Source organism: Humulus lupulus, chromosome 3 (assembly GCF_963169125.1).
Source record: "Humulus lupulus chromosome 3, drHumLupu1.1, whole genome shotgun sequence".
NCBI classification, from domain to species: domain Eukaryota; kingdom Viridiplantae; phylum Streptophyta; class Magnoliopsida; order Rosales; family Cannabaceae; genus Humulus; species Humulus lupulus.
Window position 1 is genome coordinate 7686032 of NC_084795.1, and position 72089 is coordinate 7758120.

Consider the following 72089-nt stretch of genomic DNA (forward strand, 5'->3'; position numbering starts at 1 on the left):
TTACCTAAGTTATCATTTTGCACAAAACCCAAAGTGAATATTATGGTTTACCTAAGGCTAAAGATGTTAAATAGGGTAAGGGTAAATATGGAATTTCGCTATACTAATTTGTTGTATTGGGCAATTTCTTGATTTTTTTTTTAAAAACTGAGACATTTATCTAAATAATGGTTGTTTTGTCGGCTATTTTGCTCGTTGCCCCATAATTTTTTGATGGTAACAATCTTTCACGTTAATGTTAATTAGTTATATGTGTTATCACATTTATATTACAGACTAACTTGATTGTCAATGCAAATATTTTTTTTAAAGGTAAATGAAATATCTGTTAATAGGTAAAATCAATAAAAATAGGTATACCAAGCCATTTACAATAATCAATAAAAAGAAAATCCTAACAAAATCTTCAACTAAAGGTCTAATTAGCCACAAGCAATCAAGCTTCCAACTAGTGCGAAGTAAACTAGGTTTTTTTTTTCCAAATGGGCATATGATAGATCAATCCCACCAATGGCAATCAACCGATAATCTTCCAATAGAAGGCATGAGATAACAACTCCATTATTCAAACTATGAATAAGGGAAATAAAACAACAACAAAAAACATGTTCATAAGCCCCGACACTAGATATCAGAATGCCATGTAACACAGAGCCAATAGAGATCGAGGAATCCCCCAGATCTGACAGCCAATGAGAGAAAAATCGAGATCCCTAAAGAAGCGATTTGCGTAAATTGAAGAAGCACCCACCCAATAAGAATCAAAACCATCATCCCCGCCATTATAACTACTAACCCCAGTAATCTAGCAGGGTGAAGGTTGAAACCCACCATTATTTTGAAATTTAAACAAAACAAAGCCAACAAAACTTGGTAAAAGCACAACAAAACTAAAATAAAAATCAACCACAAAGGTCTACTACCTCTCGTTCACCTTCACGGGAAAATCTCACCCCCAACGAAAAACAAGAAGTAGAAGACCCAAAGTAGTCACCTTCCACGCTCAACCCCACGAACCCAATCTGTAGAGACATCTGCTCGGCCAGACATGAACAGATGTTTGAACGACGCCGACACCTCTGGCCGAGAAGAGAAGAATAAGAGAAAATGAAACTTAGGATGCCCTAACAGAGAAAAAGGAAAACCCTAGGTTGATTTTTTTTAATCACTGTCAATGCCAATATTAGCCACATGCAATTATACTACTATTACTGTAAATTAGAACCTGATTAAAATTAGCTAGTAGGTTATGATACTTAACTACTAATTGATATAACTAATTATAAATAAAAATGACATATTGGAAAAATGACCTATTTTGTAAAGTTATTTTGCACTTTAGCTAGTTTTAATACTTTTTTGCAAAATGACCTCTCATAATTTAGACAGGTGGTCAAAAAATTTAAACAGCTGGTTGAAAATTTTAGACAGCTAGTCGAAAAATTTAGACAACTGATTGAATTTTAGACAAAGGTCATTTTGCAAAAAATTATCAAAAGTGGGCCAAAGTGCAAAATCACTTTTAAAAAAAAAGTTATTTTCACCAATTTCTCTAAATAAAAATTTATTATTATCATAAAATAATTAAATTAATGCATAACTACTATAATAAAAAAAATTAATATTATTACTGTAAATGAGAGATTACATTTTTTTTATAAACACTCTTTGTTGACGCGGTTCTTCGCCAACATGTAATTATACGAGTAAGTGGGATGGATTAGTGCTGCTTAGTGAACCGTAATATATATAAATGACTATGTTTTAGATTGGGGAAAATAATATATGGGAAGATGATCACTCCTTTCTTTTTAGGTGGTTCAAATGTTAAAATCCTTCTAGTCCACCAGACAATATTATTGATATTGTTGACCCAAGATTTGACCAACTGACACGGAGTCAGAATATGCTTGATGTGAATGAAAATATAAGAAGAACGTAATGACAAAAGGGAATAAGACACAGTATTTTATAGTGGTTCGGCCCCAGGATTTGGTAATGACCTACGTCCACTTAGAATGATATTGATATAAAAACCAGAAGAGTGATCAAAGAACTTTGGTTCAATGAGTTTCACCACTTTCTGTTGAACAATACAATATTCCTAGGATAATTCTTATAACCTCTCACGATTCAAAGGCCAAAAAGTCCTCTCCCTTGAGCTATCTCTTGCTATTTATAGGCTCAAGGGGGATTACAAAAGATTGTTACAGATATTCTTTCCTGAATAATCGGATACTCAGGAGATTGTGTGAGATAAATTCGGGATTCATAAAGATCTTCCCATTAATGTCGCCTTGTACACGGACCTATCAACCAGACTGGTCGCAGGTAAGGAAGGCTTGCACTGCTTCAAATGTGTCTTCTGGTTGATACTCTAACAAAAACGTTTCCAGGTGTCAGCCACGTGTCCAGGGATCACTTACCACGTCACAAATGCTAATTTTATGGATAACAGATATCTCTTGAGTATTTCTTACAGAGTGTTTCTGTAAAAAAATAAGCCAACCCTTTGCAATGCCCAGAGTCTTGGTATTTATAGGGAGAAGATACCTTGGTTGGCAAAGGGGGTCATCCCGTGACCGCTTTACCCCTCACGTCATCTCTGTTACATTGATGATTAATTCCTAAAACCTGATTGTGAAGTGTGGTCTAATCAATAGGTAAGGAGGGATAATGGGCCGCATGGCCCAAACCAATCGTGGGATGTCTAAATACGTACGTTTATATTGAGTGCCCGAGAATTCAGGAATGGAAAAGACATGTGATGTCTGGGAAGTGCACGTTTATATTGCGTGGTGGACTTTACAAATAGTCGAGGGTGTCAGGCCTCTGAGGCACTACGAGCTAAAGGTGGTACCAGCTCGTGGCCCTCACCAAGTCGATACAATGGCTCCGAGGAACAACTAGATGGTTTAACCAGCTCGGGCTGGTTAAATTAGGGGACGGTAATAAACAGCTTCGGACGGGCTGCTGACACGTGATAGATCGAGTTAGGCACTTATCCAGCCCGCCAAAGTGTGCGGATATTCAGGGCGTACACTCTTAAATTAAGATATTACTTTACAAAACTTCTCATATAATAATAATCTCTATCTCTATCTCTTCTTAATTTCTCCATGATCTTTTTCACACTAAAAAAAGAAATGGTCTTTTCTTTCAATTATTGGATAATTTCTATCATAATTATCCAAAGGAAACGTTTCTATTATTTTGAATGATTTTTTCTCCTAATTATGCCAATGGAAATAATTAATAGTGATCTAAGCACATGCATTATGCATAGTGATTTCAGTGTGTTTATTAAGTTTCTTTCTCCAAAATGTGTTTTTTTTTCCCTAAAAAAAATCTCATTCATTATGAATGATTGAGACCAAACATATAAGATTTTGAAATTACATCTGAACTAATTAGAAGATCACAATAACATGTATAATGTATGCTATTATGCTTTGATGTTTCCACTAGCTTTTAATTTGTAATATAATAAATAGATATGGACCAATAATAAAGATTACACATTAATTAATTAGGCAAAAGAGAATGAATTAATATAGAAAACGGTAGGACAAAGATTCATTATATTTATTTGTTTAGAATGCCAGAGCCACAAAAAAAATGTTAATTTCTTGGAATTAGAAACTTTGAAGACAAATTATGTTGGAAAAAAGTTTGATTACAAATGTCTCTTTTACTTTACTAACACTCTACAAAAGTTTGATTTAATTTTTTTTTTTTGACCAAAAGCAGCCAAAGAGTCTAAAAACCCTCTCTAAAAAAAAAAGCAAATTACCACAGTGAAAAGAAAGGAAAGAACAAAGAAGCATTATATTAATTTGTAAATCAAATTGGTCAAGTTTTTTATGATTCAAGAAAAAGTTAATAAGGGTTTTGATGTATTAAGTTATTTTTTTATGGTTTGAATAGCTAACTAGGGCCCCAATATCCCCCACAATGGTCTAAAATTATGTGCCACATTAGCCCCATAATATTGATTGAAATTTCATTCAAAATTGGCAACTAATTAGAGCACAAGGTAGCTACAAAAACTTTATTATTTTCCAATGGGGACTGGTGTGGTGGGCATCATCTACATGACTTGCGTGGTTACAAAGAATCATCCCAACATATATTTGACAAAATTATTTATTGTTTAATCTTATACAATAATGGACCCTAGATATGTTCCTTTTTAATGATTGTTCTTAAAAATTAACCTAAGCTCCCAAACAAATTGAATAAGCTCAAAGCTACAAACTAATGTGTCTATTATGTGTTTTTTTTTAAACTCGAAATTATTACATATTACAATCTAAGTATATTACATTACAATACTAAATATGTTATGATAAATTCAAAATAAAAAATTTTAAGCCGAACACTGTCCACTAATGAAGATAACATTAGATGACTACAAATCTCTTGTTCTCCAATATGCTTAATTTTTTTTTTGGTTAGAAGTACTTATTTATAGTTTTCTCAAATCCCATGAAAAGGTTTTCATGTATGTTCTTATTTTCAAGAGATTTTCAGTTTTTTCGTGAGTATTTAGAATGATCATTTCCGAATCTTTCAAATAAATAAATAGTACTACGACTCAATTTTGTTTATAAGTATATAAAATAGTTTTATAAAAAAAAAATTGAGCTAATTTATTGATTAAAAAGCCCCTTATATAGCCGTTCCAATTATAAATTATATAGAAGATAAAAATAAGTTTTAAAAATAATTAAATAAGCTTTAGTGTATTAAGTTCATCTAAATATAAAATATTCAACAAGTAGTCTAACACAAAAATAGATATAATAACTCATACAATCCCACAAGATTATATAACGAATTTCTTATTTATAGTACTGAAATTTCATTTAATCACTTTTTTTTAAAGATGTTCAGGGGTCAATGTATTATAATATATAAATTTATATAAATATAAATACATGTATATGAGATATGACTTATATATAAATATTTATAATTTTTAGAGACAAATTTAATCTTATGGGACACGCAATACTTAAATATTAACTAATAAGCCTAATTCTTCTTCTTCTTCTTTTATTTAATTTTCTTTTTAAAAAAATTACCAAGAAAGGTTTTGCAGTTTTTAAAAACTTGTGGATGCTATATTTTTAGTTGGGATAAGCTTTTGCGTTATAGTTAAATCTATAGACCATTTTACATTTATTATATATAAGTAAATTATCCGACCAAGTCCACATGATGAGTTATTTTATGTTTATAAATAGGATTAATCGGGTACTGGGTGTCCTTGATGTATATATATATATAAATTTATATATCTATATATAATTGAAGTAAGTGAAGGAAAAAATAAAAATGATCAATATTTAATAATACTCATATACATATAAACATGTGTGAGAGTGACAAGGTTGCTACCTAGTTTGGATGATAGTTATCTTATTAACGACCATGGTAGTACTAGCTCTAGATTAGGTTGGGTGATTTGGGTCCATATGTATCATAAATTATGGGCAGAATTTTGGCAATGTTCTTAATAATTTGTCTCTTATTATTTACATATGTTTTATAATAATGGCAGCAAAATAATTGCACCTATCTTTCATTTTATTATTAATTATCATCCATTGAGGTGATTTTATTATCTTCTATGAAGAAAAAAAAAATCATAATTGTAACCCACAGCTTGTGAGAAAGTGTGTATGTATGTATTATGTGTTTGTAAATATATTAATTGCAATTAGGAATTTACACTTAAACAATCCATGTTTGATGTACTTATCCATTAAAAATCAATGTTACATTCAGAATCCCGTGATCCGCAGGGGGAAAGACCGGATAAAAGCTATACAATCCCACATCGCCTGGGATTGGTCAAGTGTAATGATTATAAGACTATGTAGGTATGAGACTACACAGTTGAAAAAATCTTAAATGGATTGATGGGTACTACCTATGCCAACAAGATGCATCTTCTTTTGGTAGCTCATTACTTGAGAACTCCAAAGTCAAGCGTGCTTGACCTGGAGTAGTCTCATGATGGGTGACCTCCTTGGAAGTTTTCCCAGGAAGCGTGCGAGTGAGGACAAATCATGCTGGAAAGACTCGTGTTGGTTTGCAAGGTTAGTTGTCATTCCAGGAAGCAGCCATAGTGACGTGGGGCGTTACAATCAAAATTAGAAGCCACCAATTTTCCATTTAGGAATATGATTGAGGTGCAAAACATAAAATCATTTGGTGTTAAGTAAAGTGACCATTTTCTACATCAAAGTGATTGTATTTCCCAATATTATTTCTATGTGTGACTATTTCTAACATACACTCTCATGTTTGGACATGAAAGTATGGACATCATGAACGACCATAGACACAATAAGACCGAATGTAATCTTTGATAGGGAATCCTATAAGACCAACTCAAAAAATTTGTGTGAATATATTTGAATACACCACAAGACTGATTAGGAAATTTATGGGTATATATGTAGTTTGAAATATGTCAAAGAATCTAATACGACAAATCGACACACATGACATGAAGGTCAAGGGTGGACTGCATTATAAGTTTAATATTGGCTCTTGATACCATATTAAAAATTGAGAAGACAATGTTATTTAGGAATAAGATTGGGGTTCCAACTTAAAACTAATTTGTTTAAGTGAAATAAACTTTCCAACATATGAACATTGTGTTTCTCATGTTTTCTAATATGAGATTTTATTTCTAATACACTTCTCACATTTAGACCTAAAAATGTAAATATAATAAATGACCTTAGACACAACAAAATTGAACTGTGGTTTTAAGTTAAAACCCTAATTATATTTCCAAAAGCAAGGACGGGGGCAATATAACTTTACCTTAAGAGGCCGAAATGAAAAAAAAAACATACAAAATGATCATTTACATAATTTTCAAAGAAATTAGAAATCATTGTAAAATAAATACTACATAATTTTTTTTCCAAAATTTTTTTGAGTGGGGTTGAAGCCTCCCATCCCCTATACGTGGCTACGTCCCTATCTAAAGGACATTTACCTCTCAATTATAATATGATATGTCAAAGTTAAACTTTCGCTGCATTCCACTCTTCTCCATTTTGGACCTTTAAGCCGATGTATGTCTCTTTGTTGTGTTTGATTTTTTGACTTGTTTCGAAAGACATGTATACTTACAAATTTTTCAACAAACTTTCTTACATTGATGGGTACATATCTAAATGGCATTTAATACTCAATTTATTAGTGGGTTGTGGGATCTTATATATTACCACATTCAATTTGGTATATATAGCTAGGTAGCTACTCCTTATCATAATTTGCTAAAATCAAACAATCTTCATGTACTTATATATCTTGAATTAAAGAGTTTCATGAAAGTGATGAGCTGCATTATTCTCTATGGAATATAGAAAAAAAAAACATTACACTTTACATAGTTTAAGTAGGAATAATAAACAGTGCTAACAACAATGAGCACACCCACATTCAAATTCATTCACTTTTCCTTTATAATTTGCTTTAATTACACTACTTTTCCATTGTAAAACTCAAGTTCATGCATATTTTTCTATCTAATGATTATCGACTATACATGTACCGAGAAAATTTAATTAGAATCTCTAGTGTTATTTAATAATATGGTTTCAATGAACTGGACATTAGCACAATAATTGATCAAATAAGGGTGTCCTAATTTTATAATTCATATATATTATTTAATTGAAACAAAACAAAAGCTGAATCTTCAAGATGGACACTCATGCATGATACATATACATTCTTAATGAAAATTATAATAATAATTGAGAGTGAACATGCACTTTCATAATTAATGGGGAAAAGATATACATGTAGATGCATGTATATATACTAAATACAATTAACTTGCAAAGTAAATTTACTTAGTTTTATTTATAGAATTTATTAATTATTTTTATTAAATTTATATTAATGTCATATAAATTTTAAATAAATATTTTATTTTAATTAAATAATTTATTTATTTTTGTTTAAGTGTATATTTGTAAAAGTTTTTGAATTTGGGAGTGACAACAAGAGATTATATATTATATGTTTAATGTAATATTAAATATTATACGTGTATTTTTAATTTAAGTTTTTTTCTATTTTTTTAAAACGTAATTTGTTGCTAATTGATAGCAGATTATATTATATGTTTAACATGATTTTAGTTTATTAAGTGAGTTTAAGTTTAATTAAATTTTATTTAAGTTATAAAACGTATGATTTTATTATTTTTAAATAATTATCATTGTAAAATATCTCAAAAATATCTATTTTAATTTATTTAATTATTTATTATTTTAAAATAATTATCATTTTAAAATATCTGAAAAATATCAAATTTTAATTTGTTTAATTATTTATTATTTTTAAATAATTATTATTGTACAATATCTCAAAAATATCTTATTTTAATTTTTCTAATTATTTATTTTATTTTATTTAAGTTTAAGTATTTACAAACTACCGTTAAGTATAAGAATATTCTGTTAAATATAAGAATATTCTGTTAAAGTTAACATTAAAAAATAAAAAAATCATTAAAACCAAGAATTTCCGTTATCTACACACTTATTATATAGAAGAGATATGAGGTACTTTTAATATTTACTACCTATGGTACTTACTTTAATATTAATTATTGGATTAAGATCAATAATTCATATTTATAATTGTTAATTATTATTTCTAATAATAAATTTTGACTTTTTCAAATTTTTGGAAATGTTATCTAATGACATGGCGGTCACATATTTATTAATTAAAGAATAAAGAAAAATCTTATTTAATATTCATTCTCTATTATTTCTTTATTTTTTATTCATTCTTTTTATCCATTCCATGAGAAAAAAAAATCATTTTGGAATTAATAGGAATAATTAATGTGACAATTATCTTTTCAACTAATATTTATTGCTTAATTAATCTAAAAATTTTGAAATTATTGATTTTATATATTTTATTTATTTATTTTCATTATCATTATAGTAATTGAGAATTCTTCTATATATATAATTTTTTTAACAGGGAAATGTTATTAGGAAAACAAATATTATATTCTTTTAATTCTATTTAATTAAATTGAACCATGTACGTTCATAATTATGACAATTAAGTGACTAGATCATTTTCATCCATATCTCTTAATAATTAAAATGCTTATTACATCTCCTAAATTCAATTTTAATTTTCAAGTTCAAAAAACACATATGTAATAAAAGGAAAGTTTTAGAGACTCATCTAGATCGATCTCAATAATCCCACAAACAAAAAAAAAAGCAGGATTGTTAGGTTAAATTTGTCCCAAGATTCCACACTCTTTTGTGTCTCTTGGTCCTTTTCACAAGGACCATATATATATATATATATATACTTTTAATAGGTAACTATTATATTAAGATTAATAGTTGATATTTATAGTTGTTAATTAATATTTTTAAAAATAAATTTTGATTTTTTCAAAATTTTAGAAAAATTATCTGATAAAAAATGTGTATTTATTATAAAAATATAATATTATAAAAAAATTTCTTTTCAAATACATGTCAATTTCTAAATATAATTAGTGTTTTTTATTGGTTGGAAACAATATTAATTATAGTAAAAACAAATTAAATTCAAAATTAATGTAGAAAAAAAAATATTTACATATTTGTGATTTGCTATACTAAACTACTGTGTTGTCATATCATTATAATTGTTAGTACATATTTATGGGTAGTAACCATTTAAAAAGTTTTTATATGTGTAATTTTTAGTACAATAAAAATTATTTATATATATATCTTTTAGCTGTGCCAGACAACTTAGGATTCCATGATTAACACCATAACCTAGCAAATAAATTAACTGTATATATTTTAGATGATGGGATCTTAGTAAACAAATGAGATCGTAGGGTTTTTTTTTCTTTAAAAAAAAAACAAAAAGATGCATTAATATATAGATATAAATAAATATATTTAGGGTTTGTGAGAGTAATGATTGTGATTTGAGAGGGTTTTTGGAGTGGGTGGGACAGTGAGGACTTGCTTCTTTTGCTTTCTTGCCTCCTATTTGGTATCTTATTTCATTTCATATCTTCTCTTCTCTTCTCTTCTTTTTTGCATTTTTTCTTCATTGCACGCGCGCAGGCTTAAGCTTCACGCGCCTCCTTATCCATTATTATTATTGTATCAAAACAAAATGTGTCGTTTTTGTTTTATGGTCCTAAATTCTCAAGCTCTTTTTCTTCCTTGCATATTAGTTATATATATTTATATAGGTGTAGGTATATATATATATAATGTATGTGTATATGATTTGAATGAATGAATGAATGTGGAAGGTAGGCATCCTAATTTGATTAATGTTCGATTTTTGACTTCTTAACTTTTGAATTTAGACATTTTTATATCCTAAAAATTGCTAATAGTTTGCCAAGTTAGTCAATTTGTCAATGTTTATAAAAAAAATTGAACAAAAAAATATTATGTGACGAGCAAGATAAAAAACGGATTATGAAATGAATTTGAAACATTAAATGACTCGATTTTACTTCTAAATTTGTTTACGTTGTTATTGTTTTTTACCTTTTGATAATATATTGTTTATGTTTTTAATAATTTCATGTTTAGATGTCCGATAATAAAATAGCAGTATTACTTATTTCGAGAACGAACAATGATATTATTTATTTGTTTTATGTTATTGGGTGTTGTATTATTAGTTCAGCTTAGTGATCAGTTAATATTTTTGTGCCAGCTTAATTTGTTCAAACGTGATGGAATGAATTTTAAATAATAAAAAAACTAAATTTATAACATTTTATTTTTTTGGGTGATAAAATATTTTAATTTAAATACTAAGAGCCAAAATGAAATAGTAACCACTATGTCACAGTGAAACTAATGTGAAAACAGATGTAGTTGATATTATATGTGTCTCAATACTAGTGATCAATAAAAATATCACACTTATAATGATGCATGAAGAAATTTAACTAGAAATAAATAAATTAGTTGACTCGACTTGAATAATAGACAGAATGTACTAGTCTTTCTATATTTAGTTGTAATTTCATTATTATATATATATATCTAATTTTTACGTCTAAATAATGCATCGATACATGTGTTGATATAAAATTTCATAATATAATCGATGTAATTTTATGTTATTATAAGTGAAATTAGATGGATGTTATTATGAATTACTAAGATTTGTCCATTTATTTTTAACAAAGAATTACATCAAATTTGAAAAAAAAAAAAATCTAAATAATAATAATCATAATAAGAATTAGGAAGAGTGAGAGAGAGAAGAACAATTACAACAACTTGGGATCTTCACTCTTGGGTATGAACAGAGGAAACATTAGATTAGACTATATTTTCTTCAAGCAAGACAACTTTTAAAAGTTGAAAAAGTTTCATGTACGTCCATGTTCTTCTACCTCTTTCTCTTTCTATTATTTGACCCTTTTTTTGTTTTTTTTTTTCTTAATAAAAGGAAATTGAAAATTCTTTTATACATGTAATGGTAATCCTAATAATGTGCCCCAAACCCTACCCAATAATGGATTCCCTATCCAATTTTGATAATGTATGAACAAATATCTCCAAACAATAATTTTTCAATTACTCTATTTTTTGTCATATTCCGTTACATTTTCATGTTTTACCATAATAATGATAATATTTTAACATGTAACAAATAAATCTATTTTTTCTTTTTTTTCAAAATAAACGTAGGGTTAAAAGCATTAGATACTTTAACTTTTCTAAGCATAGTAAAAGGTTAATATGCTAGAAAGAAAGAGTGAAACAAAGCAAGAAAAAAAGAGAGCAAAGCAAAAACTCACTTTTCTAATCTCTGTTACACACAAAAGACTTTGTCAGCAGTGAGTGTTTTGTACGCATTAGACAATTGAAACAGAGTTTGGGTCAAAAGCTAAAGATTGATCGAGTTCTAACCCTGCTAAAAGGTCCCACTACAATAACAGATTGTTCAAATAAAGACAGAAAAGAATGATTTGCATTTGGTTAGGTTGGTCCTTTTGTCTCATCTTTTGGTGATGAGAAATATAACAACAATGAAATGAGACTATGGACGAAACACAGCCAAACTCCAGTCCAGTATTAAGAGCCCAGTCCATGAGTAAGAATGACCTTTACATACCACATGAAAACGTGTTTTTGTTGTATCTAAGAGAAAGAAATATAGATATGAAATTACATTAAAAAAAAAAAAATTTGAATCGTATGAACTAATTACTACTACTCAGTGCTTTTACACCAAACATATATCGATGTTCTTTGCCCAAAAGCTCTCATGGCCAAAATCAAAACCCCCCACCTTTTCTATACCAACACCACCCCAATCGCACTCAAAACCAATTTCACGAGTAGATTACACTTTTCTCTATTCTTCCAAATGTTTCGAATATAAGTTCATTACAGCAGGCCTGTGGCTCCAAATGGGTTGTTATTTTGTGGGTGCGAAACAGGGTTTGCGGGAAATGCCCCAAATCCTGCATCGCCAAAAGGGTTTGATGGACCCATTAACAAATTTTGTTGATGTGGCGGTTGTGGTTGTGGTTGCTGTTGATGTTGCGGCTGTGCTTGGTATGTAGGTTGGTAATGACCAAAGGGGTTGGGCTGATGATGTTGAGCCATGGTTGCCATCTGAACCGAATGAGGAGCAGCAATGGCGTTTGACATGGCAAATGGATCGTGTGTCTCGAATGGATTTGGTGCTGGGGCTCCATAGACAGGCTGCTGAGAAGCTCTGTATGCTCCTTCATCATACAAACTGTTCAGAGTGAGTGAGTCCAATCCACCACCCTGGAATTGAAGAGAAAGATACAAGTTAGGCCACTGTGAAGAGAGGAAAACAGACTTTATCTTTGATCTTCAATAAATGCCTCCATCTCATTATTTTGTTTTGCTCTAATAAAAAAATGTATAGAATATATATATTTTTTGTTTTGCCTCCATCTCATTATTTTGTTTTGCACTAAAGCTGTGAATATACTCAGTAAAGTCTAAAGATGGATTTGAAAAAAAAATGATTAAAGAATAACGAGATGAGCCCTGTAAGGACCTACCAATTGACGATCAGTAGGTGCTGAAATGTCGGTGCCCGGAGTGGTTACTAAAGCAAGCTCCCAGCCAGTGGGATCAAAATCTTTTGATCCAGCAGTGCCAGAGTTAAATGTGGGAGCAGTATCTGCAAATATGAAATGTCAATTTTAAGTCACCACAATCAACACAATGTAGCAAAACTGTAAAGGCAATGCTATGAAACTTACTGGCTTCGGATGTTACAATGGCTAGGGCCATCGCATTTCTGTCCTCAATTACAGATACATCAGGAGCATCAAAACCCAAACCCTGAGCTCACAGAAGAGAAATTTAAATGAGGGCAGGGAAATAAAAATAAGAATAAAGGGGAAAAAAATATAAACAGAATAAAACCGAAGACGAGTAATATTTAATTCTGAACTGATAACCTACCAGTAAGTCTCCAGTGTCCGTGCTGCTTTGAGGAGGAGGTGGTGGAGGTGGTGGTGGTGTTGCAGTCTCAACATCAGACACAATATCTGAAGGTGGTGCCACAGGTTCATCACTCGGTAATTGGGTTTCTTCCGAAGAACCTTCATCTGGTTTGTATGTTAATTGAAGCTGTTCAGAGTAACCATATTGCAATTACTTAATTTGTCTTTTCTACAAGTGGTAATAACTTGGTGGAATACAAGAAAAACTAAAAAAATACAAAACATGGAAAAAATACTTGTAAAGTTGAGAACTAAATATCAAAGTAAAGATTTCTACAGCATAGAGGATTACTAACCAATGGCTCAGTTGGAACAGAGACCACCCGAGGTGCCTCTCTAATATACTCTTCCATTGTATTGAGAAAGGATTGTGGAGGCTGGATAAGCATAGACATAATGTTAAGTTTCCAGATTTAGATGATTGCAAGAAAGAATAATATAAAACAAATTAAAATATTAGTTACAGCAATACCTCTCTTAAAACGGGGAACTGGAAATTCCTAGCAAGCTCCAGTCCTTTGCAAACTTCATAAAAATCCGAAAGGTTAGAAGCCTGCAGCAAAGGTAATACAACTGGCTATTATTAGTGCTCTTCTTCTAAACAAGAAAAAATTGAAAAAAAAGGAGATATTGTCAAGCAACATATTGAAAAACTGCCCATCCTTCATTTCACTTCTAAACAAAAGATAAGTGTTACTGTGCAAGCCTTTAATGTTAACCCAAACAATTAACTATTTAAGTAAAACTAAACTAAAGATCTTAATGTTTAACAAGCAAAAAACTTGGATATTGAGTCCACTTCACCTGCTGGCCAGCTCGCTTATAGATATCAAGGGCCTTGACAGCTTCATGTCTTGGCATCTCAAAAAACTGCAATTGGAATAGTCGGACAGATTACTTGCAGCAAACAAATAAAAAAGCAAAAAATATAAATTTGTCAAAATTCAATTACCCTTTCAATTAACAATGTGCATTACCTTGTCAACAAGATTAATTATTCCATCATTTACAGCACAATAAATTTTAAAGCTCTCTTTAAGCACCTGAAAAATTAACAACATTAACAAAGTGAGTAATGAATTCAATAAGTTCATTATCTGTTACTTGCTATGATATCTTTAAAACACAACCAAAGGAGGAGAAAAATATATAAGTTCATAAAATCCGATAACATCACTACATGTTAAAAAAAAGTTTAGACTTCTACTTAAAAACTAAAGCAGTAGACCCTTTTACTAAGAAACCAATATCAATATAATAATTAAACCAAAAAGGAGATGTAAGAAATACCAGAGCAAGGGCATATTGTATAACATAATTGCCAACAGCTGCTCCTTCAGGCTGCAGAGTCGGAAAGGAAACATCAACAAATTTTGCACAGGTAATAATAAACCACAAATCATTGAAGATAGATTACAAATTAATTAGGTATAAAATGATTATCCAAGAGTTCCAAATGTTTTACCCGACAACCAATAAGACGATAGAGCAGCTGTTGCAAAGCTGGCAACTGCTCCAACAGTTCTTCACTGTCCAACTCTCTGGTCCTACCATATCCCTGCCAATGAAAGAGAAGAGAAAATTAAATCCCCAGTCCAGTTAATCTGACCTATTTTGAAATATTACACGCACCAACACTAAAAGTCCCAATAAATTTTAAAATGCATTGTTCATAACTCAATCTGACACTTGCCTGATGATGAAAATTAAAAATAGCTTGGTAAATGACAATAAAAAACAAGCTCTACATAGTACAAAATTAGTAGCTATGAATCAAGTTCTCATAAGAGGTCCCCTGGTGTCTACAGAAACTCTTCCATATTCCTAAAGATAATGCTTTAAGATCAAGCTACATGGAACCCCAAAAAAACCCTAAAGATAAACAAAATCATAATACAAAGGGTCAACTTCAACGAAAATAAAAGAAACACACATCAAATTCACCTTTTGAAAGGTCAAATGCAAAATCTGAACCACAATAACCAAATCCAAATTATTATTAAAATTAATCCTTTATTTTTTTCTGATACAATTCTTTCTTTGGCCTGCTTTCCGTTAAATCATAGGCTAATTCTTCCTTTTATAATTGCATCACTTCAACAACCATAAACTTCACACATAAGAACAATTTCAGTCTCAAACTCTTGATAGCATACAATGCACCACACCCTACCACAGTTGATGACACTAAAATTAGCAAATCACTAGTGTTTATTTTCAATACCATTCACTTGAGATGCACATGAAAGTAACTTTAGTGCATGCGCACAAAAACAGGATGTTTAAAACACTTCATATACAAGAACTAATTTATTCACAAAAGCTATCGAGTATAACCACATCATATTGTCTCACAGGCTGCATGTGGGTAGACCAAAACCAAGTATGTCTTATTCGTGTATTATAGTGTCCTTTAACATACGTCTTAAAATGAAATGGCTGAGAAGTACAGCAAGTGATTAAATAATGTACCTTCTCCTGTCCTTGGGCAGGCCTTGGTAAACGTTCAGCTTCAATATCATACTTCAAAACCCTGAAGCATTCAAGCCGTTCCTCCAAAAATAATGCATAAGTACGTACCCATGCAGAGCAATCCCAGGCTGAAAAGGTAGATCAAGTAAATACCAGAATTAGAAACTGTTTATCACCTAAACAGATCAATCTTAGCATCTCACTAGAGTACGTATGCTTCTATATAAATATTTAGTGTAGGCATACAAAATGATCAATTCAAGAGCTTTATTTAACACTTTTAATAAATAGTTACAATGGCCAAAGAAGAATGGTGGAAAAGTTATCAGAAGTCAAGATTAACCTATAGGGCTTGAATCATCCTTGAAATTAGAAAGTTGAAGAATTCGTGCTCTTTGCGAGAAATTTACAAGTTCCTCTCTGAAAGTAGGGTCGCCCTCTCTCAATGTCCTATGGATGACTATTAAAGTTTTCAATGCCACCTGTCAGACAAAACCACTAGAAATATGAATATAGACTGATATGTTATACAACTAATACCCACTTAAGTCCACACATTTATGTGATTTATTAATCTAAATGAAAATGATGAAGATCTGAATAACAGATTAAGCGGAATTGAATAAAACATACAGTAAGCTTCTATTTTTTCTTCAAATGAAAGGATAATGGCACACGTCTAAAAGTGTACAACATTCATAAACACCAAATGAATGAGTATGACCATAAAAAGGGAAACAACCGACAACAACTACGTAATAAAAACCAAGTGAATGATCTGACAATTCAAAACACTTTGGCTTTAAAAATCCAACTATTTCCCTTTCAAGTTGGCTGCTCTACAGTAAAAAAACTTAGAGCATCTACAATCCACCTCTACCACATTCAAGGATAGCACACCTCCACACAAACAAAAGAAGAAAGAGCAACGACAAAACATATAACTACAATTCCATCTTACATGACACTTGCATCACATATCGTTGCAACAATGCATTAAATAACAGAACCAAAAGATGAATTCAATATATAAGTGAGAACTAACAAGTTTTTTCGAAATAAAAGTGCCCACAAATTCACCAACTTCCAAAAAGTAAGTGACCACTCACTTCTAAAAGTGACATATATAGACACATGTATGATAACTGTTAAACCCCAAATTCCTTAGAAAAGTTTAAAACACCATATCCAATCGAAGATCCAAAACAAAGAGAAAAGAAAATTCCAATCATGTTTGGCCGAAATGACTGGCCTTGAAATGCATAATGGTAAAAAGAACAAAAGATCTAAGCATACCGTCCAATTGTGGGTCTTGGTCAATCTTCTGGAAAGTGCACGAATACAATAAGCAACATCGGCCCGTGGACGAATTGCAGAAGTGGCTATCAAAATCTCTGCATCAAAACTCAAAAATTTTACAACTGCTCCCCCAAAACTCAAAAACCCATAAAACGAAATTGAGAGAAGGAGAAAAAAAAATGGATCTAGAATAAAAATGACATACTTCTGAGGTGTCTCTCTTTGGGCGGGCACTCGACGTGGTTTGTAGCTTTAACTATAGCAACATCCAAATCCTATTCTTAGAAAAAACAAATAATAAATAAATCCATAAACAAACCCACAAAATTCAGAGAATCAAAAACCATCACAGACACAAAGATGGACAGAAACAAAATCTGATCCACACAATAACTTTGTACAATTCGAAAGAAATTTGAAAAAATAAAACGAAAACCTAACTGAATTATTAGATTAATAGAAGAAAAAAAAATTACCGCATAATCGCTATTGACATGGGCGAGCCCGACTTTGGTGGTATCCTTAAGAGCACCATAAGCTTTCCGCCAAGTCTGAAGCGTGCCCATTTTCTAAGCCACTCACTACCTTTCAACCTTCCACCACTGAGATCGCTCTCTCTCTCTCTAGAAAATAGGAGAAACGTGGGTCTCAGACCTTGATTCTCTCTGTGCCTCCGATGGTTCAGGGGTAGAGAAAGAGAGAGAATAGGAAGACGAAGATGAAATAGAGAATTTTGATGCGTATTTACAGCCTGCGAAGCAAAGGAAGTTCGGTTCTCTCTCTCTCTCCTCTTCCCTGGCTATGGCCGGTGTTTGATGGTGCCTGTTTGTATTTCGTTTTTTTTTTCTTATTTTCCTAATTTATTTTTCTTTTAAATATTGCCCTTTTGTAAATGAAATATATTAATTTATTTATTTATTTTGACAAAAAAAATTAAATATATTTATTTAGTTTACTTTTGGGGAAAGAGAATAACTCTAAGCTACTTGGGTTTTGGGCCAAGTATGATGAATTCGTCGTCATCATCTTATTTCACTATTTAAAATAAAATAAAAATTTTCTATATTAAAGTCCTATATTTTAACCTCGGACACATTTTGCCTATTATATGAATTTAATAAGTATTATTAAATTATAAGATATTACATGTTAGATAATTTATGATGTCAAATAGCAACATTGTTTCAGGTAAAAATGTTCTTGTTTGATAATTTAATTTGTCCAACACTATAAGGGGTATCATTCTCTAATCGATTAGCGATACTTACCTTATGTTTTGCCTACTTACCTGTTTGGATCTTGTATTTTGATAATTTATTTTTTAGACCCTGTATTTTGTAAAATAGTTTAAATATGCCTCTAAACTTGATTTTAATGAACAAACAATTAAATATAACACTACGGTTCTTAGACAGAATTACTGTATTATTATTTTGATGAATTTTGTAATTTTAATTCAAAAAAACTTTGATCAAAATCGAGCTTAGGTTCTATTTGAACTATTTTAGAAAACACAAGGTCCAAAAAGTAATTTGTCAGAACGCAAGTCCAAATAAGTAATGAAACAAAATACAGCATCTAAAAATGTATAAACTCTCATAATAATTATTAAATTAAATTATGTGAGACTAAATATTGAATTCCACCATTAGCAGTATGCTACGTTTTTACGGTGTTGGGCACCACTAGTAACCCTTAGTATTTCTGTTCAAGTAAAGAATAATCCACAAATATATATATAATATTTGTATTAGAGGCCAAATTAAATTATTTTTCCATGGTAAAGGTGTTGTGTATATATATTTAATGAAAATGAGATAATTAAGTAAATTTGCATGGGCCATTTAATTATCATATAACATCAGGTAAAGTAATCTGACGTGGACGGATTAGCTAAACTAATATAAATTCATTCATTGTAAACCATGTGACAGCATATTATTCATTATTTTAATTTTTGAAGAGTTGCTTGTCAAGCAAACATCAGACATTTATATTATTGGGATTTTAATATTTTTCAAGAATTAATGAATAAAAAAAAAAGAGACAAAAACCTTTATATTATTTAATCATAGTCTCGGCTGTACAGAAGCTAACTCCAACTATGCTAAATGTTATAATTTGTCAGCTATTTATAAACTGTGATTTGATAAAGGAAAATGCTCTTTAGCTCTTCATCAATACCACGGGTCAAATCTCAAACACTTTTATGTATATATGTAATTAGTATAATTTTATGGTCCATAAATTTTGTGAATAATTTTTGGAGCGATTTCTCTTTGTAATTGTATATATTGTAGCTATTTATTAGAGTTTTTTTTTGTAAATTTTTAAGAAATTCTGAATAATTTATAGTGCCGAAAACTAAGTTCAAACATGTTGTTTTTCACGCATATAAAAAAAATTACTGGTGCAACAACATGTTTGAAATTAATTTTCGGTATTATAAATTATTCAAAATTTTCTGAAAATTTGTAAGATGCTCTAAATAACTACAATAAACACAATCATATAAAAAAAAATCAGGTCGAAAATAGATCACGAGTCAGGAAAAAAAAAGTGTTGCACCATAAAAACATCATATATAATTATATTGATTACACATGATTAACTTTTTGATTCAAGCACTTACAAAAAAAATATCACTAGAAAGAAAAATAATAAGTGAAGAAGACTGTAAAAGTTGCAATAAATAAAATAGTTGAAGTGGAACAAGTAATTAATGACATTTATTCATATATGATGGAGGTTTTAGTAATGTTGGTCTAGTTAAAGATAAATGTTGAAGTGAAAAAAATGTATGAAATAGTTTTGATTTACGGGTGATGAATAGAAGAGATAATTTTTTATTTTAGGAGAAGTTCAAAATAATCAGAATAATTAGAATATTAAATAAGAGAATATGATTGTTTAGAAATTTGTGAATTGTGTTGGATTATGTCAATTGAATTACATTACTTAGTTGAACGTATGAATGTGATATATTATTTTGAAAAAATAATTTATAATTAATAATACGTAAAATTTATTATACTATAATAGATGGAAATATTTAGAATCCACGTTTTTTAAATGATTCAAGATTACCCTCTCGTGGAACAATCTCATTTTCACAAAAATAATTTTCCTATCTTAAAAAAAGAAATTCTCATACTAAATATAGGAATATTGAAGATTAACATTTCTATGAAAGGATTACAACGTACCAAGCAACCCCTAAAAGCACTTACAGCAGTTTTTCTACTTTATCATTTAAAATACATCATTAAAATCATACTTTTTTTACTTTACATCAAAATTTTACAATACACCATATATCATATTCTCTATATATTTTTTTACATCATTCAAATATTATATATTTAAACATTTTTATTAATTAAAATAATAAAACAAACTAATATATTTGGAAAAAGAAAATAGAAAAGTGAATAAAAAATAGAAAAAAAAAGTTTAAAGTAGTTTTTAAAAATCTATAAATGTAGAGAAGAAAATAAATAATATAAAAAAAACTTCATTTTAGAAAATTAATTTAAATGAGTTATTAGATAGTAATTTTAACAATTTTCTAACAATTATAGAGAATTCTCAATTTTAGAAAAGTTAAGGGTAATAATCTGACTTTAGTTTTACACATTATAAATAAATGAATAGGAGGAAGTGAGCTGGAAGAAGAACAAGGACAACTAAGTAGCACGTGCGAAAAACATGTTTTTGTTTAAAATCCATTTTGCTATTATATGCTATATATATATATATCCTAATCCTACCAATAGCCAGACTTGCCCTCAAAATCCAGAAATAAATTCTTGAAAATGGGGTCTCCAAGATTCTAGTTCTAGAACTCATCAAACCATATTTAAATACTATACAATTCAAATTTAAAAATAACAAATTGACCAAGAAAAAACTATGTTGTGTTGGTGGTAGTAGACCGCCGCCCACCAAGAATGGATGGTCCTTCGAAGTTGACATCTATCTATGTACGTAAGCCAAGCCTAAGCCATCACACCATCATGCTGTGTCTTCACTTTAAGCTCTACCAGTAGGGCTCTTAGTGTTTCTCGACCCGTGAATATTTTTGGCGCGAATTTTTTTTATGACCGTATATATTGTAGCTATTTAGAGCATCCTGCAAAATTTCAGAAAATTCCAAATAGTTTACAATACCGAAAACTAAGTTCAAACATGTTGATTTCCACGCGCATAAAAAGTTCTCAGTTCTCATGAATAATTTCGGTATAATTTTGTTAGCATTGTGCTTATTATAGTTATTTAGAGCATTTTATAAATTTTCAGAAAATTTTAAATAATTTATTGTGTCAAAAATTAGATTCAAACAGGTTATTGTACGCGTGATTAATTTATTTTATGTGCGTAGAAAATAGTTTATTTAGAACTAGTTTTTGGCATTATAAATTATTTTAAAAATTTACAAAATATTCTAAATAACTACAATATATACCATCATAAAAAAAAAAAAATTAATAAAACTATTCACGAAGCATTAAACACAAATATATATATATATGCACCGCATAATTATCATATATATATATATATTATCATACAATACGAGTCATTTCTGTTACTACTCAAATTCCACGTCGGTGGCTAACCTTCTTAAAACAAATTCAACTTAGAGAGATCCATTCTATTATGTTAGCAAGGGCTTTAATTTGTTTTCCTTATTAATTTATTGAGGAGAACTTGTTTTAAAATTGAATAAAATAGCATATCCAAATTTTCCTAATAATTCTTCAAAATTTAAATAGTCTCCCAACAAGGAAATGACTCATAATATAGTAATTATCTGTGAGATTTTTTCTTTGTGGCCTACTATAAAACCCTTTTTATATCAAAGATAAACAAAGTCCTTGCATTTGTTAATTTTTCAATGGAAGTTTGGTACAATTAAGTTAATATAAAGATGAAAAAGAAAAAAGGGTACTAATTATGCTCTGTCTCGCTTATATGCATTAATTAATAATATCGACTAGTTATTGAAAAATAATATTGACAACAACAATAACTTATAATATTATTTTTAAAATATAAAATCAATTCAACTCTAATTATAATTTATAATATTATTAAAATTGAAAACACGTTAGCATTGAGAGGATGGAAAAGGAGAGTAAAACAAACTTTATATGAAAATTTTGATGAAGTTGAATAGATGGGGTTGTGGACTTTTAACAACACAAATTAAAACTAAAAGAAAAATATGCCTATATGACTCACTAGAAAATTAAATAAAATCTTATAGTTGGATTTGGATACTATGTTTTGGCGTTAGTGAAGAGACTATAGAACCCTAAAAATAACAATATAATTACAGCTCATAATGCTTCATTTTTTGGTATTGATTGATAACCATTAAGCAAATTAATAAAGTTTTCATATTCAAATGCTTTAACTAATTATATGACTAGTGCAACTAAGCAAACTTTAGAGCACTAGTAAAAGTCCAAATTAAAAATAATAACAAAAAGAAAGTTAGGCAATTAATTATGAGCAGACAAATTCCTCTAACCGTTTAATTATGTGTTGAATATATGTCTTTAGATCCTTGAAAGTGGTCCATCGTTGGAAAATGCAATAAACAAAGTCAATGATTCACACAAAAACAGTTCTAAGACTAAAAATATACAAATATCATGCTGTACACACTGAACCAAAAGCAAATCTGATCATATTTGTATGGTGATGTAATGAATCTGCATTTGAATTAGAAGCAAATTCACATAATGAGTTGATCAAGAAGTTGGTTAGTGAATGGGAGCTTGATGATGCCAGAGGCAACCAGAAGTGAAAATGTCCAAATTGGAAGTAGCCATACAAAGGTGAACATTAGAATCTTCTTGCCTGCAAAGTGAGTAAAGGTACCAATTTTGATGTTCCAAAAGGAATAATATAAAATGGTACAGAAAAGACTGAAGTGGTCTATAGGGTAGAGAATATATACTTAGATGAAGCTAGGAAGGGAATGAAAATCAGAGTTTTGATAGTACTAAAGGAATAATAAGTGGGTTCTCTATTAGATGTGAAAAAAAGTCTCACATGCAAAATATATAGGAACAACAATATCATTTATAAAGAAAAGTGTTACTCTACTTAACACCAATTGATTTAAGATGGAATCTCAATCCTAATCCTAGTGGTCTTTTTCTCCTCAAATTCTAATATAGTATCAAGTTCGATTTCCGCTGCACTCCACTCTAGACCTCAGTTTGGAACATTTTCAATGTATGTCGATTCGTGTTAGATTCTATTACTTGTTTCGGACGATGTGTATACCCACAAATTTTTCGACCAGCCTTGTGATGTCCTATATTCCCACAAATTCTAGCATTCTATTAAATATATCCACAAATCGTGACATTCTATTAAATATTCACGTTCGTGATGTCCTATATTCCCACAAATCATGACATTCTATTAAATATTCACGTTCAGTCCTATTGTATCTAAATGTCGTTCATAATGTTCACACTTTCAAGTCCATACTTGAGGGGACGTATTAAATGTGAAAAAAAGTGTTACATGGAAATTATATATGAACAACAATATATTTATAAAGGAAAGGGTTACTCTACTTAATACGAATTGTTTTTAAGATGAAACTTCAATCCTAATTCTATTACCCCAATGCTAATCCTATTGGTCTTTCCCCTCAAATTGTAATAATGTCTCTCCTCTATTAATTCTTTTTTTTTTGGTACTAAATTAAGTACTAGTAGACTTATTAACAAAATAAGACAAATAAAATGAAACCATCAAGATAAAAATACATGAAAAAAAATCAAGTAGGAATGTAGTGAACAGACTGCAGACCAAAATTATGGGTGGATATTGACCATGTAGCTAGATTGTGGACCATGAATTTGAGAGTGGTTAACCTATTTAAATATTATTGATTGGTTTGGTACCAGAAAATCTAATCAAACAAGTCTTTGTTTTATGAAGGACCATTATGAATTTATGATGTTTAAAAAAAATGCATCAAAAGAAAAGAAAAGAAAATTAATACCATTTGAACGAAACGTTCTTTCGGATTGTTCAGTAATCCGCTCGGCACTCTCGCGAATCTTCTTCTGTATTGGCTGTTCGAACTTGCCTGGGAAATCCAGCATCTTCATGTCGAATTTCGTGTTCTTTTCCTCTTCCAATTCCCTATCAAATCAAAGTAATAATAATAATAATAAACATCAAATTCAGAATCCACAACTCAAACTACCAAAAATACTAAATCAGGGAAAATCCCATGCCTGGGATCGGCGTCGCGGAATCTTCCGGCGCCGATTGCGCGCTCGATTTCGATAACGGAGGGCTGCGGCGGCGGACGCCGCCTGGGGGTGAGGTTTTGGGCGGGAATCCGGGGCTTATTCTGTTGAGTCGGTAGGGAAGATGGTGATGATGATGATGATGATGAACCATTGGAGTTGGAGTTGGAGAGATTTTTGGTCATGTAAACACAGCAAGATAAGCAAGCCATGGCTGCTCTCTGCTCTTCTTGTACAGAGTAGTGTAACTAATTGGCAGTAGTAGTAATATCCATAACCATGACCATCAAATGAAACGGATAATAATAATATCAAGAAGAAGCTACCATTGGTTGAACTAGGCAACTTTTCTAAACCATAAAAATATCTTACAAATATTGGCATTATATTATTAATTCATAAAATCATTTTAAAAAAATGCAATCTGGAAGAACTTAACATGTCTTATTAACTTTCAATTTTTTTGTACTTGAGTTTAGTAATTAAGAACGCTCTAATTAATCTAATCACCAATCGAATATTATAAGTCAAACAAACTTCATCGTCGAGCAAAAAAAAAAACCAACTTCAACTACTCAGAAGCTCATTCATCAAAACTTGGTTTTCTTCTCATCATTTTATTCCTAGGAAGATATTTGGCATTTTCGATTTGGTTTATAAAGACATTATAATTATATATAAATGTTATGCTTTTGTAATTTGTAGCAAATAACTCAACTCATTTACAGCTAACCAAGGTGAGCTTGGATTCCTTTTCCCATAAAAAAAAAAGGTGAGCTTGGATTTTCTTGCATATAACTCAAAAGGGTATGATCTTAGATCTATTGTAGTGTGAAAAATGATGGGTTTTTTTTTTTCCTATTTAGGGGAGAAGAAGAAAACAAAGGTTGTTTTTTTTTGGCAGTCTCAGCCAAACATATCATGCTATAACAAGTCTCTTCATGTGGGTAATGTCCTCAGCAAATGTAGTGCCCGAGTCCACTGAGGCCTTTGTGATAGAACCATCCTCCTCAGAACAGGCACAGCTCCGGCAGCCATGATTTCCATATGGTTCTCACTGTCCATGCTCAGATTATATAGTATTGCCAAGCCTGCTTCAACTGCCCTCTCGCTCCCTTCTTCGACCAGCTCCACCAAAGGAATTATCCCTCCCTCCGAAGCAACAGCTCGGGTGGAATCAATGATGCCTTCAGAGATTATTCTGTTGAGTTCTATGACGGCGGCTTCTTTCGTTTGTAGAGAGGATGATGTTTTGAGTTGCTCTATGAGTCTTGGTATCGTCTCGTACAGGGTTACCTCCATGTTGATAGGATCATCGAGGTTCGGTTTGGGACCTGAAAGTGAGCTGAGTTTGACTAAGCAAGCAGCAACCCAATCTTTGCAATGGAGGGGAATACTAGACTTGAGGATATAGCGCAGCAACTTGGTGAAATGGCTCGAGTTTATGTTGCGGCTAAACTGCTCTGAGTCTAGTAGTTTTGTTAGTAAGCCAGCGGCTGCAGAAATTGCAAGCCCTGCTTCTTCAATTTCAAGAGCATATCTTTCTGGCTCCTTTCCCTCTAAATCTGAATCTGTGTCTGCAAATATATATACAGAAAGAACTTGAAAATATGAGCGCAAGCATTCGATAAATCTCACTTCTTTGTACCGAAGAGAAAAATTCCAGCTTTACAGATGCGATGACAAAGGAGCAAGAAATTAAAAATTCAAAGACACATATACTGTAAACTAAAAAAAATTGTACTACTAGCTAGGGAGAGGAAAAAATATGAGAGCAAGAAGTAGAAAACAGAATTCTGAAAGAAAAGATGTTTATTTTAAAACGTTACACATCAATTTAATATGGACTGTAGGCATCTATGACCGTCATTGACTAATCTGAAAAACCATTACAACCAGAGAAGAACAAAATAGTTTGAAAAATAGATTTCTAGAGATCTTAAGAGGAAATAACCTCCATGTATAGATGAATTCAGATAAAATTGGAACAATTGACTATGATTATTAAGCAGTCTATTGAGGGGGGGAAAAGAAGCAATGAAGAGAAACTGCAAATAGAGTTAGAAGTTCACCACATTAACAGTAGCTAATAAGCAAATTGACAATAAAAGAAGAAGCATTCATTAAAGTAATAGTAAGTAAACCAATCATGTAGTGCAATAGGAAAAATATCAACTGTGCTATTTGTTCTCTTCCAAAGCTAATTGTTGGGAAACAATGATCAGAGAACTTTTTTTCAAAAAATGCTGGAGAAAAACCACATTTTAACAAGCCCATTTACTTCAACAGGCCACTAACACAGCATAGATGAAACAAAACTTTTCACAAAACCAATAGTGCAGTAAAATGTTCCCTTTACCTTTCAAACTTTTTTGCTGGAAAACAGCATCTAGACCAGATTCAATATCCACTGACACAACCATGTCCTTTGTCGAGTTATTAAGTACAATGAACTCAAGAATGGAAGCAGCTTTCCTCTGTATGTTCGGGGCTGAAGTCTTCAAAATCTCAACAAGGGAACCGAGGGCGGCAAGATCTAGCACATTGTTCCTGCATGCATGTCAAATTTCAAGCACGATTTTAAGTTTGTTGCATTTTAAATTGCAAACAAATGCTTTAATGGTGGAGTGTTGAGTTGACTATAAGGTTAAACTTGGAACATGCAGTTCAAACCACCTTTTAATCTAAGTTATACTGCAGTGATGCAAATTAAAAACCTAGAATTGAAACTAAATCAAAATGCAAAAGTCAAATTCCAGAAGGCCCGGGCACTTCCATGAACAAAATCCTAGCAGTACAAAGTGGAAAATCATCTCACATGACTGAGGATTGACTGGAAAAGGAAAGAAGATAAATAAGTTGGTTACTTTGATCTGGAAACTGCGCCGGGATATGAAACATTGCTTATTTCATCCAGGATAAACTTTCTAAAATCAGTATTCTGCTACCATTTTTGGTCATTGACTAATGCTTTGAAAAAACTTTATCACGCTGCAGTTGCTGAACCAAGTGAATTCTCTTGACAATAATGATTCTCACTGAAAGGTCTAGAAGCTACATATACAAGAAGATGCATATTGTGGACTGTTGTTGAAACTAAACACTGAGTTAAAATTCTGAACTTTTAAATATGACCAAAACAGGACTCCATTTTGATATCTCCTCTCCCTGAACCAACCAATTTTGGGAGGCAAGACATTCTAAAGTATAACTGGATAGGTCCCAACAAAGAACTAAGAAACCAGACCAAATAAATATGAAAACACAAATAGAGACACGGAAGGCTGCCTATCCACTAGTCTCTTAATTATTTATTTTGAATGAATACTAAACAAATTAGTACCATAGAGATTATTAGGACTGGACGAATATATAATGTGATCCCAGTTAAATCACCAAAAGGAGGAAAACCAAGAATAAGGGGAGACAGGAACAGAAGAAACCTGGTATTGGTTTTTTCGGTGTCTATCTCAGACAAATCTCCAGTTTTCCCTGTGGGAAAAGTAGAGCTTTTTCCTTGGTCCAACCCCTTATTTAATCCATTAACTGGTCCATCATAAAACTGGAAAACATCAAGAGACTTTGTTAGTAGTGGTCAGCTAAGCTCTCATAACATGTTGCACCAACCAACTGACTAACCTTTGATCTCATAGCTTTACTGGGGTCTAAGATCCGAGCAAGAATATCCAAGGTCTGTATCGCAACAACAATCCATATTGTCATGGAACCATCCTCTATAAACTCCAAGGAAAAATTGACAAGAATAAAATCATTAAACCTTTTCCATTAAAGTTTGAGAAGTATCTGGACATTTCAGAGTGTCAACTAAAGTATCTACAACATCTTCGGCTTCAATAACCTGGCAAACATTATTGCTGCATCAAGAAAGAATAGATATTACTTCATAATAAGTGATTATAAGCATTTAATTTATCAAACATACAGATTTTCAATGCTTAAAGGGAGCAATTTGGAAAATTAACAATCAATTTCGGATTTTTAGTAATAAACATAGATAAAAGTATCAATGGCCACAAGAGGAAACATTTCAGCATGTAATATCAGTCACTCGAGTTAAGAGTTCTCCAATAGTACCCAATTTGAATACATAAAAGAAAAAAATAAATTGAGCAGTAAAATATGTGCAAACTCAAGTGGTGGGAATATGCACTCTATTACCAAAATGGAGAAAGCCAATATAAATGTCCATGCACAAGTTAAGAAAAAAACCCAGCCTCCAAACCAATCCACCCCAAGAAAAAGATAATTCCCCTTCTCATATGAACATGTGGCATTATGCTCACTTTGAGATACGAGGAGAATGTAGAATCTATATTCCAGGACCAGAATTTTGTGAGTCAATCATAGAAGGCCATCAGGATGTATTTTTTCCTCTTAGTCCACTTTTTCAATGAGAACTTTCTGTTATTTCTATAATCACAATGACAACATTTATCCTGCAACTCCCAATAGCATCCAATTATAGTAGAAAAATGCACAATAGTAAACTACCTTACAGACAACCTCTCTAAAGCTCGAGTTACAGATAACTTGACCGCTTGATTCTTATAGTCTAGAAGCCTAACTAAATTCCTAACTGCTCCAGCTTCCTTGAATGCTATCCGCATTTCTTCACTAATAGATGCATCGGCAATTGAATCTGCAGCTCTTGATAAGGCCGATTCATCTGCAAGTTCAAGAATTAAAACCAAACGAGCCACTCCATCCACCCATGGCAAAATGGTAACTTTCCGACCGGATGGCAGCTCGGATTCTCTTTTTCCATCTTCCATTTCAATGGCCCCAATACGTGCAAGAAATTGTTGCTGTGTCCTTCCAATAATCGCATTCACCTTGACTTCCTCAATGTTAACTTTCTTGTCATCAATATTTAATCCAAGGAGTAATTCGGAAGCACCAAACCTGGAAGGAGTTTTAGAAGTCCGCTCAATCTCAGTACCATCCGGTAAGCTAGGCCAGGAATGCAAACCTGGTCTGAAGGACTTGTAAGCAGCTGTTCCAATTAAGGGGACAGGAACCAGACCTTCCTCGATAATAAGAATTCTGTAATAATCATCTTTAGATAGTTCCAACAATGCATTTCTTGCCTCCTTTCTAATTACTTTAGATCCCTCCACGTCATCTTTTAACAACTTTGCCTGCACTTGGTACGCAATGTGATTTATTTACAGAATATTATACACAAACATCTTAACAGTGTTACTTTTAACTGTCTTTTGAAATTTAACTACCTGACATTTAGCTGTACAAATACCATGGAATCATTATACATAAATCCATAAAAGTTTTTGAACCAATTGATCAATCAAATAAAACTCTATACATAGGATGATAGAGCAAGTCTCACCAGTTTTGGAATAGCACCTTCTTCAACCAAGATTTTGTGGTTGACCTGGCTCAATGCCAAATTTGCTAAAACCCCTCCTGCTGCTTCCTTCACCTTTATATCCTCATCATCCAGAGACTTAATAAGTATTGGCAAGATATCAGGGTTAGCAATTTTTTGCCTAATCTTCTCATCCACAGACAAGTTCCACAAAGTACATAAGCTTTGCTCCTTCACCTAAAGAGTGCAAATAATATTATGCATCACTTTCTACATCAATAAATACATTGAGAAAAATTTCAACAGTTAGGAACCATGTCATACCTCAGAAGTTAAGGAAGGCTGATTTAGCAAGCCAGTTATTTCTTCAATTGCTCCACTTTCCACCACCAAATCTTTGTATATATTAACCAGAGAAATTGATCGTAGAAGACCTGCAGCGGCTTCACATGTTGAAGTAGATTCTGATCTAAGTAGATTTATGGTGAGATTAAGACAGCCAGGAAACTGCATGATGGCATCAACATACTTCTTTCCTCCAAGTGAATATTTCCATAGTGCCACTATCGCCTGCTCTCTATCAAGTGGGTCGTTGTCTAGTCCAAGCATCCGAACAAACAGGGAAACATAACCATCACCAAGAGAAGAACTGTTCAATTCTTCAATATCCTGAAAAGTAGGAAGATGCATCATTTAAAAAGACAAATATGCACAATCGTTATACTTGATGAAACACATGAACTCACAGAAACTTAACAATCGGAACTAATGAATAGTATGGAATAGAGCCAAGAAGTTTTAAGGAAAAACTAAAAGACCCAGAAAATTTTGCTGAGCTGAGGACACAGCAAAGAAGTGTTAGTGTGCTAAAATAGGTAGGAAGGAAATTCATGGAAAAGGTTGGCAGGGGGGGGTAAGGGTCCAAAACAGTAACATATATCCTCAGCCTTCCCAAACTTGAAGATATGCACAAAACGATGTCTCCCTACATATTTTACAGCATGCATAAAAATTTCCCATAAACAATGTTATATACATGCAAGCTACAAGAAGCAATAGGTGTCAGATTTCAAGAAGTTCAACTTCTAACTTCATCTCTTCATTAAGACAATGTAATTTTCACTACATCTAAAACAAGTCTATTAGTTTCACATAAACCAAGTATCATTAGACTAAAAGCCACTTCAAGCGCTAAACTAAAATGCCAAAGTAACTTCCCCCTACAAAATTATTTCTCCATATCAACATTCTAGTTGAGTCCAGTAAACAAAATCTAAATGCTTTCGAATGATGTACCAAAATTATATTCTTGTAATAATCAGAAGCACCAATTCAACATGAAAGAAGCCCCGGGTTAGTAGACTCGCAAAGAAGGTAGATAAAAATTAAACCAGAAATTATGCATGGCCAAGACCCATATGCATATAACTATATAATAATCACACACACACACATATATATAGAGATTGGGAAGAAAGGGCAGTTTCAAGACTTACAGGAGATGTGGGCTGTTGTGGGGAGGCACCAATCGCACCACCGCCATCATTGCTGACCCTTGTCAGGACTGTACGTGCAAATACTGATCTGGGGTCGAGGCTATTACGTTGAAGATGATGATAAGACAGGTAAGGAAGCAGTATCGGCTTTCTTCTTCTGGGTACTCTGGATTCAACTCCATTAAACCCCAGGTGGGGGTTTTGAGGCGCAAGCTGGAACACATGGGACACCTTCAAACTGAAGGTTGAAGGAACTAACATTTCTTGTTCTGTACAAACAATACAAGAAATTACTGGTGGGGAGTTTTCTTGTTCTATCTATCACTGCTACTATGAACCTTCAGTTTCCCTATTTTTTGTTCTTTCCTCTCTTGAATTGAAAAAATATATAATTTTTGTGGGATTTTGATATCCCTGATTGGTTTCAGCTCATCTCATCAGTTGAGTGGCATATTTGCCTGCGACGGATTCCTTTTCTCTTTGGCTTGAACCTGAAACTGAATGCGCTAGAAGTTACAACACTCGTGACTCGGTGACTCGGTGACTCGGTGAGGGTGTCTGTCTCGGAATTGTTGTGAGGAAAAATCATTATTTTATTTTAATTTTATGATAATATTATGGTGACAATTCCATTTTCTGATAAATGATAATGTTTTCTCTCTTTTCCAAAAAATAAAAATAGCATAGTAGTTGCCAGAAGTTCATTTAAAAAAAATGCAAAAGTTATTTCTCAAATAAAAAAGTAAGACACAAAAAAATCAGTGAAAGAGTATTTCTTTTTATCGCAATGAAATATAATTGTATAATATCAGTGAAAGAATATTATGTAAAGAGAAGATTCTTAAAATTATACTTAAAGAACATTATGCAAATATAAAAATTATAACAAATCAAATTTATATATTTTCCTTTAAATATTTTTTAGAACAAAATATATATTCTTATATTCCTCCTTTTCTTGTGTAATCGGATTGTAACAATAGTAATGATTGATCGAGTACGTACAAGATTCTTATTGTTATAAATTATTTCTTATCTTTTGGCATATTAATTTGATAGATAGGGAATAATTGCTAGCAATATTTTTATATTTCAACTTCTGCCTTACATAATGAAGTCTTTTTTTTTTTTTTTATGTTCTTTGTAGTTATGGTATTTTTCCAATAAATTTTCAAAAAATTTAGAATAATTTATTTTGTTAAAAATAAATTTATATTTTTTTAGAACACAGGTGTTAAACCGGTGTCAGAAATTATATTTTCAACATATTAACTATTCATAATTTTTCAAAAATTTATAGGAAAAATATTCTAACTATAACGAAAAACACTATAAAAACATAAAAAAAATATCTCCAACATGTATTTTTAGTGGCAGAAATTAACTAAAATATTGAAATAAAAGGGTTAATGTAAAACTCTTCTACTTTGATATTCTTTAATTTTTAAGAGTGAAAATAACAAGGAAATTTTTTTAAAAAATATATCTTAAATACATCTATTTTTTTTTTATGATTAATGATGCTAGATAAATTTCAAGGTTTGTTCTAATCACAAAATTAAACTCACGTGGCAAACTCCACATAGTTCATATCAGTATATCACAAGTTACAACCATATAAACATCTCTTGGTCTTTTCTTTCTTTTTTTTCCCCAATTCTCTATTCAATAAAAGCGGGGCCCAGGAGCCACAACAAGGCCTCGGCTAATGGCTACCATGAAACTGAACTGAAAAAAAAAAAGATAAGAAAAGACAGAAGAAGAAGAAGAATCAAAGGGAAAGCTCTGAAATGAGTTGCTCAATCAGCTTCCATATCCCTAAGGCTCTGCCTCCTCTGAGCTCTACTCAAAGTAGAAGAACTCCTCTCTTTGTTACTTCTAAACACACTCCTTTATGCTCCACTACTGACCTCAATCCCAAGGTACAATCTTTTTCTGACATGGGATCTCTTTTCTTTCTTTTTCAGGTTTTGGTGATTGTATAATCGTAAAAAACTTTGACCCTTTTTGTTGCAGACAATAACAAGCATAATTCAAAAGCCAATTCAGTATTTTCAGCTCAAAAAATCTAGTTTGGCACTACAAGTTGGAGCAATTTTGGCCACTGTAAGGCACGAATCATATATATGTATATCTTTTCTTTTGTTTATAAAATAGTAATATATATTCACGGTGGACATTTTCTATCTGTGATTAAATTTTATGGGAACTGTTTTAGCAGGTTGAGCAGCCTGCTTTTGCTCTAACAGGAGTTAATAACGAGCAAGAACTTTCATGGGTTCTAATACAGCTCGGAGTTGTTGGCTTTTTCTACTTCCTTGTTATGCCAGTGAGTGAAATTATTAATTTTTAAATATAACAATTTTTCAATGAATTATTCAACAAATTCCATTGTGCAATTTATGTAAAAATCTTAATGTTTTTTCTGCAGCCAGTGATCATGAACTGGCTTAGGTTAAGATTCTACAAGAGAAAACTCTTGGAAACGTATTTACAGTTCATGTTTGTTTTCATCTTCTTTCCCGGGTGAGTGCCTTTTCTTTTTTCCTTCTATTTATTAGAAACTTAACACACAAAAGTTTCCACAAGTTACCAAATTATGTATTCGTAAATGTTTTGGCTGAGAATTTTCTTCTTCTTTTTTCAGTTTAATTCTTTGGGCACCATTTCTGAACTTCAGGAAGTTCCCCCGGGATCCATCAATGAAGTACCCTTGGTCTAAGCCTTCTGATCCTTCAAAAATTAGAAGTCAATACTACAAATACCCATATGCCGAACCTGAAGATTATCTATGAAAATCTGTAATGTAAAGGGATCTAATACAATGTGACCAGTCTAGAACTGTGCTTGATTCCCTACCAACAAAACTGTAAATCTTTATATTTTCTTATTCACTTGAAGAATGATATACACAAAGAACAAGTGGTGATTCAATACTCCTTTTAACATGGTCCCTTTTGAAACTATCAAATATCCAGAGATAATTATATTGGTTGAGCATTAAGCCATGAAGCCAAGTCTAGCTATAGAGGTCCATTGGGTGACCAAGTAGAGCAGGCAATTCATGCAAAATACACAAGTTTTTAAGCATTCAAGCCAATTTGATTCACACAAAATATATAAAAGGAAAAAATATGGCAATTTGAACAACCAATGTTGGCAAAAACAGTGACATTTTCATGTCAATTGTCGAAAGATTACCTTTGAATTTAAATATACCAATCCCATGCTACAAGTGTATTCATCTCATCTGATTTTGTGGGAACTATATATGTCAGAGGTGAATAGCGTAAAAGGGTTCCAAAGAAAAAGAGAAAAAAAAATGTCAAAAAAAGAACAGAAGAACCAAAGGTCCTAATGGCACAAACCATCTCAAAGTTTCCAAGCAGTATTAAACCTTTTATACTATTTCTAGTTTCTTATCCCACTGGGGACTCGTAAAAGTGTACATGAACCTCTCATTTCTGCCACCTGATTAAGGGGGCGAGTAATTACTTTGCCCATGCTTTGGATACTGTTAGACAAAGAAACTGATGCTTTGAACCACCGACTGCAATTTCGGGTGTATTATTCAACTCAATGCGATAGAAAGTTGTTGAACACTAATGACAGTTTCTTCAAGTCCCAAGATTCCATGTCCGGGGACATGACAGCAGCGCCCACAGCCACAAGAAGAACAACAATGACCATGCTTTTCACACACCCATTGCCACTAGATACCTTTCCCAATAGCTGCTTGCAATACTTGTTTGCTTCCTTGAAGAGTGCTTGTTCAGCACCATCAGCCCCGCTAGCTAGTGCCTTCTCGTTCTATGATAAAAAAAGACGACACAAACAAGTTAATCAAGATGGCCATCATCATATGGTAGGAAGTTGGAACAGTTTGTTGATCAAGGAAATGGTACCTGGTTCTTGAAATTCTTTAAAGTTTCCCTCAAGGCAACAAGAGGGAACAGTTTCACAGACACCTGTTTCCATTGGTCAGAGAGCTTTTTCAGGACAGCTACACTTGCTTTCAGATTCTCTTGATAAGCCTTGTCCTGTTCAGATCAGATATTGCATAGAATAAGCATAAATATGTAAATTCATTCGTGGTTGTCTTTGTAGGAGATTTGGAAAAAAGTTAAATTAAATAATAATAATAAAAAATTGGACAAAATGCAAGAGTGTTTGGAGTAGAATAGCTCACCCACTGCTTGTAACATTCAGCAGTTTGGGTCAAGCACCAGATGAAAATCCCAGATGCTTCATTGGCCAATTCAGGTGTGCCTGTGAGGAAAAGATGTGTCAAAATCCAATAAAAGCAACTGTTCTTCCTAAAAATTAGAAAGGGAAGCTACAAACTTAAAAAAAAAAGGGCTCAGGATGGCATGGCATACTTTCTCCAGCTGCTATAATTGCAAAGTTTAGTATCTGCTGTGCAACTTGTTTCATTGCTTTGCTTCCAGGGGAGCCAGCAAGAGCTACCTCTTTTAGGGTGGGATATACGGCCTCAAATCTTTCAGTTGCCTATAACCCAACATTTAGAAAAAGGAACAGAATTACACATTACAATTCAGGAAGATATTACACCCCTTTCCCAATGCTCCCCTCAAACAAAAATATATATAAACTCACCTTTACTCTAGCCGAAGAAGTTGGAAATGTAGCTCTCACTAATATCTCAAATGCAGAAGGTGGAATCAAACGCTCCCCCTTTCTGACAGCACCATTTACCAAAATAGTTCGAGCTTTTGGGGAAGCCAAGATCCTGGAACCAAAAATGAGAAGAAAATAATAAGTTTCAGACATAAGAATTTAAAAAGGATGAAAGATAATGAAAAACTAGAGCGGTGATGCTGAAATACCTCTCTGCGAGCTGTAAAACCAGATCCCTGGACTGTGGATTACTACTTTTGCCACTGACTAAAGGCAACAGGTTACGCGACCATCCATATAACCCTACAGCCAAATCTCCTTGACAGGCCTATGAAAAACAGATTATACAATGAGAGAAGCAAAATGTAGGGAGAGCATAAAGAAGAAGGTAAACATAAAAAGGCCAGAAAGAATCCATTCGAAACAAAGACTCATTAATACCATTTTTATTTCACAACTTACCTGGAGTATTATCCATACGATGAGTGGAAGCTTATCTTGTCCTTGATACTTCGAATTTTCCCGTAATGTGGGCAATAAACTAATTAAGACATCAGGTTTCCTTCGCAATACCATTGCTACAACCACAAATATTGCAACCTGGCAATCAAACAAAATTCATTTCACATAAAATTAGGGAAAAAACTGGCATTCATCTTACAACTTTAAAATCATGATATGAAAATTTAACATATTAGGTTGGCCACTATTTTCTGGGGACCTAGCTTTTGTGTTCTTTAACATATGCAAAAATTGAGCAAATACCTGAGATTTTGATGAAACGTGTTGAGCAGCCTTTTTAGAGCCTTTTGCACCAGCTTGCTGACTTGCAAAGTCAGCAAGAAGGCTATCTAAAGACCACAGTACAAAAGATCCAAGTGCCTCCAGGGAGTGCTGGTTGATGAAGTCAACTGATGTCTTATAAACAACATCAGAAATATGATTAAGAGGGATCTGTAGAAAAGAATAGCCATGGGTTAGGTAACTGAGGTTCTACAAATTAACAAAGGGACAAAAAAATTAATTAAACAAGGGAACAAAGAATTCAACAAATTCCTAGAGTTGACAATGACAAAAGTCAAAGGAATTGCTATTCAAGTAGAATTATAAAGTTCAGCAAAGAACAAGAAAGGTTTTATCAGCCCATGTGGAGATAGGAGCAACCAATGTTGCACCATTAATCAGAAGATAGAAAAGAATCTAAGAAAAAACCAGCGAACCCTATTTTAAAAACCTAACCCACGTGTAAGCACATCAGAATGTCACACTACAGAATCCTTTAAAAAATTTATGATTCCTGTACTACAAGCACGTCCAGCCAAAATCAGACAAAAGAAAGCCACTCAACTCATAGTGAGATAAAATTTACCAAATATAAAGGAAGAGAAGAAAGAAATGAAGTAAATAAAGCTCAAAAGTTAAAGTAGGATTCCAAAACACATCACAAAATAAGTACAAAAACAAACTTCAAAATTTAATACTCGATCGAGTCTTAGGAACACCCTCAATAAAATTATTTATAATAGAAGTACCCAACTTAATATGGTAAACACCCTCATAAAATTATTTATACTAGAATCACCCAACTTAATATGAAACCAGTCATGTACTCTACCCAATTTTTCAACATGAAAGAATCAACATTCACCAAGTAAAAAGAATAGGGAAAGGGCAAAGTATTTCCCATCACTAGGCACCAAAAACATTTTTCCTAATGTTGATATTCCTTTTAGAGACAATGAAAGCTAGCAAAGTTATTCTTTTAAGGACAATGTTCCAAGAAGATAAAACAAACTCCAATATCATAGTTTAACGATCAGATATTATCATTTATATACCATGGATACAAACCAACCAAAGATCCTAACTTTGTTTTCAAACAATGCCCAACACCAACACAATATATAGCTATATATGTATATATATAAGTATTAATCAATGTACGGATGCATGCAGATAAAATGGGGAATGGGGAAAGGAAAATTTTTAATCAATGTCACAACGAAAAATCTGATTTCATCACATAAAAGTGAAATTCAACATATATTTACACAAAAGAAAAGAAACTCATACTCACATCGGCAATCTTAGCCACCGTTGACTCCCTGAACAATTTCACCCATGGAAACTGCGCCGAACTCACACTCGAGAATGCGCGCCCAAAATAATCAGCGAACCGAATCAGCTTAATATCCTGTTGCGACTCATATGATGCCTATCCATAAACCAAAAAAAAAAAAACAAAGTAAGAAATCATCAAAAAGAAAGATAACAAGAGAAATTGAGATTGAATTCTCCAATAACCAAGAGATTTTAGTAGATCAGATACAAAATTGCAAGAATCTCACCGATATTTCCACAAGAAAAGCCGAGAGCTGGTCCGGATCAATCTTGGCCGCAGCTTCAGCCACCGTAACCTTAGGTTTCTTGGGCTTCTTTGGCTTCACCACTTTCTTCGACTCTTCGACCTTTGCATTCTCCGCCGAGTCGTCCTCATCACTGTCGTACGCATCCGCATCATCAGAGTGGGTCTTCGATCTAACAGGAGCAGTAACATCGGCGACATTGGCCAACATCTGAGCTTCGAGAATTCTCCGGCGCCGGTCCTCTGAATTCTTCTCCAGTGACCGGAACACGTTATCGGCACCGGGAATGGAACCATTGGAGACGGCGAGCTTGTTGGAGTTAGTCGCATGCGAATCGGAAGCGGCAGAGGGTTTGGTCTTCCTCTGGCGCCTGGGAACGACCTTTTCCCAGCCATGGTCACTGCGGGTAGTGGTGGTGCTGCTGCTGCTGCTGATGTGGTTGTTGGTCTGAGCATTAATGGCGATCTCTTGGTCCTCCATGGGGATCGAATCGAAAGCTACGTGGTTTTCATCCATAACTTTGCCCTTAAATTTTTCTCTCTCTAAAATTTCTAGTACAGAAGAGAAAATGAAATTTGAGAAAGGAGAAAATAACGAACACGGAACAATAACTACAAAACCAAGGATGGGATGGGACCGTGAGATGTGTGTAAAATGAGAAAACGAAGCTCGTCTTCTTCTACCTCTATTTATACCGTTGACTCGGTGAACTTTGACCTCTTTTTTAGTGTGGAATTACTGCTGTGCCATTAACTGCGTTTTTTGTTTTTTCATCCTTTATTTTATGAAATAAATACAATATAGTTGTTGAGTGTTGTAACTATTTATTTACCGTTAGAGCAAAATAAAATAGGCCAAAACACAAGCCGTAATAAGAGCCAAATTATTTTGCTTCATGAAAATTGGATACAAGATTTCTATTATCAAACCAAGAAAAATAAACTTATTGTGATGAGTATGGCCTTGATTGAATCCATATGGGTTTCATTTCTTCAGTTTTGCCCTATTTGTGCTGAGCTTTAAGTGCCCTGGCCACTGAATGAGGAATGGACTGTTGTGTCTCAACAAAGGCAGATGGTGAACTTGAATCCATAAAGTGGATTGAGTAAGATCTTACACAGTGACATTTTGTCGAGCTGATGGTGAGTGTGGGACTATGTGATGGTTGCCATAAAACCCTTTGTTTGTTTATCTTTAGTGCACCAAACTGAATTAAGAACAAAGCAGCCTGCAATTCAGAAATAACAACATCAAGTCTACCATTTTGTTACCGGACATTTTTACCCTTTATGCGAGTACGGCCTCGAAGGCAATCTCATTGATAAAATGGGATCGGTGCATGTTTACGGCTGCTCGAACCATGCTAATTCAACTAGGTACATCGCGCTAAACCAGATCAGAAATGATCATACCATATGATTTTAATGCGGAAACAATCATGCGATTTTCAGAATAAGATATGCTCGATATACAAAGATGAAATTCATTTCTAGTACATAGGTTTAACTCATAAGTGTGACACCTACAAATAAGATTCGCACAATATATGTATAGTCCATATAAAACCCTGCGAGGACAGGACATTCATCAAAGAAGTATTTGATCGACATTAAAAATAATTTGTTGCTAATTGACAGTAGATTATATTATATGTTTAATATGATATTATTTTAAAAAGTGAGTTTAAGTTTAATTAAAATTTATTTAAGTTATAAAACTTATGATTTTATTATTTTTTAAATAATTATTATTGTAAAATATCTAAAAAATATACTATTTTAATTTCTTTAATTATTTATTATTTTTAAGTAATTATCATTGTAGAATATATCAAAAATATTTTATTTTAATTTGTTTAATTATTTATTATTTTTAAATAATTATTATGGTAAAATATCTTTAAAATATCATATTTTAATATTTTTAATTATTTATTTATTTTATTTTATTTAAGTTTAAGTGTTTACAAACTACTGTTAAATATAAAAAGATTTCATTAAAGTTAACATTAAAAAAAAATAAAAAACTGTTAAAATCAATAATTTATGTTATTTATACATTTATTATATAAAAGAGATTTAACATTTTTAGTAATAAATATATTTAATTTATGGGGGCTTCTTTAGTCCCTCACTTAGATTTGAAGGATTTAATTCTTAATGTATTTTTGAGCCATTAGATATAGGGTGGACGGTTGGATTATGGCTTTTGGGTCAAACTATGCTTAAAATACGTATATACCATTTGATACCCTTTTAGTTGAGAAATAAACCAACTACCGTTTTCTAGAAAAATATATATTGTTTATTTTTTACTAATTCCAAACACTCAAATATAGGCTCCAAAAATATATAACCTGATTTTAAAGTGATCTTATTAGAATAACTAGTTCAAGAAAAGTCATGGAGTTTTCAACTGAAACACCATGGTGGGACTAAGACTGGGATTGGGAACCCCAAAAATAAAATGATATTTTGTTCTCATTCTACTCAGAGCTACTACTTCTTTCAACAATAGCAACAATGTCAGCAAAGTGATACTGAATCATTGCACTACTCTCAAACAACTCCATCAACTTCACGCTCACTCCATTGTCAGTGGCCTCCTCTCTTCCTCTCATGCCCACTTATTGCTCACCACTTTCCTCTTCTCTGCAACTTCACTTTCTCACAACAATAACAATGGCGGATTGAGCTATGCCCTCTCTCTCTTCAACCTCATTCAAAACCCATCTACATATTCCTTCAACAACATCATGAGAGCCCACTCTTTTTTCTCCTCATTGCTACAGTTTCTCCTCCTATTCTCCCGCATGCGCCGCCTCTCCCTCCCTCCTGACTTTCACACCTTCCCCTTCGTCCTCAACGTCTGCGCTCAGCTATGCCCTGGAAATACCGACGCCATTTCCATCGCCTGAGCTCTTCACTCCCAATTCCTCAAGTTTGGCTTCAACGTAGATTATTTTGTCTCCAACACCCTCATCCGCATCTACCCCGTCAGCTGCTGCCTCTCTGATGCGTATCAGGTATTCAATGAGGACCCTCAACACAGGCATAAAAAAATTATAACAACTTCAGTTTTTGTTACGTTATTTTATTATACATTTGTCTAAGTCAATTATAATAGTTACTTAGTAGCAGTCAAATAATTACGTGTCCACAATCGTAAATAAGTCTCAACTCTTACCTATATTTATTATAAAACCCTCAACTGTATTATTTATTGGACCTAAAATTACCTTTCTACCCCTCACTTACTAAAACAGTGCCAACTAAAAAATCACAACCGGTTATACCAAGTCATAATACTCAAAAGTCAATATTTTTATACCAATGTAAGTTTGACACTTGGCAAATTTCTGAGCCCCACATAAAGGACTTAGTCCTGTGAGAGACGCCAGAATCATCCTTAATTTATTTATTATCAATTATTTGTAAAATTTGTCAATTAATGACTTGAAATTTGTAAAGTACACCAAGTTTTATTATAAAAAGGTGACTCACACTATCAAAATGGAATAATCTCAAAATGAGAGCAAGTGGATGGAAGCATATTTCTGTGCTGAACCACTATAATCATTGCCTTCTTTATATTTTTCGCATGCTCACATTAATTCTTGAGTGTTCGAGTGAGATTTAGTGTTGTTAAAATTCTTCCAACAACACATTCCATTCTATAAACTGATCAAAGTGCACTAGAAAACAGGGTCTACCGTCTCACAATACCAATATATTTATGATTCTTATATGTATATTAATATATATTGTCAAAAAAAAAACGCCTAACTAATCTTCTTAGCCAGATAATTTAAATTGTTGTAAAATTTAGAATAATTATATTTTACAATATACACTCTCATGTGTGTTTCAATATATAGATAGTTATAATTCTAATTTTTTTTTTTATAACTATGTATATTGTAGTTATAGTAGGCATCCCACTAATTTTTTAAAAATTCTAAATAATTTAAAATGCAAAAAATAGAATTCATACATTATATTACACTAGTGCAACAAAATATTTAAATATTAATTTCGGCACAATAAATTATTTACAATTTATTAAAAATTAGTATGATGCATGTTATAATTACAACACATACAATCATATAAAAATTAATAATATAAAAATAAAATAATACACTAGTAGAACTACCCAAAAATATATAGATTAAAATAAATAAAAGAGCGACTTCGTGGTCAATATGGTATGAGTTTAGGAACGAAACAAAACTATATTGGGCTCCCCAATTTTATTTTTCTTTAAATTAAGAAAAATAACATCTAAGTGCTTTTAAGTTTTAAAATATATATAGCCCCACTCGTTATTATATTGTTGAATTTGTCCCCTCATGTGAGAAGTCTATAGTTCATGTCTTTGAAACGTGGGTAATGGCTAAAATGATGTAGAATAATAAGATATATATATATAAATTTTTTTTAATAAAAAGATATATATTCATATATATAATTTGATTATGAATGATTGATCCTTTGACTATGTGGAGAAGATTATCTGTTTTTTTTTTCAATCCTTATAACCAAATATAATGAGTTCATTTTACTATTTTTATGAAAGATCTAAACAAAGTCTTGGTTGGGTTAGTGGATCAAGCAAGACTTTAGATGGAGCTTCATACTTTTCTAAAGCTCATCAAGTGGGTTTTGTTTCCCTAGTGGGTGGAAAGACATTACTTATTGGGATGAAAAAATACCAAGAATTAACAAAATAATAATAAGTTTGAATGGTTACATCAAAAATATTTTTATGGGGCACCCAGCACTATATAATATGGTAAATTATAATTAGTGTAATTAAATATCGAATTTCACATATTTTATTTTAAATTTAAATATGTGAGACTCATTTTTAAATTGCATATGCCAAATAGCAATATTTTTGTGTCAATATTTAACTATTAAGGAAATGTTTGTTTTGAGTAGTTGAGTTGTCTTGAAAAGTGGAGAGGGACTTAGGATGGAGGTAATATTAAACTCTTGTATACAAAAAGGTTCACTTTACCCTTAAAATACATGTGAGGTTCACACAAATTATAAACTTTACCTCATTAAAATTTGAACCAAACATAGGAAGAGATTTAGATTCTCATTTTCACATTTATTTTACCTCATAACAAACACCTCCTAATAGTTATATATATATATATTAGATACAAGCAACATGCAATATGCACGTTTGCTTAGTTTTATTTATAAAATTTATTAATTATTTTTATTAAATTTATATTAATGTCATATAAATTTCAAATAAATATTCTATTTTAATTAAATAGTTTATTTATTTTTGTTTAAGTTTATGTTTATTCTAATTTTGAATTTGGGAGTGACAATAATAGATTATATATTATATGTTTAATGTAAAATTAAATATTATACGTGGATTTTAAATTTAAGTTTCTTGCTGGTTTTTTTTAAAAAAAAAAAAGCAATCTGTGGCTAATTTTCATTGTAAAATATCTCAAAAATATCCTATTTTAATATGTTTAATTATTTATTATTTTTTAAAAATATCATTGTAAAATATCTCAAAAATATCTTATTTTAATTATTTATTTTATTTTATTTAAGTTTAAGTGTTTACAAACTACTGTTAAATATAAAAATAGTAAAATTAACATTAAAAAAAATAAAAAACTGTTAAAACCAAAAAAAAATTATTATCTACACACTTATTATATAGAAGAGACTTCAATTGTTAGATCTTTATTCAATAGTTGTGATTAATTTAATAATTTATTAAGATAAAAATTATTGACTTAATCATATACAATATATTTTAAAATAATATTAATTGAGATAGAATTTTTTTAAATGAAAAAAAATAACTAGATTAATGACATATGTTTGAAAGTTAATAAATTTAATGAGGTGAGCATTGTAATGAGGTGCAGAATACGCCTTTGATGGTTGAACTTTTTGCTCACTTCTCCATTGGCCTCCAGACGATTGAGCTTGGTTGGAATCTCTCCAACTGAAATTCGGGTGGTTTCTCCAACCAGGGTTGTACGTATGGGAGAATGGCTTGTTATATGCCCCTAAGGCATTGCATTGCTCCTCATAAACCCCCCTCATTTCATTCAAAGCTAAGCAGTCCTTAGCTAAGTGCTCCGTCCCTCCACAAACAAAGCAAGGTTCTTGCGGTTCCACTTGAGCGATCATGTGCGACTTTTGCCCGTTTTTCGTCATTAAGACCTCAAACTGCTTTTTCAAAGCTTCGAGTTGGGCCTTAATACTATCCTCTTCTCGAAGTTGATAGATTCCAGATGGTTTGTGTCGGTTGGTGCTGTCAGTAGCACTTGGACCAGTCCAGGTGTGAGACTTTTTCGCTGTTTCTTCGAGATATTCAAGAGCATCGTCTGGCTCTTTTTCGAGGAATTCACCATTGCATAGCATTTCTACAAACTGGCGCTCACAGCTCGTGAGGCCTTCATAGAAGTAACTGACCAAGCGCCAGTTCTCATAGCCATGGTGCGGGCACTGATTTAACAGATCTTTGAATCTTTCTCAGACTTGATAGAACGTTTCATTGTTTTTTTGGGAAAATGTGGAAATCTGTCGTTTTAGACTGTTGGTCTTATGGCTGGGGAAGTGTTTCAGAAAGAAAGATTTGGTCATCTCCTCCCATGTTCCAATCGACCTAGGTCTCAAAGAGTACAACCAGCTTTTGGCTTTGTCCTTCAAGGAGAAAGGGAAGAACTTCAGTCGCACAGCATCGGCATTGTCGGCTCGGTTATAGAACGTGGCTACCACCTCCTCGAATTCTCTAATATGCACGTATGGGCTTTCGTTTTCCATTCCATGAAATGTAGGCAAGGCAAGATTTGAATCATGCCAGGTTTAAAGTCTAATGCGGGCATATTAGGAGGGAAGATAATGCATGAAGGCGTGGAAGTGCGAGTAGGATGGAGGTAGTCATTGAGAGTTCTTGGTTGGATTTCATCATTGCGAGCCATTGCGAATGGGTTATTATCAGCGAAAGTTTGTGGAGAAGCAGGAATGGTGGAAGGAGTTCCGGTAGGAGTGGTAGATGAATTGGAAGAAGTGTCACTGGAAGTTTCGTGATGATTCATCCACTCTCGGAAAATCAGAATTAGATTTATTTTATGTTTCCCCTTTTTTTATTTTTTTATTTTTTTTATTTTTTATTTTTTGGTTAAACTTGTTCCCAGGTAGATTTGGAGGTTTTCGGGTGATCTCCAACGCCTTACTAGAACTCCCCGAGGTTACTGAGTAAGTATGGTGAATCACAAGTCAACCTTTTCGACCAAACAACTTTTAAGCAAAGTGAAATTGCTTATTTTGACAAAACAAGCTTGGTCTTCTTATAGTAATAAGTTCAACAATGTAATAGTGCAAAGGTAGATGCTCGAAATGTTCCCAGGCCGATTGGGAAGGTTGCCAAGGTACCGCTTTAGACCCACACTTGCCTAGACAGAACTCCCCGAGGTTCCCAGGTAAGTGTGGAGGGTAGCGCTATCACAAACCTTATTTAACAACCAATATTTCTAGACAGAACAATATCGGTTTCTACCATTTGTAATATTACACAATTGTTCCCAATACTAAGCGTTTTATGATTGAAATTTTATGAACAATTTTATGCAATTTTATGTTTGTTTTTTTTTTTGAAAAACCTAAATTCTAAGGAAAACTAAGGCAAAGGAAAAGAAAAACATAAACTAAGTAACAAAATAAAAAAAACACAAAACACAATAAAATAAAGAAAATAAAATTAAAGTGAAGAGAAAATAGCAAGCTTAATCTATTTTTTTTTCAAATATGTATTAAACAAAAAAAAAATAGAATAGAAATTAAGAAAGAAAAATAGAGTAAGAATTAGGTAAAAAAAAATTATATAAATATATATAGTTTTTTTTTTAAATAAAAAGGGAAGAAAATCGAAAAGAAGAAAAAAGAAATAGAAATAAGAATTTTTTTTTTTTTTTTCTGTTTTTGCTTCTTTTTTTTTTTTTAGTTTTTTTTTTCTTTTATAGATATGTATATATATATATAAATGAATATAAATATATATATATTTTTTGTTACCGAAAAAAGAAAAAGAAAAAAGTGTAAAAGAAGAGAATAAATTTATATATAAATAAAGATATATTTTTTTTTAGTTTTTTTTTTCTTTTTATTTTTGTTATAATAGTAATATAATTAATTAAAAATTAGTAAATAAAAAAAAACTATACTAACACAATATTTATTCAACAAAAACACAAATAAAGTTACTAATATTTTTGTAAAAATTTCACTAAACCTTTGAAAATTACCTCCCCGGCAACGGCGCCAAAATTTGTTTAACGCCTAAAATGTGACAACCACTAAGCGGTGGTTGTAGTATAATCGGGCGGTCGATCCACAAGGAGGTAACCTAAATCAAAAGATTAGTAGAAAATAACACAAAAAGTTAGTAACAAGAAATAAATAAAATTGTAAATGGAAAGAGGTTTGAGATTTTGATATTGTATTTTTTTGATGAAATGATAAAGTGAGATAGGTGAGATAAATGTAAGATGTAATCAAGAGTTTGAGAAATGGAAAGGTTTCAAGAATCATCCATATGCTTGCTTAGTTACTTGGTTACTTGATTTAAAAAATACACAAGTAAATAGTTCACATCCCAACATTTACTTGGAAAATCTAAGATTAAAGTCCATAGTTTTTCTAACAAAAGTTCATTTGAGTTATAAAGTTCTTTACTTTAAGAGCACAATGTTAATCTTATGAAAAATCTAAAAATGACAAAATACCCAAGGGCAATAATGCAATAGAAGATTAGACATAAAATTATGTATCAATATTACTTTTACTAATTAGAAGCACATAGAAAGAGCATGACTAATCCTATATACTATTAGAATAAGTAAATAGAGATAACAAAATAAAGATAGAGATGAAAGAACATAAATAACTCAAATATATTACATTAAGAACATAGTAAATCAAAGTAGCAAAATAACATCACTTGCATATGGAATCATCCCTAACCTTCCTAGGAAGATTAGGCCATTATGCTCATGATTCTCACAAAATTCTAAGAAGAAAATATGAGAAGAAAGTGAGTGGAAATTTTGCTATAGTTTCTTTACTCTAAAAATTACATACATAATGTGAAGAGAGTGTCCCTATTTATAGATGGAGAAAAGGACTAAAAAGAAATTAAACAACAAAATGGGGTTTACAAAATAAATCTGAAATATTAATAATAAGATATGATTTTGAAAAATCAAATCTTATTATTAATATTACCCTAGCTATTTTTGTGTATAGTCAAAATGCTCATTTTCTAAAATACCACAAAAACATGAGCTTTAAAGCTCAAAATGGCAATTTTACAAACCCAATACCCACAAAATATGGCTGGTGACACAAGAGAGTTTTGACCCACTTTCAGCCAATGAGGAGGTGCCACGTAGGCACTAGCTAGGAGAGGAGAAAACTGGATTTGGGCTGCTGGAAGTTGGGCTTTCATATGCATTTGGGCAGTTGGGTCACGTTGGGAGCTTGCTAGCTTGCTGAAGGAATGCATTTGGGCATTTGGGCTTTTGGACTTTTGGACCTTTGGGCCTGGCAGTCCGTTGGAGGGACTATCATGATGGAGGAAATGAGGGAAATAAGCTTGCATGCTTGCTGAGACTTGCTAATTGATGGAGGCTGAAGGAGGCGTTAGATGAAGCTGTTGGCGGCGACGTGGCAGGGCGTGGTTGGCTGGCAGGGAGGCTGGCAGGCGGGTGGCAGGCGGGTGGCAGGCGGTGGCTCGGCAGCTCGGCTCGCGTGGCTTGAGCTGGCTGCAGTGGCTGGAGAGAACAGTGGGCCTGGGCCGAATTCTGGGCCTAATTCCTCAAAATTACCACTTTCTTCATTTTCCTTTTCAATTTTAGCCATTATTTGTCCTTTCTTTTTTATTAATGTCCAAATGCAATTTATTTCCTGAAAATTAAACATAAATTAAATTAAAATTAATATTTTCAATTATAAAATATATTACAATAAATTCATGAAAATATTAATTAAAACTTAATTTATTTTACACTTTAAAACTAATAAATTTGCATTTTTAAGCACTAATCACAACCCCCAACTAGCTTATTGCTAGTCCCTAGCAATTCAAGCGAAAAAGAAAATTGTCAAGTTGAATAATCAAGTCAAACCAAGCAAAATCATCTAAGCATTTTCAAATTATCAGCAAGAAGTCAAAAATTACTATCGAAGCTACTATAGTTGTGATTTCAGAGTTGTGTGTGTGTGCACCAAACCATATTCGTTTTCTCACAAGTCATAACACAAATAGTATCGAAAAATCTCAAAAGTATAAAGATCTCAACTCTAAATTCCTCACGGGTATTGAAAGTATTGTATGGGAAGGATTGCACTCTTGGAGTTGGAAATGTAACAGTTTACGCTCAAATGAGAAAAGATAAACTTTTTAGGACAAGCAATTTGAACAAATATTGATCACAAGATAGGCAAATCAACTTATTGGAATTCAAGTGACAAACAACTTTTGGGATTTACATGAGAAAACTCAAAGAACAAAATGACAACTAATTAGAAACGATAAATAAGACAATGAACTATAATGATAATTTTTTTTTTATTACAAAATAATAGAAGGAAGTGTTGCTCCTATTCTCTTTTTTTTTTCTATATTTTTGTTTTTTTTTTGTTTTTTTTTATTTCTTTTTTTTTCTTCATTATTTTATTATTATTATTTTTTTGACAAGAGACAACACAAAGATAACAAGGAAATTACAAATACAATACAACACAAACTTATTACAAAGACTTTTCTTAAATGAAAAACATCCCTCTAGTAAATGTCATGTTTTAAATTCCAAAGATGTGACTTTACCAACTCAAAGATAACAAGGAAATTACAAATACAATACAACACAAAGATATTTTGTTCATTATTTATTTATTTTTATTTTTTTTGACAAGAGACAACACAAAGATAACAAGGAAATTACAAATACAATACAACACAAACTTATTACAAAGACTTTTCTTAAATGAAAAACATCCCTCTAGTAAATGTCATGTTTTAAATTCCAAAGATGTGACTTTACCAACTCAAAGATAACAAGGAAATTACAAATACAATACAACACAAAGATATTTTGTTCATTACTTTTTTTCTTCATTATTTATTTTTTATTTTTTATTTTTTTGACAAGAGACAACACAAAGATAACAAGGAAATTACAAATACAATACAACACAAACTTATTACAAAGACTTTTCTTAAATGAAAAACATCCCTCTAGTAAATGTCATGTTTTAAATTCCAAAGATGTGACTTTACCAACTCAAAGATAACAAGGAAATTACAAATACAATACAACACAAAGATATTTTGTTCATTATTTTTTTTCTTCATTATTTATTTATTTTGACAAGAGACAACACAAAGATAACAAGGAAATTACAAATACAATACAACACAAACTTATTACAAAGACTTTTCTTAAATGAAAAACATCCCTCTAGTAAATGTCATGTTTTAAATTCAAAAGATGTGACTTTACCAACTCAAATGATCAATAAAAGTTCAAAAAGTTGTTTTCTCAACTCTCACAACTCACCAAAAAAATGAAAAACTTTAAACTTGAAATTTCTCTTAACTATTTGTGTTAACGACCAATTTATTTATCATATGTTTGGAAAGTGCACAAAAGAACTCTGAAAATCACTTCTTAATAGCTAAATATAGTAAGAACTGACTCAAACCAACAAATTCTACTCATCCTTGGATAATGTTGAAAAAATTTGACTTAAAAATTCAACAAGACAATAATGTTTTCCAAATGACTGCTAATGACGTAACAATAAGATTTTACAAATGAAAGCCAATGCATGTTCACCACCCCCAACCAAAAATCAGACAGTGTCCTCAATGTCAAAATGAATAAGCAATGAAAAAGATAAGGAAAGAGAACACCTGGATGATGACCATGTCCATGAGGTGAGAGCGAAAATAGCCTGGTAACAAAACCCCAAAACAAAATACAAAAACGAAAAGCATACAAAAAGAAAGACAGAAAAATAAAGATAATGAAAAATAAAAAGAACAACAACAAACCGTTCAGAACTTCAGAGTGTATAGATTGGGTCCTTAAGAATGACCTCTTCAACACGACTCACACTCTCAATGTAATGCTTCAGCCTTTGGCCATTGACTCGAAAAATTCTCCCATTGGTTGGGTCCTCGACCTCCACCGAACCGTTGGGAAATACTTGCTTCACTACAAATGGACCAGTCCATCGCGATCGGTTTACCGGGATGCAAGTGCAAGCGAGAGTCGTACAGATGCACTTTTTGATTTGGCTCAAAGTGTTTTCGCAGGATTTGTTTGTCGTGAGCGATTTTCAATTTTTCCTTATAAATCCTGGAATTGTCATATGCATCGTTTCTCAACTCCTCAATTTCGGACAACTGGAGTTTGCGATTGATACCTGCGGCATTCAGATCAAAGTTTAGGGCTTTGATAGCCCAATATGCTTTATGCTCGAGCTCGACAGGTAAATGACAGGCTTTTCCAAAGACGAGCCGATAGGGAGACATCCCAAGAGGGGACTTGAAAGCAGTGCGGTATGCCCAAAGAGCGTCTAGAAGTCGTGTAGACCAATCTTTGCGGTCGGGATTTACCGTCTTTTCCAGAATGTGTTTTATCTCCCTATTGGCTAACTCGGCCTGACCATTGGTCTGTGGATGATAGGCATTTGCAACTTTATGAAGTACACCGTACTTGTGATAACTCTACAAAATAGAGTTATTTTACCACTTTTTATGTGCTAATTGTTGCTTTATTCTTGAGTTTTTAATTGATTTATTAACTTTTTAATTAATTTTGAATTTATTAGTCTTATTTTGATTTTATATATTTTGATGTGTTTTTATAGTTATTTTGTTGTAAAATATTATAGTTAATTAATTGAATATTGTTGTTGAATTTGAGGTAAAAAAAATGTTGTATTATTGAATTTAAATGTTAAATATAAATTAAGTTATAATTAATATTTTCAAAGAATTAAATTGATTTATTTTATAGTTGAAAATATTTTATTATGATTTATTTTATGTTTATTTTGTAGGGATTTCATTGTATTTTTGTGTGGAAAAAATGATAAAAAGCTAAAAAAAAGGTGGAAATTGGCATTTTTGAAATATGTCATTCACAAGCCCACCAGGCCCAATTTATCCTCCTGCCAGCCGTGGGACTCCCATCTCCTCCCAACAATCAACAACTCAATTCAGCCAGCCTCCACAACCAAAATGTGGCTCAGCATCTTCCATTCAGCATAGCCACCTGTCGCAGCCTCCTGGTGCACTTCCTCCTTCAGCATATGCACTAATGCATTTCCTTCATCAATGCACCAAGAGACCATGAGCCTTCAGCACTTGCCGCCTGCCTCCCTGCCATGCCATTTCACAACTGCCAATTCTCATGCATGCCACTTTTTGAGCCCACAAAAATGTTTTTGTACCATTTGTCCCCTATGACAAAAATACCACATTTTTACACCACTTTATACACATTTTACCCCAAAATATAATTATTACACCCTATAATTTACCCCTATTAATTAAATTAATTTAATCAATTTAATTAATTTAAATTGATTATTTTAATACCTCATTTTTTGCTATAAATAAGGGATTTAGGGAGTCCATTTTAGAGGGAGGTTACTATACCATAATTTCTACATATTCAAAACCTCTCAATTCTCTTCTTCTTCTTCTTCTTCTTTTTAGTTATTTTCTATGTATTTTTAGAGGAAATTTTGGGGGTTTCTCCTCCAAATTTTCCTATTTATGTTTGTAATTTTTAGTGTGTATTTTCTATTCTAGTTATGTGTTTCTAATCTTTTTAAGATTATTAAGGTGATGATGAAACAATTTGTAACTAGATAGTATTTATTTTGTATGTTGATTTCCCATTTTGTGCAATAAAGTTTATGGATTTTCTTCTTCAAATATTTTCTTTCATCTTAAATATCATGTATTTTGGATTGTTAGCACATATTTACACTTTGTTCTTCATTAGTGCATAAACATAATATTCTTTGTGTAAGATGTGTCATTAAATTGTACACATCCATGCTTAGAACAAAAATATTATGTTTTGCCTTATAAATAATGTTCATTGATTTATTTGTTATTTCATTAGATTGATTTACACTAAATGCTTTGAAATTATAACTTTTTGAAAAGTGAAGAAAAATCCTATCTTTTTATAAGAAATTTGTGCTTAAAATTATAAATCTTTTTGGAAAATGATAGTTTAAATTATTTTAACTATCACTAAAACTTGGGAATCAATATACTAATAAATATTATTAAACTTACATTTTGTGGATTCTAGTATCTTAATAATCTTTTCTTTTAACACTTATTTTCAACTCATTATTGCTTTATTTTTATTCTCTTAAATAGCTTTATTTTTCAATCTTTTATTTTATGTTCATAATATTAAAACTCATCAATCTTTGGAACTAGGTTAGAATTTATTAATTTTGGTTTAAAATAGTTTTCTTTTCGATTTTAGACAACTCCTTTGGGTTCGACCTCGTGCTTACACGAAAACTATTCTATAAATACGATTTGTGCGCTTGCGAGTATAAATATTTAAAACATACCCGATTTGGGTCCATCAACTTGCGCATAAGAGCCTCAAAGGATCGGTTGCAAAAATGAGTGCCTTGATCACTGATGATAGCGCGAGGGGTACCGAACCTTGATAACACATTTTCTTTCAAGAATTTGACAACTGTAGCGTTATCATTGGTTCGACATGGGACAGCCTCGACCCATTTGGAAACATAATCCACAGCGAGAAGAATGTAAAGGTAGCCAAAAGAAGGTGGAAACGGTCCCATGAAGTCTATCCCCCAACAATCAAATATTTCAATAACAAGAATTAGGTTCAAGGGCATCATGTGCCGACGGGATAAGGATCCTAACTTTTGGCACCTTACACAAGAACGACAGAAATCATTGGTGTCTTTGAACAAGGTGGGCCAGTAAAGGCCGCATTGCAAGATTTTTGCAGCGGTTTTCTTCACAGAGAAGTGACCACCACAAGCATCATTGTGGCAAAAATTTAGCACACTAGACACCTCATCGTCGTGGATGCATCTTCGCATGATTTGGTCGGGGCAATACTTGAATAAGTATGGGTCATCCCAAAAGAAATTGCGCACCTCGACCAGAAATTTGCGTTTGTCTTGTGAACTCCATTCGGATGGGAGTTCACCTGTTACTAAGTAGTTTACAATGTGAGCGTACCACGGCAACTTAGCAACAGAAAGCAATTGTTCATCGGGGAAATCATCATGAATAGGTGGACCGTCAGCGGGATCGCTGAATTCAAGTCGGGACAAGTGGTCCGCGACGACATTTTCAACACATTTTTTGTCTTTGATTGTTATATCAAATTCTTGCAGGAGAAGGATCCACCGTATTAATCGCGCCTTAGCATCCTTTTTGGAAAGGAGATACTTAAGGGCGGAGTGATCTGTGAAGATCGTAATAGGTGATCCAAATAAATAAGAGCGGAATTTGTCAAGGGCAAAGACAACGGCAAGCAACAAACATTATTTTGAGCACAACAAACATTATTTTGAGCACATTACCTATGTTGCATTGTGAGCACAACAAACATTATTTTGATTATTGTATCCCTATGAATAATTGAACATCAAAAATAATTCTAAATAAAGACTATTTAATTATATCAAGGATTTAAATATTAATTTTTTAAAATGAGACTAGGTACCAGAACAATTTAAGAATTTTACTTATGAGAGTACCCAAAAAAAACTATCCAAATCCTAAATCAGAATAAATTAACTCAATAACTTTTGTTGACTGATTTATTCGTCAATTATCAAATAAATGAAAAGCTTAAAGAACAGAAAGATCAAATACTAGCTTTTCGTGGTTCAAAATATTAATTAGTCTTAGTTTATGAGTTACTTGTACTAAGATGAAGAACTTGCAAGATTCAAGTTCTCTTTTCACTTAAACATCGTTTTTTCCCAGTTTGAAATGTTCAGATCCTTTTACAAGTGATACCCTAGCTCTATTTATAGGCGATTGAGAGGATTTAACTCACTGATGAGAGCTGATTACAATAATCTCTTTCCATTATGAGATTAATTATCTATAGATAAAGGTATCATATACATTAAATAAGTTGGTGGGCCCCAACAGATATTTGGTTGGCCAAATACGAGGATGTTAAATTCATTGCATTATTGGAAAAGTGCCCATTGATACTGTCCGAATAGTAGCTGCACGTTTTCTCATGTCAGGCAGCATCCTGAGATATTTTTTTTGCCGCTTGTATGAAACCGACAGCACAATCATTGCCGCCACTAGATGTCAGCAAGTGTTTGTGGTTCCAAGTGTCTCTTTGGTTCACACTTGACAATTGTTCTCATTTTCCGGAGGGAGGGCTCTTAGTGTTTTGGCCAGTTAGTGATTGCTTGAGAAGCTTTATAAGCTCATCTCCCGCCTAGGTTCTCAAGAGGTGGCTCTCTGACCGTTAGCCTAATATATTCGCTGGGAGTGGTAAGAACGACATACATGTATCAGGCTCCAGCTCTTGAGGAAGGCTGAACAACATGATAGTTCTTTCCACATTGTCCAATGTTTAATGACATGATAATTCATATCTTAACTTTTATTTTGGGCACTATGAGCTCCTTAAATGCTCAACTAAATGTCATTATTTTGTTCTTAATGAGAAAATGTATATTTTTTAAGGTAATATACAAAAACAAACTTTTTAAAATGTAAATTTAGTAAAATGATTTGTGTTATTTTTATATTATATATTGCAAAACAATATTTTTTTTTTTGACACATCCAATATTTTATCATGCATGCATTCAACATGTGTCGAAAAATGAAATTATTTTGCAAGTGAATTATTATGATAGACTCTTTTGAAAATATATATTCCTAAAATATTTCTTATTTTTATTATTATAATTATTCTGAATAATAAAATTGGAACAATATGTTTGATAGGGATTTTTGGTGAAAGATATTTATATGGTTGATATTATATGAATATGAAATGAAGTACACACGTGGAAAGAATAGGGACTAAGACAAGTCCCAATCCAATTGTTTGAGATTTTGGCTTGGTGTGGTGTCTTATTTGATGGGATTACAATAGCTATTGATTTATTTTATTTTAGACCAAGACAAAGTAATGTTTGGTGAGAGAGATTTATTAGGAAGCATGGACAGAAATAAGGAAGAAAAATAGCTATCCCTAGTCTTTTTTGGTGAGTTGTCTTGGGAAGAAGATGTCTTAGTCTTCTTGCTAAATTTGCTAAATGCAAGATTTTAAGATAATTTTTCATTTTATAAAATCTACCAAAATTAATCCTCTATTGTTATGTTTTTTTTTTTTTGACAAAATCCTCCATTGACTTTGGTCAAACCTTTTTTAATAAAAAAATTTACATCCTTGTTTCGATTATAATTAATAAAATTTTAGTTATATAATTATATTAATGGTAATAAACAATATAAAAAGGAATTATTTTTTACATTAAAATATTGTTATCCTTGTTTTCTTATAATTAATAAAATTTTAATTTTCTAAAATACAACTAATATTAATTTTTATTTCATATTATCATTTTATGTTTAGTTTCAAAAATAAATAAATAAACATAAATCAATTAAATTAGGTTAATTGTAATAATAATAATAAGATTAAATAGAATTTTTGTGTGAAGATTCCTTCAATTTTTTTTTTGATATCGGGGGAGACAAATTTGAACTTGAGACCTCTTATTTGTTAGGAGAGGTAAGAGTTTGATTAGTTCGGGATTGGAAAACTCAATTTTTAAAAAGTAGGTTTTTAAAATAAAATTTTGAATTTATAGTATGAAAACATGTTTTAAAAATGTGATTGGTTTAGTATCTAAAAATTATTTTTTAGTTTTGAAAAACTGAATATGTGATTGGTATGAAATCTGAAAATATAAAAAAAATAATAGTTTTGTAGGATTTTATAATATAATGATTTTGAATTAAAAAAAACACGGTATTCTTGTTTTTATTTTAGAACACAAAATTAGAATATTGATTTGAATTTTATTTTTAAAACTATCTTATCAATCAGTTATTCTTGTAGGTCTCACTGTTTTTAAGTTTTTAAAATAATAAAATGAGATTCATGTACTATACCAATCAGAAAGCTTCCCAATAAAATTTTCCTCAAAATGATGATGAGACTAACTTCTAAGAATTTTTTAGAACTAGAAGTCTAAATACGTTAGAAACACAACTAATTTTAAAAGCGAGTTTAGAACTTTAAAAGTCCAAAACTAAATTTTAAAAGTTCAACCAACTAGCCCAGTAATACCCTTCATTTCTTCTTCTAGTTAGCTTTTTTTTTTTTTTTTTTTTTTTTCTGGCTTAGATTTATTTTAAGCTCCTTTTAGCTTTTAGGATTAAAAAGAACTTTTAAAAATATTTGGGGAAGAAATAAAAAACAATTAATTTAAAAGGTCTTTTTAGAGAAGATAGGATAATGCCCGGCTAATTCCATGCTTATAACAAAAAAATATATATAATTTCTTCTTCCAACTTTTTGACTATTCCATTCGTGTTACCCGTGGGCCTTCTTCTCCTCATTCTTTCCATTATGTTACCAAAAGAATCTATAATAATTCCAAAATCCAAATTGGCTAATTATTTTTGGATAGCACATGCTCATTGTAGAAATTTATCATCAGACATTTTTGAAAAGCTTTTTTTTTTTTAATTAAAATAATTTGATTATTCTCAATTTACTCATCATTTTTTTAATTAAAATATCTAAACACTTTAAAATAAAAAATTTGTTAAAAAAATATCTATTTAATTATCAAAATATCCACTCGTTTGAGATCGACTGTTATAAAGTTACTGGGGCTATTCGACACTAGAGTAATGGTTTTTAAGACGAAATTATTGTTGAGGATATCCAACATTATATGTACCTTTGCCAAGTTGGTTCATGTTACTTTGTTCACAGTGAGGGGAATAAAGAAGCTCATTTTTTTTGGCAAAAATTAGTCTCCAGGACGATTGTTATCGTTTATCTCATGATGTAATTGAACGATGTATTGCTCACTGAATTGGTGATGATTATTGATTCTTATGAATGCATGAAACTCTTTTTTTTATTAAATAAAATAATAATTATTAAAATATCCAAACATTTTATGCTTATATAATGCTGAAATGGACTCAAGAACTTGGACTAGAAGTCATATCTTAGCATATTGGGCTTTTAATTCTTATTAAAAGCCCAAGCTTCTTTTGTATTTTTCACAACAAAAAAATATTTGAGGAAATTATATAGAATATGAAGTTTTTAGTTTTCTTTTCATAAATATGGAAAATTTTGATTTTACTAATTTTATGGGTTTTGTTTAATTAGATCTTATTATGTGGAAAATAGTTACATCAATATTTTGGTCATTTCATTTTTATGATTAAGAAACCCAATGTTTCATCTTCTTCATTTTCGTGTTTTGTTCTTCATCTTTTTTTTTTCTTTTCGGACCGATTTCAAGGAGAGAAAAAAAGTATCGACGTCCACTATCAGTTCCTCCTTTTCTTTTCTTTTCTTTTTTCCGGTATTCCCGATTTAAGGGAGAAAAAAGGGTGCGCCCTCCATTGTCGACTTCCTCCTCTTATGATATTTTCGGTTTTGTGCGATTTCAAGGAGAAATAAAGGGTCTCCACCTCTATTTTTGGTGGCTCTGCCGATTATCTTACTCAGGGGTGTTTTAGACCGGTGGCATTCACATGCGTCTCAGGGTGTCGAACTCTGTTTCAGTCACAACTTCTTTTGTCTCAGGTACCAGGTTACACAATCCAATTAAAAAAAATTGCAAGGATTCAAATATCGAGATACTTTTATGTGTTTTAGGCTACTTTACACAAAACCAAAGATAATTCATCAAATTTTATCAAATTAAAAGAGTCAGGTACCAGGTTACACAATCCAACTAAAAAAAATGCAAGGATTCAAATATCGTGATACTTTTTATGCGTTTTAGGTTACTTTACACAAAACCAAAGATAATTCATCAAATTCTATCAAATTAAAACAATCAGGTACTGAGTTACACAATCTAACTAAAAAAAAAGCAATTATTCAAATATCAAGTTGCTTTTTACTTGTTTCAGGCTCATTTACACAAAGCCAAAAATAATTCATCATCTTTTATTAAATTAAAGCAATCAGGTACCATGTTACACAATTAAACATAAAAATATGCAATGATTCAAACAACATGTTACTTTTTATGTGTTGTAGGATACTTTACACAAAACCAAAGAAAATTCATTATATTCTACCAAATTAAATCAGCCAGGTAACAGATTACACAATCCAATATTAAAAAATGCAATGATTCAAATAACAAGTTACTTTTTAACAGAAAAATATGAACAACTATTAAAATATAAAAAATGAAGAACTAGCTTAAAAAATGTAGACATTCCAGAATAAAATTTCATATCAAAGCAAATGAAAAAAATTATTTATTGAGATCATATCATAATACAAATTTTAAATAGAAATTACCTTTCTCCCAAACAACCAATCAAGAAAGAAGAATTTAGATGGTTATATTGAAGAATGCAATTCTCATCATCGTCAAAATCTTCCAATCAGAAAAAATGGTAGTTTCGACATCAAGAAAATGAAGGAGAACCGGAGAAAATTCTTGATCGGCGACAAAGAAATACAGAGAGTTGGTGATAGATAGAAAAATAGTGGTATCGTGTTGATTTTTTATTATGAATTTGAGCATTTTTTGAACTCATTTTGGTTGCTCATTATGGAGATTCAATATTTATATTTTTTGTAATTTTCCATATTTAGTAATTTTTAATGAGATTTCCATATTTTTTTTAAAAAATTATTATTATTCCACAAATTTTAAAAAAGTTAAAAAAAAACCAAAATATTTTGAGTACCTGCCTATGATGACGTGGCAATGGAATCCTGCTGTCTTGGAACGAAAAAAAAAGAAAGAAAGAAGGGTTTTGGGTTTAGGCTCCGCCGTTGGTGATTTGGGGAATGGTGGGTGAGTTGTTAGCGTAATAGACTCTTCTGTGCTTTCTCTCTCTCTCTCTGCTCTTCCCTACGTTGACGTCTCTCCACCACCATCTGCCATCGCCGGCGTATTCACCGACCACCATCAACCCCAAGCAAATTCAAGGTTTCTTATTCTTCATTGCTCATATTAGACTCAATTATTGAGAAGTAGTTATTTATTTTGTTTTCATATCTATATGTTCATTTAATTTACTGTGTTCGAGTTTTGATTTGGGTTACTTCTTTAGGGTTTTGATTTACTGATTTGGGGCTATACCTTCTAATGAACTCGTTATACTTGAAAATGCGTTTTCATGGTGACGTTCTTTTGCTCAGATTTTGACAACTTTGGTTAAAGTAAGCATGTGTCACCAATACCATTCCTAATGAAAAGCACTGCAGAATCATAAAATTAAATATATGAATGTCATGTTCTATGTCACTCTCTAGTTCTCCTAGTAATTTCTCAGCTTATTAGCTGGAATAAGGCTTTCTTAGACATCTAGAAAAAGCCTTATTACTAGTAAGGGATTGCCTGTGAATTAAATTTGGATATATTGTTCTAGTGAAAAGCATATAAAATTAAATACCATCTTATAAAAAATACAATGATAATAATAACAAGCTCTGGGTTTTGAACTCTGCCAAGTTTGTAATGCAAGTGATAAATCTTTTACTATAATTCTCACATAGTTATTGTGGTTCCTACAAAATTGGATGTACTCTCTAATATGCATACTAATTGGATGCAATTGATTTTTTCTGATTTCATTTTCATGGGTTTCTTTTGTTTTTTGGATAAAGAATTCCTATATTATAAGGCTATCCAACATTTTGAAAATTTCTGGTTTGGAAATTTCTTTTTTGAGCAATATAATTTTCTGTCTCTTTTTCAGGTCTTTCTCTCCCTCTCTCTGCAATTTTTTAAATTAGTTACGTGGATTCAATTCATCTTTGATATAGCTTTTGCTTTATTTATTTTTTTGGATGTTTTACATTATCTGTAGTTATATTTTCATTATATTTACGTCACACATCATGTTTACATGAAATTTGTTGTGAAGACTTGTTTGGTGAGTTTCTGTTCTTACTTAGTTTTTCAGGCAAATCAAAAAGTTGAAGAGTCTTCTCGTTACTATATGTTCAATTGCTTTAGTGATTTGTTATGTTAAGTCCCCCCTTTCCCTTTTATTTTTTTTACCTTTTTCATCTGAGTTTTGGATTCATTAGAATTAAACTTGATGTTCACATAAAACTTATTTGTTACATAAATTTGATTGGGTTAGTAATGTTTTTCCATCATGTCTTTATAGCAGTCCTTTTGGAACCAAATGCAGTTAGTTGCTTTAGTTGAGACTAGTAATATTGCTCTGTGGTATTTGATGAAATGAGGTGAAGAACTAATCTTGAATTGAAAGTGTGTTTAATTGATGAGAGAGTCTGGAAGAAACTGAAAATTTGATCTTTTGGCATAATATAATGGAAATTTATCGGAAAGTGAGATTTATTTATGTGATTAAGTTACAACTGAATCACCATTCCTACTAGATAATTTACAGCTCATTGGATGTCTTGATGCTTTCATGCTTCTTTTTAGCTATTTAGGCAGCATATGACTGTGTATGTGTGCTTCTTATGACATTGACTGATCAAGGAAAAATCCTATTGACCTGACATCAAACTTTGCTTGTTGATTGCTATAGATTAGTAACATGCCCCGGAGGCCTTTCAGGCGCTCCCAATTGGGGAATTATCAGCCTTTGACCTTTTCCTCATTTGCTCGTTCAATTGCTCAAATTGCCTCTACTTCCACAGTCAACCGTCAGAGGCAAGAGCCCAAAGTCAAAAGTAAGAAAATTATTCCCAACTCTGCAGGTATTACTGCCTAAATAATGTATTGCAGATTACTATAGTTGTCTCTGTTATCTTTATCAACATTTTGGGAAGAACTCATCAATACCTTTCTTAGGTAAGGAATTGACGAGTAACAATATGAAATCTAAGAATGACCAGATTGAGGCTTCTGACGATGAAGACTTTGATGTAAGAAAATTATTCTGGTAGTGTGTTATCTATTGCACAATTATCTTGTTAATGTGAAATAATGGTCTTGTTTTGAAGGGAGTTATCCAAGCAGATTTTGTGTTCTTTGATCCAAAACCTGATGATTTTCATGGAGTGAAGGCCTTACTGCAGATTTATCTTGATGATAAACACTGGGATTTGAGTGGTTTTGTGGACTTGATCCTGGGACAGACTACTGTGGGGACTGTCATTAAAATAGAGAATGATGAAGAAAATAATATTTGGTCTATTGTCACTGCTCTTAACTTGTATAGATACAGGGTAAGTAAGTACTTTATTTCTAATTCCAAATTTCATTATTGATTCAACCAGTCTTACCTTGTATACATAGGTTGGTCCATAATGCTCTTTCAAAAATCCTTTCCTAAACTTTTAGCACTGTAGCATACTTTTGGACATAAGAAAAAGTGAAAAAGGGATGGAAAACAGAGAGAATGTCAAATCATTTAAATCTTTTGCTAATTTTGAGGATAGCCAAGTAATCACATAATATCCAACACAATTCAACTCAACCGGTCAACCAGAGATGTACTTCCCTATGGCTCCATTAGTTACACTTGCATGTTATGTATGTATTTAGTCACAAAGCTTCTGTAGATTGATTATCACATTCAAGTTATGCATGCGGAAGTATTTTCCAAGTCCTACTGAGGACGGGAAGCACTTTATTAACTCGAAGAACTGTTTTCATTTTTGATAAACTGGCATCTGTCTCTGATGTTAGCGGTGTGAAAATATGATAAAATTATCGGACAATGCTATCTTTTCCCTGACATTGAGTCCTTTAGTTTATCAGCAGTGCAGATGTATCTCACTAGTTTGGTTTATTTACCTTGGTCAATACCTTTTCATACTAATTTTGTTTTTGGTTTTGTGTGTATAGTTACTTTAATATATTGAAGTTGGGACATATTTTAGTTAGTTTATGTCATAGGAGTCTTCTCACTTTTAAAAGCTATGATTTGGTTTGTACTAGGAACATAAATGTATTGTAGAGCTCAAGGAGTATCTCCTTACAGTATGCCATGAGAAGGACTTCAGCAGTAATTTGAGATCACTTTTGAATGAAGAAGCACATAGTGTAGGTCTCTTGGTCTCTAAGCACAATACATGTCTCCCGGACAAGCTCTTGCCACCTCTGTATGATGCTCTTTTTGATGAAGTTTCCTGGGCTACAGAAGATGAGGTTAGATATGAATTAAATCCTTGGAGTTTGTACGTGTTTTCTCCACTTTTATGGAAGCAACTTACTTTACCTGACATATTCTCCCGGTTATTGTCGAAGCCAACAGCGGAGCTTCAAAAGTCCTTCTGCTTTAAATTCTATATAGTAATCTGTCAAATTGGAATGGTATTCTATCTCAACATCCTCTCTTTACTCTGCAAATTTGCTTTTAATTTTCATATGATTTTTTGTTTGGCTTCGGCAACCTTATCATTCTTCTTTTTTCTCTCTGTGTTATTAATATTTGTCATGTATTTTTTTGTCCATCCAAACGCTACAGCTAAAGAGTACAAGCCAAAAAAAGAGGCAGAAAAATGAGGAGGAAATAATATATCGCAAGCCTGAAGATGAAATTTTTCATAAGGTCTTGAATTATTTCAATATTTACAGATTATGTTTCACTTTCTTGTACTGATTGTATTTTATATGCAATGCAGCTCAGCTTGTGGTCCATTACGTACCCTTTGAACACTGAGCAGCTTTTGACTTTTGAGGCAAGTAGTATATAGCTTTCAGTCAATAGTTTATTTTTGTCATTGCTTACTAGTTAGGCTAGACTCATCTTGCTAGTTGATATTGATTTCATTTTCTTCATGGCTGAGTATGCGTTGGAGGGTTTTTATGATGCTTTAATTTCTTTTCCTGCTATAATAATAATACTAACTTGGTCATTGATGTTTGGATAAGGATGTGAAAATAAAGAGAATGTGGTTAAAAATTACAGATTCTCCATTTCTCCTGTAGTATAAGATTTTGGATGTAAGTTACTTGTATAGGATTCAAACTCAAGGGAGCCATCAAAATTGCCTTCTTCTGTTCTCCATAACAAATAATCCAAATATATTGTAAGTTTATTCAAAATTCAGGAGTTTTAATTTCAAGCTATTTACCATATATAGCTTAAGATTGCCATTGGGTTTCACTATATGTAGGAGGCCCCTTACACACAACACACACACAAGTTATTCTCTCATTAATAAAGTTAGAATCTGAAATCACACTTTATTTTCTAAAATTGATTTGTCTCTGTTTTTCATTCTCTACCGAGCTGATCAATGGCAAATTAACAAATTGCCTTGTCATAATCCTTAGAAAACAGAATTGATAGAGTATGTTTCTTTGCAGAACAAGAACTACAGACTAATGGGGCTAGTCATGGCTGTTGAAGCAAAGAAGATCCCATTATTTCGTCGCCAGTTGCATTCTTTAATCGATGAATCATGAGGCTGAGGCTGAAGCTGAGGCTTATTATAAAGTGTTACTATAAACTTAACTTATGACTGCATATAGTAAAGTTTACCCGGCTTTGACCTGGCTGTGCCAAATTTTGATTTTCTTTTGGTGGTTTCTCTCTAACTGGGCTCCCAATTTTGTCATTATACAATGTTGTTGAGTTTATTCTTTCTTTGTTTCTCAAGACTTGGTTAGACTTTGGTGTTGTTTTGCCCTTTTTACATCGTTTTAAGGACTTGGTATTATCCATAGTTTCACTCGTATCATATAGTAGGCCTATCGTTTTTGGAGTGGATATGTATATAACGTCACTCGAAATGCAAGTAGATATATATATGTTTATATATATACATCAATATATGTAATTTTAGTATATCCATAAATATTCTACAAAGTTTGAAATGAAGAAGCTACTCAATGTTGACTTAAAACCAGAGTTTATACCGTAATACTTACCTTTGGACTAATATATTCCTATTCATGATTTTATATGTTCCTCAATGGATTACTTAGGACTATTAAGTCGAACATGATATTTCATTAAAAGAATGTCTTTAAAATTAAGTATATCTCCATGATTATGTATTCCAATCATTGATTCGAATACATAATCTGAACATGTTTGAAATTTCGTTTTAACTAATAACCTACAAAAAGTTTAAGACCATCCCCATCCCAAAATACTACTTGTGTTGAACAAAGCAGTTTAATTTTGACTTTTTTCTTTCAACAACACCACAACACAAAATCTAACAATATATATTCTCTTGATTAAATCAATATATATATATATATATATATATCTAACATTAATATTATTATTTTAGAAAACAAAAAAGAGATAGCCTTGTCTATAGACAACTACATTTAGTGCTAAAATTGGTGTTCGGTTGGGAGGGCTTTGTGCCTTATTAACACAAAAAATGGAATATGGGTTGGAGATGGTTTAATACATCTAAAATCTATTGATTGATACTTAAAATTAATTAATTCTCTAACATAGTAATATTTTTTTTAGAATAGTACAGATTGGTACAATTAAACAAGGAGTCTCATATAATTAATTTTAAATTAGACTAATCATAATATCTTACATTAAATAGTATTGTCACCAAACAATTCTCTTTTGAAAAAATTTAAAATACATAGATAATGAAATTTTCAAAACCTAGTTATATACTTTAGGTTGTTGATCATTCCAAGGAAGCTATCCTACTTTTTGATAACTTTAATTAATTGTTGAACAGTAAAATATAACTATATATATATACGTGGTGATCTAGTGTTGAATATGACCCGCCTAATATCTTTTTCTCCTACATTTCTTTTTGTTTTAGTAAAAGAATTTTCCCCTACATTTCAGCACTTAATATTTTTTGAAAAAAATAATAATATAAATTTGTATTTTTTGAAAAAAATAATAATATAAATTTGTGTATAAATTTATAGGACAATTTTGCTATAGAGATTTCACTTTAAGCCCTATTGGTAGAGATCTCAGTGTTTCTTGACCAGTGAACAGTTTTCGACGCGAATTTTTGTATGACTGTAAATATTATAACTATTTAGAGCATTCCGTAAATTTTCAGAAAATTCCAAATAATTTACAGTACCAAAAATTAAATTCAAACATATTATTTTTCACAAACATACAAAAATCAATCCTTGCTCAGTCAAATTAAACAAATATTATTTGAGAAACAAATATTATGTGAGCCACTCATCTAAAAATAAGTTTTGTACACAATAATAGTGAGAGTATTACTATGTGGGACCACCGTACTTATATTGTCTAACAACTCTTGATGTGATATTGTGTAAATTGTTAAATTTAACAAGTACATAATATTAAATTTAACTAATTACACAAAATGTCATTCTAAGTAGTGTTGGACTTTTTTTTTTAGACATTGGAAGATGGAGAGTCGAATTTAGTACTTCACTTTATTTTTGTGGGAATATGGATAGTACTATTAGACTATGTCTACGAAGACTCTAACAGCGACCCATTAATTATCGAGCAATTAGAATAAGTTTGTGACAAGTAATCATTCAACAGTAGAATTAATATGCGTATTGGGAGAGAACAGTGGTCTTAATCAAGTCCATTTTGGGAGGTCTTTGAACAGAGCCCACCAAGTGGTGTTTTTGTGCCCTTTTTTCAGGGGAATTGGCAAGAAAAGGTGATGCCACACCAAGGCAGATATGAAAGGTTGGGGACCTCAAAAACTCAAATACATAAAAGAAGTTAGGATTATCATTTTCATACATGTAGTGTAATGTAATATAGTTTTGGTTATGGTTTTGGGCCCTATGAGTTGTACTACTCCTACTGCTACTTCTTCTTCTCCCTTCCCAGCTAACTACATTACAATATATGGTACAATTGGACACCTGTAATTCACATGCTAACACCCTTTTTTTTTAGGTCTTCAATTGAAGGGTCCCCTCCCTCAGTGCATGTTATGTAGATATATATATATATATAAATATTTAAAGAGTATTGCTATGGTGCATATATTTTTTGTGACTTTTTGCGTTTACTGGCTCGTGAACAGTTTTTTGCGCGATTTTTTTTATGAACGTGTTTATTGTAGTTATTTAGAGCATCCTGCAAATTTTCAGAAAATTCCGAATAATTTACAGTACCGAAATCTATGTTCAAACAGGTTGTTGCACGCGTAATTAATTTTTTTTTTATATGTGTGGAAAACAATCTATTTGGACCTAGTTTTCGGCACTGTAAATTATTCGGAATTTCCTGAAAAATTTGCAGGATGTTCTAAATAACTACAATAAATACGTTCATAAAAAAAATCGCGCCGAAAACTGTTCACGAACCGACAAACACAAAAAGTCACAAAATGTATGCACCATATAGATATAGATAGGATATTCATATGTGTAATGTAATGTATAATATTAATAATATTGGTGTATCAACCAAGGGATTCTTTTCTTTGAAAGGTACTACCATGTGTTGATGAGGATAGTGTGATGGAACCTCTTCATTTTTATTTTATTTTTTGATCTGATTAATATCTCATCTTCAAGATTCTGCATGTCAGTGAAAAAGAAAGCTTCTTCTTTTTCCAACTTGAATTAAAGAACTATAAAAGTTAATTACAAAGTCTACTTAACACACTAACATAACAATATTTGGTGAAAATTGATATTCTTTTTAATGTATTTTATAAAGCAGTCTCTCTCTCAACTAAATTCTTTGGTGAAAATAGAAGTTTTTTTATAATGTATTAAAATAATATTCATGAAAATAGATATTTTGCAAAATAGTCTTTCATATAAAATAATAAGTAAAATTAGATATATTTTCTTAGAGTAACGATATGTGCACTCAAAATATGCATTCAAACATTATACACAGTGATATGTTACTGATTTTTGAAACAGCGGGTCCCCGTTTTAATAAGTGTGATTAACTAGACTAAATTATTACATCACTGTGTGTAATGTTTTGGTGTATATTTTAAGTGCACATATCATTACTCATTTTTTAATATATTTTTTTACAATTGTCTCTCAGATAAAATATTGAGTATTTTTGTTCTCTTAAAAGGATATTTTGCAAAGCATTGTGATAATAAATATATAAATTATTTTGTCAAACACTACATAAATATTATGACATATTTTTAATTGGTGAATGGCATAATGGGGTTTACATCCTTTTCAACAAGACCACCTTTGTGCCATGATTATCTTCTAAATCACAGTATTATAGCTTAATCTTTAATTAATTGCATTAAGCCAACAATTAATCGACACAAAGTCAGTTTTCATGATTGTGTAATTTGGTTGAAATGTCCGGATCAGCAATTTAATCCCAGATTAATCTTATTAATTATAAGTAAGTAAAATGCACGTAGATGAATCATTTCAAGATGTTCCCACCATCCAAAAAGATAAAAATAAATACAAAACAACAACAAAAAAAGAAAAAAGAAAAAAAAAACCTATAATTACTTGTTTGTTAATTGATAATTGAAACATGTGGTAAAGATAAAGAGAAAAATTAGCTGCCTCACACTAAAAATATTCTCCTTAATTTTTTTGTAATCCCAAAGATTACATTTTTCACCACTTGATGAAAATGAAATTAATCAACTATATCAAGGGTCTTGGATTAGAAGTAAAGGACAAGCAAAATAAAAATAAAAATGTTCATTAACATCACAATCAATCATTAACTTTCCACATTTAGGAGCCACCATTAATTATTGCTTAGTTGAATGTTGATGATGAAGATAATTACTCTTAAACACACCTTAATTTTGACTGTTAATAATAATAATTATCATAATTATATTAGCTAAAAATGTCATAATAAGAGATAGGGTAAGATAAGGTTCTCTTTCACTGGGTGGTTGCTGAGTAAAATCCATCAATCAAGAACAACTACAGCTTGTTATTATCCAAAAGTGACCCAACAAAGATAAATAATGTATAAATATTTTTCTAGTACTAAAGAAATGCATGCCCATCTTTGATCTTAATAATGGTACTATTTTTTGCATGAATACTAATATTTCTTAAACCAATTTTTTTTTTTTTTTTTAAAAAAGGGTTTCTTTTCTAGGTGGTGGTTTGAGTGAAAATATGACCACCCTCTAAGTTGCTTTTTTTTTTTTTTTTTAATTTTATTTTTCTAGGGAAAATGATGAATTTTTGGTGCACTTTTTTTTTTCCTTAGTGTTGTCCAATCAATTTGGACATATGTAAATCCCTTTAGTGCTATCACAAATTAGGGTTCTTCAATTCACTTGGTGGGTCGGGCTTGTGTTGTGATACCAATCTGAAAAGTGTCACAATCTTAGACCATTCCACAGTTTTTATCACTTGGGAAATATTCATTTTCAACAATGACATGATAATACATATATACCTTTTTCTTTTTCTTTTTTCTTTTTAAATTAATTTTATATATTAATGTCACAACCATATAAGTGTTCATGAGAAATACCGACTCAAATGTAAGTACACATTCAATTATTATTATCATTAGATATCAATTAATTGATTATTAATTCAAACTAAATAGTACTTTAGTCAAATGCTTAATACTACCATGATAGCCGGCTGTGTTATTAGGTTGCTAAAATTCTCATCCTAATAGTACCATAACTTTTTCTTTAAAAAATTCTAATTATAATTTATATTATTATATTAAAAAGGTTTTAATTAGAGGCAACTCCCTTCTAAATTTATTTATTATTTTGTGAACAATTTTTTTGGCTCTGCCTCTAGTCGTAATAGTATTATTTAAAAAAATACATATGTTTTTTTTTTACCTGAACTATTACTATTTTAAAATCATACCTCTCAATTTTTTTGGTTTGTTAAAATAATATTTTTGGGACTACTTAATAGAGCAAAAGGAAAAAGAAAAAAAATCCCTTTTAAGCCATGTTCGAAACACTAGGGCTTAAAAATTAGCGTAGTTCTCCATTGCATCTCAAAAAGGGGCTTACTAGTGCACCCCCTCTAGTTTCTAGTTCGGGAAGTATTTTTGACGTAATTTATTTTATAGTCATATATATTGTAGTTATTTAGGGTATCCTGCAAGTTTTTAGGAAATCACGAATAATAGTTCAAATAGTGTGTTGCACGAGTGACTGTTTTTTTATAAGCGTGAAATGTAAACTGTTTGAATCTTATTTTTGGCACTGTAAATTATTTGGAATTTTTTGAAAATTTTGTAAAATACTCTAAATAACTATAATATATACGATCATAAAAAAAAAATTCGTCGAAAATACTTTTCCAGCCAAAAACAACAAGAGAGTGCACAAAATCATTCAAAAATTTATATCCACAAAGTTCATAGCTAGTTGTAGATTATTTTTTTTCTCATTGGGTGTGTATTTGCTGTAAAATAACTTTTCAAGTAAGAAGAATTTTTTAGTCTAATCAAAAATGTTTTTTAATTTTTAATGTAGGTTGCTGTCATTCCTTTTTTTTTTTTCTCTCTCTTTTATTTTTTTAAAAATTTAAATAATAATAATAATTAGATTAATTTGAGGTTATTATTTGGGTTTGGGAGTTACGTTTAGTAACAGGATGATGGGCCGCGAAAGGCGATCCATGACAACCACACACGCAGTTAAACACGAAACAGATGGCGCGTGTTGAGCACTCGCCTGCCACTCGGCACCAAATCGGTGACCTACACCCTCTGACCTCTCTCTCACTTTCATGCCCTCATTTATTATGAGCTGTCTAACAGTACTCCCATCCCCCTTCTCACCACTCGCAACACCTACGCGCGTGTCTTCACTCCCACTTCTAGTTCTCTCTATAGAATGCAAAATAAATAAAAACAAAAATCACATTCACATTTCCTCTATTTTGGCAAGTTATTATCAACACCCTCAAAAAAAAAAAAAAAAAAACTAGCAATTTAAAGTTGGTGGGTTTGCTTAAATGGAGAAAATTAATAATGAAAAAAAAGATTCTTTTCTTCTTTTGGAAAAATTTTTTATACTAATAATTAGAAATTAAGAAACATTTGATTTGACACCATTTTGCAATTTACTCTTCTCTTATTATTATTATTATTATTACCCAGCAAGTTGAAGACCATGTATTCTCAATTGCAATAATAAGAAAAAAAATTAAAAAATATATAAATAAATATGAAGAAAACATATATATACATATACTCAAGAAAAAGTCTCTGACACATGCCATTCTGCCATGAATGTCCGTACGACAGTGTTATTGGATGGAGATTCAACCACTGTTACCCCAATTATGCCATGATCTTTGTGGTCCATCCTGTGTTTTTTTTTTAATAACTAGGGTTCTTCTTTCTTTTTAATAACTAGGAAATTTTTTCGGTGAAACTCACAAAAAGAAGTATATGAGTGCATTTATTTTTATTTGAACTCTGTTTTCGTGTGATTTTTTTATAATTGTATATATTATAATTATTTAGAGTATTATGCAAATTTTAAGAAAATTTTGAATAATCTACATTACTGAAAATAACATTCAAATAATTTGTTGCATGTGTGACTATTTTTTTTATGTGCATGGAAAATAATATATTTGAACATTATTTTCGGTACTTCAAATTATTTAGAATTTTCTGAAAATTTGAAAGTTGTTCTAAAAACTATAATGTACACGGTCATAAAAAATAAATTCTCTAAAATCACTTACCGAACCAAAAACACTAAGGGTGCACTCGAGAATTTGCATATATATATATATATATATAAAAAGATGAGTGTCTTTTGGATTGCATTAAGGGAGTCTAATGCTCATTTCGGTTCCTCTAGACCTAAAAATATTGAATACCATTTTTCAAATATGTGAACAATTAGTCTAATTGATTATGGGTTTAAGCTTACATACATTTTTGTGTAGCATCTAGGTTTTAGAAAATTATGGTAATTTGTTACTCGTACGTAATGAAAATGAAGAGAAAAAAAATAGTAGAAGGAGAGGAGAGGAAAAAAAAGAATTTAGCATGTGGAAAAGAGGAAAAGAATTCTAATTAATGATATACAAAAAGGTAACGTACTTTTTCTAATTACTGAAAAGAATACGAGGCTATATATTATATTCATTGAAAACGTGTAAAATGTACGGGTAATTATGTAAATATTTTTTCATAATATATTTGCAGTAAAATAAATGAAAAGAATAATTGTGTCTCATATATATAAAAAAAAAAATTTTAAAAAAACATGAAAATACACACTTTGATTTTCCCTTGCTCATGTTGAATGGTAATAAATTATTTCATAAATAGTGAGGGAGTAAAATAAAAGAGCACTTGTCCTAATTCATGAGTTTAATCCATGATAAAATCAAGAGTAGATATTGATTTGATATTTTGTGTTTTAAAAAAAATACAATTTTAATGATTATCAGGTGTCTTGTAATATAAAAAATTAATATAAAATAATACTTTATG

General features: G+C 31.4%; 6 protein-coding genes and 1 non-coding gene across 9 annotated transcripts; 3 read left to right on the forward strand and 4 right to left on the reverse strand.

Moving 5' to 3' along the window:
* Window positions 1-12105: 12105 nt before the first annotated feature.
* Window positions 12106-18162, reverse strand: LOC133821975 (putative clathrin assembly protein At2g01600). The gene is made up of 15 exons (XM_062254162.1): window positions 17797-18162; window positions 17526-17595; window positions 17318-17415; window positions 16365-16503; window positions 16022-16149; window positions 15015-15107; window positions 14840-14890; window positions 14527-14592; window positions 14354-14419; window positions 14022-14102; window positions 13846-13926; window positions 13509-13676; window positions 13304-13385; window positions 13100-13221; window positions 12106-12836 (listed from the first exon to the last, which is right to left on the reverse strand). The coding sequence occupies exons 1-15, from the start codon at window positions 17884-17886 to the stop codon at window positions 12447-12449; spliced, it is 1725 nt and encodes a 574-aa protein (XP_062110146.1). The 5' UTR covers window positions 17887-18162; the 3' UTR covers window positions 12106-12446.
* A 4669-nt stretch (window positions 18163-22831) lies between these two features.
* On the reverse strand, window positions 22832-24912 carry LOC133821980 (probable NAD(P)H dehydrogenase subunit CRR3, chloroplastic). The gene is made up of 3 exons (XM_062254164.1): window positions 24592-24912; window positions 24354-24496; window positions 22832-23188 (listed from the first exon to the last, which is right to left on the reverse strand). The coding sequence occupies exons 1-3, from the start codon at window positions 24816-24818 to the stop codon at window positions 23064-23066; spliced, it is 495 nt and encodes a 164-aa protein (XP_062110148.1). The 5' UTR covers window positions 24819-24912; the 3' UTR covers window positions 22832-23063.
* A 326-nt stretch (window positions 24913-25238) lies between these two features.
* LOC133821976 (uncharacterized) lies at window positions 25239-32015 on the reverse strand. The gene is made up of 9 exons (XM_062254163.1): window positions 31450-32015; window positions 30278-30622; window positions 29975-30190; window positions 29119-29765; window positions 28385-28481; window positions 28246-28299; window positions 28050-28168; window positions 26966-27156; window positions 25239-26183 (listed from the first exon to the last, which is right to left on the reverse strand). The coding sequence occupies exons 1-9, from the start codon at window positions 31708-31710 to the stop codon at window positions 25546-25548; spliced, it is 2568 nt and encodes an 855-aa protein (XP_062110147.1). The 5' UTR covers window positions 31711-32015; the 3' UTR covers window positions 25239-25545.
* Window positions 32016-33104: 1089 nt separating this feature from the next.
* Window positions 33105-34397, forward strand: LOC133821982 (NAD(P)H-quinone oxidoreductase subunit L, chloroplastic). Of its 2 annotated transcripts, none has more exons than XM_062254167.1 (5): window positions 33105-33371; window positions 33466-33555; window positions 33671-33778; window positions 33881-33975; window positions 34097-34397. In XM_062254167.1, the coding sequence occupies exons 1-5, from the start codon at window positions 33240-33242 to the stop codon at window positions 34242-34244; spliced, it is 573 nt and encodes a 190-aa protein (XP_062110151.1). In that variant the 5' UTR covers window positions 33105-33239; the 3' UTR covers window positions 34245-34397. The 2 variants fall into 2 exon arrangements, with proteins under 2 accessions (XP_062110151.1, XP_062110150.1); XM_062254166.1 differs by having other exon boundaries at window positions 33107-33371; window positions 33668-33778.
* Window positions 34398-34635: 238 nt separating this feature from the next.
* LOC133821981 (uncharacterized) lies at window positions 34636-39096 on the reverse strand. Its single transcript, XM_062254165.1, has 10 exons — window positions 38436-39096; window positions 38165-38302; window positions 36853-37041; window positions 36550-36687; window positions 36297-36415; window positions 36067-36199; window positions 35829-35958; window positions 35639-35718; window positions 35355-35489; window positions 34636-35259 (listed from the first exon to the last, which is right to left on the reverse strand). Exons 1-10 carry the CDS (start codon window positions 38967-38969, stop codon window positions 35026-35028), a joined length of 1830 nt encoding a protein of 609 aa, XP_062110149.1. The 5' UTR covers window positions 38970-39096; the 3' UTR covers window positions 34636-35025.
* A 5837-nt stretch (window positions 39097-44933) lies between these two features.
* LOC133828144 (small nucleolar RNA R71) lies at window positions 44934-45040 on the forward strand. Its single transcript, XR_009890782.1, has one exon. It is a non-coding gene; the product is annotated as a small nucleolar RNA R71 (small nucleolar RNA).
* A 14486-nt stretch (window positions 45041-59526) lies between these two features.
* On the forward strand, window positions 59527-64407 carry LOC133821983 (protein BCCIP homolog). 2 transcript variants are annotated; one of them, XM_062254169.1, is made up of 9 exons: window positions 59527-59728; window positions 61308-61479; window positions 61574-61647; window positions 61726-61950; window positions 62666-62875; window positions 62975-63040; window positions 63195-63278; window positions 63352-63408; window positions 64040-64407. In XM_062254169.1, the coding sequence occupies exons 2-9, from the start codon at window positions 61317-61319 to the stop codon at window positions 64136-64138; spliced, it is 978 nt and encodes a 325-aa protein (XP_062110153.1). In that variant the 5' UTR covers window positions 59527-59728; window positions 61308-61316; the 3' UTR covers window positions 64139-64407. The 2 variants fall into 2 exon arrangements, with proteins under 2 accessions (XP_062110153.1, XP_062110154.1); XM_062254170.1 differs by having other exon boundaries at window positions 59528-59728; window positions 61308-61452.
* Window positions 64408-72089: the final 7682 nt, after the last annotated feature.

Coding starts and splice junctions, on each gene's coding strand:
- LOC133821975 (XM_062254162.1), bottom strand. CDS start 17,886: ATGGGCACGCTTCAGACTTGGCGGAAAGCTTATGGTGCTCTTAAGGAT. Junction 16,504..17,317: donor CCAAGACCCACAATTGGACG/GTATGCTTAGAT, acceptor TTTGTCTGACAG/GTGGCATTGAAAACTTTAAT. Junction 14,891..15,014: donor ATCGTCTTATTGGTTGTCGG/GTAAAACATTTG, acceptor CCGACTCTGCAG/CCTGAAGGAGCAGCTGTTGG.
- LOC133821980 (XM_062254164.1), bottom strand. CDS start 24,818: ATGGCTTGCTTATCTTGCTGTGTTTACATGACCAAAAATCTCTCCAAC. Junction 24,497..24,591: donor TTCCGCGACGCCGATCCCAG/GCATGGGATTTT, acceptor TTGATTTGATAG/GGAATTGGAAGAGGAAAAGA. Junction 23,189..24,353: donor AAGAACGTTTCGTTCAAATG/GTATTAATTTTC, acceptor CTCACTTTGCAG/GCAAGAAGATTCTAATGTTC.
- LOC133821976 (XM_062254163.1), bottom strand. CDS start 31,710: ATGTTAGTTCCTTCAACCTTCAGTTTGAAGGTGTCCCATGTGTTCCAG. Junction 28,482..29,118: donor TTAGAGAGGTTGTCTGTAAG/GTAGTTTACTAT, acceptor TTCTTGATGCAG/CAATAATGTTTGCCAGGTTA. Junction 27,157..28,049: donor ACCGAAAAAACCAATACCAG/GTTTCTTCTGTT, acceptor ACATGCATGCAG/GAACAATGTGCTAGATCTTG.
- LOC133821982 (XM_062254166.1), top strand. CDS start 33,240: ATGAGTTGCTCAATCAGCTTCCATATCCCTAAGGCTCTGCCTCCTCTG. Junction 33,372..33,465: donor CTACTGACCTCAATCCCAAG/GTACAATCTTTT, acceptor TTTTTGTTGCAG/ACAATAACAAGCATAATTCA. Junction 33,779..33,880: donor TCTACTTCCTTGTTATGCCA/GTGAGTGAAATT, acceptor TTTTTTCTGCAG/CCAGTGATCATGAACTGGCT.
- LOC133821981 (XM_062254165.1), bottom strand. CDS start 38,969: ATGGATGAAAACCACGTAGCTTTCGATTCGATCCCCATGGAGGACCAA. Junction 38,303..38,435: donor CTTTTCTTGTGGAAATATCG/GTGAGATTCTTG, acceptor GTTTATGGATAG/GCATCATATGAGTCGCAACA. Junction 37,042..38,164: donor CGGTGGCTAAGATTGCCGAT/GTGAGTATGAGT, acceptor TCTTTTCTACAG/ATCCCTCTTAATCATATTTC.
- LOC133821983 (XM_062254169.1), top strand. CDS start 61,317: ATGCCCCGGAGGCCTTTCAGGCGCTCCCAATTGGGGAATTATCAGCCT. Junction 61,648..61,725: donor CTGACGATGAAGACTTTGAT/GTAAGAAAATTA, acceptor CTTGTTTTGAAG/GGAGTTATCCAAGCAGATTT. Junction 63,409..64,039: donor AGCAGCTTTTGACTTTTGAG/GCAAGTAGTATA, acceptor GTTTCTTTGCAG/AACAAGAACTACAGACTAAT.